The following is a 58,495-nucleotide window of genomic DNA, read 5'->3' as shown; positions in this document are numbered from 1 at the left end:
GTTTGGACACAGCCTCAATGGTCGCTTGTTACTGCCAATTACCTACTCTCTCTCTTTCTCGCAATCTCTCTCTCTCTCTCTCTCTCTCTCTCTCTCTCTCTCTGTGTGTCCATCCTGTAGGTCTCTCTAACCGGGGTTTTCTGGTAGTGTTGATTTTGACAGCAAATTTTGATTCAGTTTTAGTCATATTTTAGTCACCTGAAATGTTTTAGTTTTTGTCTAGTTTTAGTCGACTAAATATCATAAGATTATAGTCGACAAAATTACAGTTGATTTTAGTCGACTTAAACGTATTTTGGCGGTGCCTTGATGGCGTCGTAATGCCTGGTTTTACACTTGGTTGCATGCTTGGTTGCAAATCTACAATTGTAGATCTGCTATTTTCAGAGCACAACACCCGAGCGCAACCAAACATAAAATGACTTGTCTTTTAGTTCTACTGGATCTCTTCTCCACTAGATCCCTCACTAACATTTTAGTCTAGTTTTTATTTGTTGACGGAATTGTCAATATATTTAGTCTTAGTTTTAGTCATCGTAGCTTAATTTTTATTTAGTTTTCGTCAGTGAAAAAAGGTAGTCGACCAACATTTTTCGTCATAGTTTTAGTCAAACTGGGGGTAGAGCTGCCACCTATCCTCACACACCACCACCAATAATCTCTCTCTCTCTCTCTCTTATCCCTCTCTTCTCCCCCTCTCCACCTCTCCCTCTCTCTCTCTTTTATCCCTCTCTTCATCCCCCTCTCCACCCCTCTCTCTCTTTTATCCCTCTCTTCATCCCCCTCTCCACCTCTCTCTCTCTTTTATCCCTCTCTTCATCCCCCCCTCTCTCTCTCTCTCCTCCCCCTTGTGTGCCAGTTGGTGCCCACACAGCTGCACCCAACAGCTGGCACGCCTCTCTCTGGAGAATTAATGGCTTCATTATGCCCCCATGTATCTCTTTCAGTCTCTCTCTCTCTCTCTCTCTCTCTCTCTCTCTCTCTCTCTCTCTCTCTCTCTCTCTCTCTTTCACACACACGCATGCATGCATGCACGCACACACACACACACACACACACACACACACACACACACACACACACACACACACACACACACACACACACACACACACACACACACACACACACACACACACACACACACACACACACAGTGTGGCCATCTTCATCAGTCATTGCAGAAGACACTGACAGTGTGGGGCAACAGGCTCAGTTCATTTCAAGGATGTTCAGCGATATTCCAGTGAGCCAGGCTGGCCTGAACCAGCTCACTGGTCTTCATGTGGTTTAGACTAGAGAGTGAACCAGCTCACTGGCCTTCATGTGGTTTAGACTAGAGAGTGAACCAGTTCACTGGCCTTCATGTGGTTTAGACTAGAGAGTGAACCAGTTCACTGGCCTTCATGTGAATAGAGAGTGAACCAGTTCACTGGCCTTCATGTGGTTTAGACTAGAGAGTGAACCAGTTCACTGGCCTTCATGTGGTTTAGACTAGAGAGTGAACCAGCTCACTGGCCTTCATGTGGTTTAGACTAGAGAGTGAACCAGTTCACTGGCCTTCATGTGGTTTAGACTAGAGAGTGAACCAGCTCACTGGCCTTCATGTGGTTTAGACTAGAGAGTGAACCAGCTCACTGGCCTTCATGTGGTTTAGACTAGAGAGTGAACCAGCTCAGTGACCTTCATGTGGTTTAGACTAGAGAGTGAACCAGCTCACTGGCCTTCATGTGGTTTAGACTAGAGAGTGAACCAGCTCACTGGCCTTCATGTGGTTTAGACTAGAGAGTGAACCAGCTCACTGGCCTTCATGTGGTTTAGACTAGAGAGTGAACCAGCTCACTGGCCTTCATGTGGTTTAGACTAGAGAGTGAACCAGCTCACTGGCCTTCATGTGGTTTAGACTAGAGAGTGAACCAGCTCAGTGGGGTTTAGACTAGAGAGAGTCCATCCGCCCTGCAGGTTGTGAGGTCAGGGGTCGTGACATATACCAGAAAAGACTATAATAATGAGAACCAATGCCTTCCTGCTTGGCACTCAGCATCAACGGTTGGATTGGGGGGTTAGTCCCTGTGACATAGATTCAAAATTCAAGATTCAAGAAGATTCAAGATGACAGGGGGTGTACTTGTACTAGCCTGGCATGGCCAGACTAATATCACTGCGTAGATATTAGTCTGGAATCTCTGTGTGGAACCTGCATTTCCGAGGGGCATGCAAATAAAAAAAATGCCTCTGGTGATAAACCCGCCCCATATTTGCATACTGGACCCTGATTGGTCCCTCACAACTTCGGAGGGAGAAAAATCCAATTTATATTGAGGGGCCAGACCTAATCTGCCGAGGGCAATTTTTATTTTGCAATGGCAGATTCGTCTGGAACCAGGCTATACTTGTGCATCATGTGACATACTAACATCATGTCTAGGGGGTTTACTTGTACATCAAGCCTCCTCACGCCACAGAAACAGGAGATAGGCTCCGGACCCATGGGCCAGACCCATAGAGAGAGAGAGTTACGACACACTTTGATCTCGCCGCAAAGCGGGCCGCTATGGGCTATAGTTCCAAACATTGGAACTTCCTCATTGAGATAGAACAACCATTTCCGCATTCCATTCTTACAATGGGAGTGAACGCCAGTGTCGTCACTCTCATATTAGATCACGCTGCTATGGGCCACATGGCTTTGGAACTGTTGTTTCCCAAGGCCACTTACTTATGTCGGATTAGACTCCTTATGCTGGATTACCTTCCCTCATGTAGATTACGTTCATACCGCCTTACGTGGATTTACCTTACGGGGATTTACCTTTCCTTGTTGCACCAATATGTCCCTAATACTGTACTGTATGTCCTTACTGTATGTTCCTGCAGCGGTTCTGGTAGGATCGGAGACACAAAGAGTCTCCTTTGTCTCTCCTACCGGGACCGCTGCCTACCGGTCCGCTGGTCATCAAATTATTGTTTTAGGAATGTGACAAAAACTAAAAAATATCCATGAATTCAAGTCTCCATGGGGTGACTAATCCATAGAAAAAAAGTGATTTTTCTATCCCTTTAACCACAACCCCTATACATATACATCAGTTAAACATTTTAACTACACAAAAATTACATATGTGGCCAAATCCATATGAATTTGGGGGTCCTTGACAACGTTTGAGTAGCTTGATTTAGGCCACAGGGGACACAGGAAGTCCTGAGAAGTCTGGGCACCTCAATGTGAATTTGGCAATTTTTCCCCCAAAATGTGGAAAAAGTACAGATTAAAAGTATGCTTTGGAAAATGGTCTGAAGTAATGTAAAGTATATACATGATGTGAACATGCACTGTACATCATTATCAGACCTACATTTACCCTTCAACTTCTTGTTTATGTCCATAATGACAGGTTTTGTAGCAATTGCAGAAATATTAGGCCTTAAATGTCAAATTCAAGCATGTTCAAATCATGTATAGGCCTATTTACATGACTTCAGACCATTTTCCAAAGCATGCATTTATTTATTAGCCAAGGGGGTAGCCAATTTATTGTGGTGGGAAAAGTACTCACATGTTTTACTTAAGTAAAAGTATCAATACTGCACTGTAAAAATACTCTGTTACAAGTAAAAGTCCGGAATTCAAAATTTACTTGAGTAAAAGTACAAAAGTATTGGTATCAAAATCTACTTAAAGTACCAAAAGTAGAACATTTTCAAATGTACTACATGTATAAAAATCTTTTGAAAATAGCAGATGTGAGCGACGCATTGTGAGCTTGTAGATCTGCTATTTTCAAATGGCCGAAATGTAAATAGGGCTGAAGTGGTTCATGTATGTTTTGTAATAATAATCAAAATTAAGTAAAAGTACAATATTTGCCTCTGAGATGTAGTGGAGTATAAGTAAAAGTACAGAAATTTGGAAATACTCCAGTAAAGTAAAAAATCACACCCAGTGTGAAGTGGGCGGTGTGGTCACAGTGGTCATCACAGTGATGGAATTTCACTTAAAGAAAAATAATATTGTGGACCAACCATTGTACACCCCTAACTTAAAAAAAACCATAAATGTGTTTTTTTTAAAGTGCATAGTCCTATTTATAGGGCTATGCACATGTGTCATGTTTCACTAGCCAATCACAGCAGTGGCGTACCCACCATAGAGGCAAGGCAGGCGGCCGCCTGCCCAACTAAAATCTCACCTCCCCTAGAAAATAAAGTAAAAGACTGACTGAGAAACAGGCAGTGAAAAATTATCCAAACAGAAAACTGGCCGTCGGGCCATTAGCCCGCCAGACAGCCAATACACTATCCATTCAGCAGAGCGACCCTCGCCTATAGTGATGCAAATGTCTCCATGGGCATGGGGTGCCAGGGTTGGGGGTCTGGTGGGCCATCACCTGTACTCACCTGGCATAAAAGGGGCTCTGAGAGCAGCTTGAGCCATTCATTACTAAACTACAACATGAAGAGACCACCGCTGAAGAAGAGATTCATCCAGAGGACGCTACCTTTCACCAGAAAGAAAAAATCTCGCCTGCCCTAAACGTGATTCCTGGGAACGCCACTGAATCACAGTCCTGAATAGACTGTGATTGGCCAATCACGGTGCAGGGTTAGGGGGGTACAATGGTGGCCAATCACAGCGCAGGGTTGGGGGGGTGCAATCGATTGTCGATGTCCAAACCTCACATATAGGGGCGGTTTCACTGCCCAAAAATCACACCCAGTGTGAAGTGGGCGGTGTGGTCACAGTGGTCATCACAGTGATGGAAGAAGTGATGGAAGAAAAGGAATATTGTGGACCAACCATTGTACACCCCTAACTTAAAAAAAAACATAAATGTGTTTTTTTTAAGTGCATAGTCCTATTTATAGGGCTATGCACATGTGTCATGTTTCACTAGCCAATCACAGTCCTGAATATAATGTGATTGGCCAATCACGGTGCAGGGTTAGGGGGGGTACAATGGTGACCAATCACAGCGCAGGGTTGGGGGGGTGCAATGGGACCCCCTGTCCAAACCTCACATATAGGGGCGGTTTCACTGCCCAAAAATACCACAAAATTGTATTTAAGTACAGTACTTGAGTAAATGTGCTTAGTTACTTTACACCACTGCCAATTTAACACCCCCCAGACCCAGACTTCTCAGGTGCCCACTCTTTGGGTTACCGACACAGGTGTGCTAATGCCACCCAGGATCAGCTTGCCCTTTAGTGGGGGCGTGTCTTTGGGATAAAGAAAGGGGGCTGGTGGTCGTGGGGGGGGGGGGGGGGGTTAGGTGTGAGGGGGAGGGGCATCAGTGGGGGTCAGGGCAGGGTGAGGGTGAGGTAAGGTGAGGTGAGGGTGAGGTGAGGATATTACTGTACCTTCTGTGGCGGTGAGCCCACGGCCATCTCCACGTAGTAGCCCTGTCCAGACTTCCCCCGCAGGTTGTCGATCATGTCCACGAAGTTGATGCCGCTCACGCCTCTCCTCCTGCGCGTGCGCGTGGTGGTGGAGGTGGTGGTGCCCGGCGACGGGTGCTGGGTGGTGGTGGGTGCCCCCACGGCGGCATTGGGTGCCACCAGGGTGCCCTGACGCAGTGGCACCCTGAGGATCATCCTCCCAGACTCATCACCACCACCACCACCACTCTCACATAATGTGTTGGTCCATAAACACATCATCAGCACCATCCAGCATCCAGATGGTAGATCCATGATGGTACAGATGTTTATCCTGAGAGGGTTTATTTACTATTAGAGATCCTTTAGCAGGTTGACATCTTCACCTTCATTTATTTATTATTATAGAGATCCTTTCAGGTTGACATCTTCACCTTCATTTATTTATTATTATAGAGATCCTTTCAGGTTGACATCTTCACCTTCATTTATTGTTATTTTGGGTAAAAGATCCAGATCACATTCTGCGCCAAATAACATCTGGAACCATCATGACGGTATAGGAAGGTGGATCCTTCATTAAGACAATATATGAATGGATGTATAGATATTAAAGTATATCACACTTTGATCTCTTATTTCTTCCTACTCAGATGTATTTACAAAGGGTGAATAATCACTCTTTTCTCCACAGATCTGCCTCAGATCATCTTAAGGGGAACTAAATGAATTAGATCATCTCCACAGTGATAATAATCCATCCGGACACAATGTATCCACTGTGATCCACTACAATGTATCCGATCCGGTTGAACAGATCAAAGCCGCCGCCGGACCCTCTGTGTGTTTATAACGGTTGTAACGGTCATAAATCACAGGTCTCTCTCTCTCTGTATATAAACCACAGGTCTCTCTATCTCTCTCGCTCTCGCTCTCTCTCTCTCAACTCCTCGATCCGCGCGTCCTAATACAAACAGATCTCCGTCCTCCAACAAACCGCAGGCCCCAGGTTTATCCTCCTTCTTCTCCTCAATCGACCACCTCCATCAACACCGTGGTTTGGGACTGACGGGCCTCCATCTTACTGTCCTATCTCTCCCTATCTCATACCTCTCTCTCTCTCTTCTCCTCCATCAATCCCTCATCATCCTCAGCATCCTCCTCCCTGCAAGCCACCCTGCCACGGTATATAAAAAAGAAGGTACGGTCAATTACGTCTTTTTCGCGATCGAGCGATTCCAGCCGGCAGATTCGTCGCACCATGCGAGGCAAACTGCAGCGAGAGTTCGAAGCACTCCCTCGTTCCTTGGTGTTTCGCCCAGGTGGGCGTGGATATGCCTAAACCTCATCCTAACCATCACAGAAGGTTCTCAAACTTAATTTGGTGTCTTCCCGAGACCCAAACTAGTGTAAATAGCAGACAAGCTTGTAAATCTGCTATTTTCACTACATTTTTAAATGTATTTTTTAATTAAATGTGTTTTTTTTATTAACAATTTATTGTGAAAAACTGCATTGCAGTCAGTGAGAGCCATGGTGGACCAGCTCATAAATAATCATTGATTGATTGATTGAATACTTTATTTAGAAGTTTGCAGACAAAAAGTAGGCCTACACGAAAGTACAGTTCAGATACAAGGTCAACTAAATAGGATTACAAAATAATAATAACCAAGAAATCCACTGGCTTGTGTCCTTTTGTACTCAATTCATAGTGACATTAAATGACAGACAGGTATCCATTACTATGCATCATATAAACGAAATTAGATTAGAAATGAAAAATAAGAAAAATAATAAATAATATGTACACCAAAAAAATATCACTATTTCTGAAGGACTGAGAGACCTTTGTTTCTAAAGTGTAGTTGCTTATTTGGGCTTGTTTCACACATTTTCAGTTATTTTAACCAGTGGTTCTCAATATGTTTAAGTCATGGACCCCCAAATTAATATGTAGGCCTATTTGTCCCCTTTGTGGCCCTTTATAACCCCCTAGCCATGGTTCACATGACGATCGTCTGTCACGGCGTCATGGCAGAACTTCAACCATGGTGTTAGCACTTTCTCCATTTACAGCCCGCCCGGTACATACATAAACGTTCAACTTTCAAATATAAAATGCTTACCCCATGGCCACGGATGTTACAATTCACTTCGGGTAGGTTTAGGTATAAGTACCCGTATCATCTGTATTGTTCAATAAAAAGCATTTTAATCCGATTGGTGGTTTCTCTTAGACTTAGCCTATAGTGTATAAGAGTGCAATACACTTCCCAACCGATAGGGTCGCGTTGTTGAAAGCATATGGAGAAAATTCGAAGAAAATGGCCACTGATCGGATTAAAATGCTTTTTATTGAACAATACGGAAGATACGGGTACTTCTGAGGGACCGTACATAATTGCAACATCCGTGGCCATGGGGTAAGCTCTTTATATTAGAAATCTGAACGTTTATGTAGATGTACGGGTAAATGGAGAAGGTGCAAACAATGTTGAGGTTCATGATGTTCTGTTCATGATATGACAGTCATGTTTTTTTCTTAAATAGCAGATCTACAAGCGATGCGACGCATTGTCAGCTTGTATAGATCTGCTATTTTCAATGTATACAGTATAGGCCTGTAACGATACAGTAACTGCATCGATGCATCGTTTTGAATTTTCAACGATCTACTATATCGATATGCAAACAGCTAAATATCGTATCGTTTGACTTTGAATCGTATCGAATCGTTTTGCAATGCAAATAATCGTATCGAATCGTTCTGCAATGCAAATAATCAATTATATCAATACTAAGTACTTTTAAGAAGAAAAAAAGAGAAAGAGGGGTTTATATCCAGTATCCAGGTATTTATTTTTCACACAGAATTTTTGGGTAAATAAATAGTTACTATATCGATTTTAAATCATTGAATGGAATCGTATCGTTCTAAATTAACCTGTCCTGTATCGTTCATGTATCGTATCGACTAAATCGCTGAATCGAAACGTATCGTATCGTTCTAAATTAACCTGTATCGTTCATGTATCGTATCGACAACCAAGTATCGTGATACGTATCGAATCGTTGTTAAAACGTATCGTTACACCCCTAATACAGTATATAGGTTTAAACTAAAGTGCTCATAAATGGCCTATAGTGGCGCCCTATAGTTACTTCTTTTGGTCTTGTTTTCCTACACTTGGTTGCTTAATTCTCTCACAAAATCTGGCAACGCTGCCATGAAACGATACATGGCGCTGGCTGTACCTTCTTCATAATAGCCTTGCGTTGCACCCTACCAGGAAGTACAACGCAGCGCGCGTTGCATTCTGGACAACGTAGTTTTCATTTCCTGCTCGATTCGCTCCGTGTAGCTCATTATGGTTGGTTCTTAACCCAACGTCTGGTCCGGGGACCACCAGGGGGTCCAAATTGATACCTGATTGATACATGAATTGAGAACAAAGGACCCCAATGGAAACGAGCCATAGGCTTTCTTGGGTTTTAAATCCTAACAGACCTTGTATTGATTTGAACTGTACTTTTTGGGCAACAAGCGCACCACAATTTTTGTTACTAACATAAAAGATAAAACCATGGTGTCAAGTGAATCAGCTGCATTGTGATGTGCTGCCCTCTGGTGGTGGATGCCATGCTGTCACTGACCTGCTGCCAAATTCTTGCTTTTATACACAGAAGCCTCTGTTGCTGAAGCCTCATGCAGCAACCGTTTAAGAGGACATTTCTTCTTAAGACGTTTTTAAGAAAATTTTGGTGTACTCCAATGTTTTCTTAGCTGTGATTCTTAGGTAAGAACAGAATGCACACTGCAGAGCACATAGGGTGGCCTTTGAGTTCTTAAGTGTGACACGTTTGTGCAAATTAACTGTTTCTTCCGTTTTCTCAATTCTACAGTTGTATAATATAGGATATAAATCACAATCATATTTGTTATCATATCTTTAGAGCAGTGGTTCTCAAAGTGTGGCAAGGGGTCCACAGCAAAGGAGCAGTTTAACCACTTTAACCCTATTTATACTTTGTTTGAAAATAGCCGATCTACAAGCTCACAACACGTCCCATTACTGCACATTTTGAGCTTATAGATCGGCTGTTGGAGTTGAATTAACCTTATGACCCACACAAAGTACATCATACTTGTATAACGGAGGCAATAAGGAAAAACCAAACTCAGAAGACACAGCCATGGGTATAAGGAAACATGTTTGTATTCAGATCAGAGAGATATAGAAGGTTACAGTATATCACAAGTATGGTTCCGCATCATCGGTCGCGTCTCTCTGTAGTGTAACAGAGAAAGCACGAGGCTTTAACAGAGTCCAGTAACATAAACATATGACATCATAGGATGTGACATCGATGAGGTTCCGGGCGAAGGTGGACTTCTCGGATTGGATGAGAGCGATGGTTACGTCGTCGTCTGATGATGGTAGATGATGATAGAGGATGATGGTGTGACAGTTTATCTCTGGACAACAGCGTCCCCATGTCTGGGTCAACAGGTTTGACATCTCTGACCTGTCACTGGTCAGAGGAGATTTGGTGACACTAAGGGAGACAGCTGTAGAGAAGAGCATTCTAGATACAGTGTTCTTAAAACAAAAGATAACCACAGAGAAGGCCTGCATGACTTTGACCTTGGCTGGCAGACAGAGGGACTGGGAGTTACAGAGTATGTTTAACATGATGGTTTAGGTCAGTATGAAACCATAATTAATAGGACATTTTAACCAGGTTAAGGACCCTAGACACATTATGATAATTAAGATAAGATAAGAGATTAAATGACTCTATCAAGCCTACATCTTATCATGATTTGGATAGGGTCAAAGGTCAAGCTGATTGTACCTTGTGACATTATTCAAAATCAAATCACAGACAGGCAAAGATTTAAAGGACTTAAGGCCAAAAATAAATGGTGTTAGATAACATACACATTTATACTTCTTCAAAAGGACTGTATAATTTATTAATTTATTCAAATAGGAAGCAAAACAGGGTTAGTTCATGAATTCCCAAGACACTCCACACGTGTCCAAGTTTTCCCTTTGCACCTTTGCAAATAACTTTATTATAATTCAAAAAAATCTCAGCTAATGTCACCGTCCCAAGTAAACCTTTTCAACATGTTTTGTTTAACTGTAAGACAGACAATTTTAGCACAGTTTAATGACCATGGCAGCAGAGAGATTGAGAGGGAGGGACAACTCACCAGTCTGTAAGTTTTCATATTGAAATTTGACAAGAGACCTACGTCTCCGGCCAAAGTTGATGCACGTTCAGAAATAGAAAAGTTACCTTCCTCGTTGTGGCGCTGCGGTCCATGTGCTCTTATCAAGATACAAGTATTTAAAATGGAACGGGACACTTCTGTACTCTATGTAAATTTGTACATCACTTTACACTTTACTTTGGGAAAAAACTTACGTGATATCGTCTTAAAACTCAAGAAATACTTCCTGATTGCATGTAGGCATGTGGGCATCAAACATCTGTCTATCCAAGACACAAGTTGAAATCTGTAAGACAGAATGGAAATCAAATTTACTGTTCGGCATGACAGTAGCCTACAGTTGACTGTAGTATGAAACACAGTGTAAAACAATTTGTAACCAAATATAAAATTAAAGTTTAGCCCTGTATGTACAATTGTATGTACAATTAGCAGGTATTGTGACTGTTATTGTTGTCCAGGAATTGGGTTTGGGTGGCTTACATTTTCTTTCTAAAATGAAACACAAAATGAAAATGAAACACAAAACACAGTAATTAAACATTAAATCATATTTAAATCATCATATTCATCAAACTCCCCTCTATTTGACACCCATATATCTATAATAGTGTGTGTCAGATGATTTGTTGATGAGAAAGGGGATGAAAAATAATAAAAATAAAATAAATTTTCCTTTTTTTTTTTAAATTAAAAAGTTATAATTAAAACTTTTAAAATTAAAATATAACAATGAAAAATAAGGAATAAACATCTTTGTTCTGAAGAGTATATTGAAATGAGATAAGTACAGAAAAATCGCAAATCTACAAGCTCACTAAAAAATCTTAAGTTAAAATGATAAAATATTTTCAAAACTTTTAAAATAAATCAAAATGACTTTATAATAAACTTAATATTATAGTTAATGTTTCCCAATATTGATATAGAACAAATTGAATCTTATTAGGGTTAATTTAACGGATCTATGTTTTAAATGGAATTCAGTAGAGACTCAGCTACAGGATGACGTTGCCATAGAAACGTGTCTAACATACCACTAACACTTCCTGCTGAAGGAATTATGGGAAATGGAGTCTAAGTAGCCCAGAAGGAATTATGGGAAATTGAGTTTAAAGAGACCAGAGGGACATTTTTTACTTTGTTCTAACTGACTGGAGAATTAATTAAATTTGGACTAAAATGGTTATAGAACGAGCGAGACAGACACACATTCAAACATTCACGCATGCCTGCATATCAAAATCGCTCATACATAGATAGCAGAAGGGAGAAAAAGATAAACAGAGAAACTTTCACTCCTGTATACGCTCCCCCACTTCCTCGCACTCACACCGCAGACGACAGCTTGCGGACCCATAGAGAGAGAGAGAGAGAGAGAGAGAGAGAGAGAGAGAAATCGTTCATTAATATACACAGACATACAAACAAACATACCGAACATAGATATCTTTCAGCAACAAACTAATTTTGGAATGAAAAAGATTTTAACCTGATTGGTTTACTTATTATTTTAAATTATATTCAAAAATATATTTTAAATAAATTAAAACTTATTTTAAGGCAAATATAATTATACTGATGGTTCAATGAATTTAGAACAGTGTTAAAATATATATATATTTTAAACTTTTAAAACAAGCCTTCATAGTTATAGTGTGTGAGCCATAGCCTGCTTTGTTATTAGAGCAGCTCTGAACAAGAGAATGTAAACAGATAAGAAACAGTACAAGTGAGAGGCTGTATTGGATCAGGGATTTAAAAGTTATTGTTAAAGTTCAATATATTAAATGGATGGATGATTTAACTACAGTGGTCAAAATAAAACAAACATATAAGACAAAACAAAAAAAATGTACTGACAAAGTAAAACACAAACTTCACAGAAGTTTCTGAATTAAAAGGGCAGACAACCTGGCAATTGCCTTGGACATTCAATGTCCGTTATGCAGCTGTCTGTTTAATGCTTTGTACCCAAGGGTGGTACTAACATCGAAATACAGCTGCATATCTTGGCCGTACAGGTGAGGCTTCCGTTCTGCAGCAGGGCTAAGACCTACATGTAGCCAGGATAGATAAAGCAACACTGGAGTACTTTAATCATGTGAGCTGATATGAGACCCGATTTGTAACATTAACCCTATACAGCCAATAGGCAGTGTAAAAGGAGGGCTGGGGTTAATCTTAGGTCAAATATCAGTATAGAAGGAAAATTAGTACATTATGACAATTGTAAGGATATATTCATGCAGGCACACAGACAAACCCCCAGCACCTAGTGTAAAACTAATATTAGATAAATTCACCCGCACCGAAAACCAAAGCGTGAAAAAGTGGTATTTCGAGGTACAAAAAAATAAATCCATATATTTATATATATAGCCATGCATTGCTCGAACACCCAAGTTGAATTGTGGGTTATTCTAGACGCCTTGACATGAATATATATATAAATAAAGACAAATAACTGATAGTAACAGCTGATAGTCAAACATCTGTGTAAAAAAACGTCGGGGTGTCTCCGGTGGTCTCATAAACATATACAGAGACAAAGACAAACTATATAATGACCCAGGTAGATAAGAGAATTTATGAGACATTCAGGAATGTTCTCCCAGGGATAAAAGGTGATAAAACATTTTTACTTCACTCACTCCCTAGCGGAGTTGTGTTAAACAGTAGTTTACAAACAGGCTGATAATTATGAGACACATGGTTCGGTAAAGACAATACATACAATAAAGAAAACGGTATACTCATCAGAAGGTTCACAGGGAGAAGTTACATGGAGGTCCCGATCACTGGACCATGGTACAATAAAAAAAATAAAATAAAAAATATATTTCAAACATATCCTGGCTCGATAAGGACCAATTGTTGGAGTTGAATTAACCTTATGACCCACACAAAGTACATCATACTTGTATAACGGAGGCAATAAGGAAAAACCAAACTCAGCACAGCCATGGGTATAAGGAAACATGTTTGTATTCAGATCAGAGAGATATAGAAGGTTACAGTATATCACAGGTATGGTTCCGCATCATCGGTCGCGTCTCTCCGTAGTGTAACAGAGAAAGCACGAGGCTTTAACAGAGTCCAGTAACATAAACATATGACATCATAGGATGTGACATCGATGAGGTTCCGGGCGAAGGTGGACTTCTCGGATTGGATGAGAGCGATGGTTACGTCGTCGTCTGATGATGGTAGATGATGATAGAGGATGATGGTGTGACAGTTTATCTCTGGACAACAGCGTCCCCATGTCTGGGTCAACAGGTTTGACATCTCTGACCTGTCACTGGTCAGAGGAGATTTGGTGACACTAAGGGAGACAGCTGTAGAGAAGAGCATTCTAGATACAGTGTTCTTAAAACAAAAGATAACCACAGAGAAGGCCTGCATGACTTTGACCTTGGCGCCCAGAACCTGGCAACTTGGTGTTGCCATGTTGAGAAACAAGCAACTAGCGTTAGCTCGTTCGTCATTAGCGGTAGCCTCTCAGGAACTTTCACTGCATGTTTGACTATCATCAGACTCCACAATGAGTAGTAGTAGAGAAAAAAATAACTTTGCATCGGTTATAATAGACGAATTTCCCTATGACACGCGCTCCCATTATGACAACGGAGGAGGTTGAAAATATGACGACAGGGGAATATCTGGAAATAAACAATGCCACTGTTTACGTCGGTAGGTGAGTAACGACACATCAAAGATAACACTTAAAATGTCCGGAATTCTCCTTTAATGTAGCTTAATAGTGCTATACTAGTGAACGTAGAACACCTGTCAGTCACGTTTTAGACTCAACTTACTTTATTGTCACAACACATGTTTACAAGTGTAAATAATTTTTCCTACCAGCTCCCATCATTTAAAGTTTTTGTGAAAGAAAAGAAGAATAGAGATAGAAATAAAGAACAAGAAAACAGGAACACGTCAGATATTCAAATATTCCTAGTGATAGAGTAAACTACCTTATACACAAACAGTTAACTAAACAGATGAGATATTATTCCACATTTCCACATATTCCCGACATAACTAGGATATATGTACATATACAGTATGTCAGTGTCATTTGTTTCCTGGACTAAATGTGCTGTAAAATCCTTTGAGAATGTAACTGTGATTAAGAACAATTGAAATAAAGTATTAAAGGGATAGTTCACCCCTAAAATGACTTTTTTTTCTATGGATTAGTCACTCCATGGAGACTTGATTTTTGTTTTTGGGGTGATCTATCCCTTTAATACATAGACAGGTTAAAGGTAGGGTAAGTGATTTGCAATTATTCAAATAATTGCAAAATGGGTCTATGTTCTGATAGTACTCGTTACTATAGAGTGTCCTGTCCATATAGTCTCCCATGTCTCTCCAGCTCTTTATTAAACAGAAAATGCATTTTCAGTGCTCTCTCCTGATTGGCTCAAATGTTGTCACCTACCTGAAAATGTACTATATTCTGTTTACTAAAGAGCTGGAGAGGCCCCTGTGACCGAACAAACACTCTGTACAGCAATGATTACTATCAGAATATAGTACGTTAAACTTTTAACAAAAAAAAAAAAAGAAATTACAAAAAAATATCACTTACCCTACCTTTAACACATTACAATAAAGTCCAGTACTTATTTCTATTGTGGTCCAAATTCACACAACACAACATGATAGTTCACACGAGTGACAGTCAGTTAAAATATTTTTTTTCGTAACAAAGACATCACACTTAAAATAAGTCAAATAAATTAAAACAAAGCAGCTCTTGATAAAATAATAATAATAATACCAAAACAATACCACCTATATATATCACACTGAAACCTTTTCTAACAGCCAGGATTTTGTTAAATGTTTAAACGTCCTCAAATTACAAGTTAATTTGATTGAAGTTTCCATGCTGTTCCATTGAGTAGCTCCAAAATAGTAATAAAGTAAAACATATTTCTACTAGATTTTTACATTTAAACAGGCACACGTTGGCAATACTCTAGAAAATAGGCTATCTTGTGCGCATCCCTGACCCGAGTAAAAACATATGTTTTTAAAGATAGGGACCTCTCCATATATAAGGTCCAGACTGAGCCTGGATTCCACTGGAAGACCGGGAACGCATCTGTGTCATTTTAAGATTTCTTTGGTTATTCAAAAAATAGCAGATCTACAAGCTCATAGCGCTACAAGCTGGTAGATCTGCTATTTTGGAAAAATCTTGTGTGCAAATCTTTGAATACATATATTTTAAAGCAAACATTTGTAACTCAAATCTTTGCTTCTGGGTTTCCTTGGAACAAAACATTTGGAGATGGGGGTCCGTGGTCAAATACAGTCTAAAAACATTTTTATCCCACGATTTTGTACCCCATATTTTTTCACCCAGTGGCAATTGCCTATGTAATCCTGGGCGCTACTCTCCCTCTGCCAGCCTAGGGAGAGCCCAGAACTGAGCTCATGCCTCCTTCAATGCATGAGGAGCTAGCAAGCTGCTTCTTGTCACCTGACAGGGGGGAATTTCCCTGGTAGGACGTAGCGCGTGGAAAGAACACGTTATTCCAACCAGTTCCTTTCCCCTCCATCAGGCGCCCCGGATGACCAGGGGGAGACTAGGATTACTGCATGTTTTTTTGTGAGGGTATATACCTACCCTAAAAAACTGTTTACTAAATCCTATGTTGCTATATCAGTGGTGCTCCTACTTTTCCATGTCAAGGACCACCCAAAATGATGTATTTTGAGACACACGTCTCAAAAAAAAATTTGTTCCAGGGACTCCCAGAAGCACAGATCGGATGTTTGCTTTAAAAATGTTGCACATTTTCACGATCTTAAAAAAAAAAAAAAGCAAATCTACAAGCTCGTCGCGTGCTATGAGCTTGTAGATTAACAATTTTTTAAAGAGATCTTAAAATGACACAGATGAGGTCTTAATGGGTTTAAGTGGTCAACCAGTAAACAAGCTATAATTGCAGATCTACAGCAGGTGTGGTCTGTCTGGAGACGGACCTGAACAATCCCAGAATGAGGGGAGCGGCAGAAAGGAGGTGGAGGGCAGAACCGACTCCCCCCCATCTTTACTCTCAGTGGTACAGCCCAGGGAGTCTTTACAACGGAGGAACAGTCCACACTGGTCAGCCAGGGGGGTGTGGAGGCTCTCTTCAGCTGCAGGGGAAGATGCAGGTCAAAGTTAAATATAGGCTGACCCAGATACCAGTGGTGGAAAGTAACATTTACTCAAGTACTGTATTTAAGTACAATGTTGAGGTATATCTTTTTACTTTTCTGTAGTATAACTAATTTACTTTTACTTCTACTCCACTACATCTCAGAGGCAAAAAAATATACATTTATTTCAACACTTGAATTACCAGTTACTTTGCAGATTTTTATTATTATAAACATGCATTAGAGTATTTCTACATTGCAGTATTGATACTTTTACTAAAAGTAAAAAGTGGGTACTTTTTCCACCACTGCCAGATACAATAATGTTCTGCTTTTGCACTCATCATGTTTATGAAAAATGAACATCTCTCAATATGGAAGCAATTATTTTGATTATGCAAAAAATATTGTGATTATGTCACATAATTGTGATCAGGCTATTATGCAGTGGTGGAGAGTAACTAAGTACATGTACTCAAGTAGTGTACTTTTTTTTAAATGAATTACATTTTTTTGGGGGTATTTGTACTTGAGTATTTCCAAATTCCAATGTTTTTACTTCTACTCCATTACATCTCAGATGAAAATATTGTACTTTTACTCCACTACAATTATTTGAAAACTTTAGTTACTAGTTACTTTGTAGATTTAGATTATTATTACAAAACATACATTAACCACTCCAACCCTATATACATTTCGGCCATTTGAAAATAGCAGATTTTTATACAATTGAAAACTTGAAATGGGACATTCTGCATAATGAGTACTTTTACTTTTGTTACTTTAAGTATATTTTGATGCCAAAACTTAATTTTATTATTATTATTATTTATTTTTTTGAATTCCAGACTTTAACTTTTTTAACAGAGTACTTCTACATTGCAGTATTGATACTTTTACTTAAGTAAAGAATTTGAGTACTTTTTCCACCACTGCTATGATGTAACAACTGTGACAGGTTCTACTCACTGGTTGGCTGTCTTGCTTTGTTGGAGATGCAGGGTGAAGTGCTGGCCTCTGGTAGTGGATGCCATGCTGTCACTGACCTGTTGCCATGCATCCTATCACACACACACACACACACACACACACACACACACACACACACACACACACACACACACACACACACACACACACACACACACACACACACACACACACACACACACACACAAACACACACACACACACACACACACACACACACACACACACACGCACAAACACACACACACACACACGCGCAAACAAACACACACACGCACGCACGCACGCGCACACACACACACACACACACACACACACACACACACACACACACACACACACACACACACACACACGATCTGCTGAGTTCACAAAGGTCAAAGGTTCCTTTAATCACAGAGCGTGCTCAGTGCTGTCTTCTTATCAGTGTGCGTTCCAGTTGATAAGAGAGATACACACGAAACGCAGCACTATCTGTCAATCACTTCCATGGAAAGATCTGACTGTTCTGGCCTGATGCCAACTGTAATTACTGCTGACTGCACACAACTGTGCTTGTAGATCAGCTATTTTCACAATATTTATCTGTGGAACCGAGTCGAACTAAATGTAATGCCTCAACTCAAATAATATTTTTTTTGGGGGGTGATTATTATGATTATTTTGGGAGGTCCCTAGTTCAAATATGATTATTTTGGGGGGTCGCAGCCTGAAAAGGTTGAATACCACTGCTGTAGTGGACAGTATCTAAGTATATTTACTCAAGCTCTCAGCGTTACAAATGGATAAATTACAACTGCTGATCTAGTTAAAAAATAATGGGTGAACAGAACTGGAAAAAAAACAGGACTGTTTTGACTGTCCGAGGCAAGGCAGTTTTATTTATATAGCAGATTTCAGGCAATTCAATGTGCTTTACACAGAACATCAAGCAAATTGGAAACAAAAGAAGTGAAACATTTACAGATACAGTTACAGCATTTGTTCTCAAAGTGGGGTCCGGGGACCCCCAGGGGTCCTTGAGGGAGTTACAGGGGGTCCCCAGCTAAATGATGGTTAGGAACCAAATGGACCCTAACGGGTCCATTTGGTTCCACCTACACCCTCAAAAGTTAAATTAACATTGACTTTACAATATAAATTGGGGTCCCAGGGATAGAAATGCCATTAAATGGGGGTCCGTAGCCTAATGCATGTCAAACAAAAATTAAAATTGAAATTAAAATTGAAATTAAAATTGAAATTAAAATTGAAATTAAAATTGAAATTAAAATTGAAATTAAAATTGAAATTAAAATTGAAATTAAAATAGTTGAGAATCACTGCTAGCGCCGTAAAAATCTTCACTTGAGGGGGTCCCTGGCATATCTTTCCAAAAGGGGGACCGCAAGTGTCAATGTTGGGGGTCCTTGACATGAAAAAGTTTGAGAACCACTGAGTTACAGTGCAAAAGAGAAATAAAAATAAAAAAAGTTAAGTAACTCCTACTGTATATGGTAATACATCTAGCCAAAATATATGCAAAGTATGAGTAAAAGTTGGTTTCCAGAGTCCAACACACATTTTGAAATATATTTTGTTGACCGATGTCTGTGTTCTGTAATGTGTATGGAAAAGTATTTTCTATATCTCACCAGTCCTCGGGGTCTGTGGTCCGGAAGCCTTTAGCAAATGGATTGCTGGCTATCTTCAACTGTGTGATCTGTGAGAGAGAGACATAGAGACAGGCCAAGAGAGAGAGAGAGAGAGAGAGAGAGACAGAGATAGAGAGAGACAGGCAGTGAGCGAGACAGAGAGACAGGCCAAGAGACAGAGCGAGACAGAGACAGAGATAGAGAGAGACAGGCGGCAAGCGGGACAGAGAGACAGGCCAAGAGAGACAGAGACAGAGATAGAGAGAGACAGGCAAAGAGAAGAGAGCATAAGGATACAAAAAAAGAGAATAGTATTTAATAACATAAAAAAATATATATTTACTCATGACCCATGATCTAATACAATCCGGTAGTGTGTAATGTAATGTGACCTGTAGTGTATGTTTAGATGTCTCTCCATCATGCTGTATCTACTTTTTGTCCTCCTTGCCCTGTAACCTGTTCGTAAAGAGATAGTTCACCCAAAAAATGACTTACTGTATTTTCTTTCAATAACTCACCCCATGGAGACTTGAATTTTGTTTTTCTTTTTCGCATTCCTAAGCCAATAATTTGATGACCAGCGGACCGGTAGGCAGCGGTTCCGATAGGAGACACAAAGGAGACTCTTTGTGTCTCCTTCCGGAACCGCTGCCGGTCACCAAATTATTGGTTTAGGAATGTAACAAAAAACAAAAAAAATATCCATGAATTCAAGTCTCCTTGGGGTGAGAAAAAAAATTGATAGAAAAAAAGTTATTTTGGAGGTGAACTATCCTATTAACTGCTGTACAGTCTTTGGCGCCTGAATTCCCCCCCGCAGGATCTATAAAGGTCTTATCTTATCTTAAGTTTAAGATAATCTAAAATAAACTTCTGTAGTGTGTGATGCTGATCATTCTGTAGTGTGTGATGCTGCTGACTTCAAGATTTAAAAAAATCCTGTAGTCTTGACTGAACCCCAACCCATTTAGATCTGGGGCCGATTTTAAAAACGCCTTCTAAATCCTTTTTCTGGGAAAACTAGAATTTTTTATAAAAAATATGTGACAAAATGTATGTTACTGCATACATAGCAACATCTAAAATGACACATGATGCTTTCCCATATTGAAGGGTATACAACGTATAGGCTTTCCATGTTTCTAAATGGGTTAAGAATCAACGAAGGGTACAGATTGGGTCTCTATACCCGGTGGTTCTGGTAGGCTGTGACCGCTATGAAACGTGTCTCTGGGAAGAAGAAGGAGCTGAAGTTCCTGTGGGCGTGGAGGTGGCTGTCCGGGGCCGGGTCCACATACACCACATGGAAACGGGGCTGGTAGCGATGCATGGAGTTCAGGATCATCTGCACAGCAACACAACACAACACAACACACAACAACTAGTTTTAGTCGACTAAATATCATATCATCAGTCGACTAAAATGTATTTTGGCGGTGCCTTGATGGCGTCGTAATGGCTGATTTTACACTTGGTTGCATGCTGAAAATAGCCGATTTTCACAACGTGGCGCGCTGCGTTGTGAGCTTGTAGATCTGCTATTTTCAGAGCGCAACACCCGAGCGCAACCAAACATAATCTACTGGATCTCTTCTCCACTAGTCCCTCCCTAACATTTTAGTCTAGTTTTTATTTGTTGACGAAATTGTCAGTATTTTTAGTCTTAGTTTTAGTCATCGCAGCTTAGTTTTTATTACATTTTTATTTAGTTTTCTTCAGTGAAAAAAGGTACTCGACGAAATCAACACTGGTTCACAAACGAGTGTACAAAAGAGCCTGTAGAGTCAATCCCTCTGTGTTAATTAATCCATTTGAAACTCTGAGAGTACAAATGCACTAGATAGAACTACGACTATGAGGCATAGAGTGTTCCTCCTCACGCGTTACATCCTCTCAATTAAACTACTGTCCACCACCCCAGAGTCTATAGGCTAGGAGTTCTAATCTAATTTAGTCGCTAAACGACTAAATTGAGAGAGAAAAGGCGGTAAAAGAAATGTGGCTATACTTTGATTCAAAGAAGAAAAAAGGGGGTCCCAAATACACATGCATTTGGGGATACTAGACATGAACATGTTTGAGCCCTGGTCTGCACGCTACCAACTGCAGTGGTCAGCAGTGACACAGGTAAAACAATTTTGGGTGTGTAGATCTGGTTGAGCTGGTCATTTTAAAAGTAGTTCTCAATTCAAAAAAGTGTGGGCACCCCTGGACTAGATGGATGGATGGATGGATGGATGGATGGACGGTCGGTCGGTCGGACGGACGGACGGACGGACGGACGGACGGACGGACGGACGGACGGACGGACGGACGGACGGACGGATGGATGGTGTAACAGTAGACTGACATGTCCGTTGTCGTCCAGCAGGTTGTTGGTCAGCTTGAGGGCATCAAAGGAGACGGTCTGCTTCATCCACTGAGCTCCTCGAGCAGGAGAGTCAGGGTGGAAGTGCATCCTGCCCGGAGCCGCTACGTCTCCCCGACCCGCTACCAGCCAGGAGGAGCTGTGGAACGCATATCTAACGCACAGTACACGAACACACGCACGCACACATGCACACACACACACGCACGCACGCACACAAACAAACACACACACACTCAGAATCAGCTTTATTGTCACATCACAAGTTTACAGGTGTAAAGAAATGGCTGACATTTTCCGTGTGTGCTCCATCATTTCATTTTCTTTGAGAGAAATAGATAGGATAGAGATAGCGTAAGAGCAGGGAGTTAAAAAACAATATAGAAACAGTTCAAATAATCAAAAAGACCTACACAAATATGTAGTAGCAGGTACAGTATGTATATGATGTTTAGAACAATAACACCATATACAGATGTGTATATAAGGTGCATCCAATAAGGTATGGAACAAAGGTATTCGTGCAATAAGGAAAAGGTAAATTCAAAATTGTTTACATACACTTCCAGATCAGGTAAATCCACATAAAGAAGTATGAACGTAATCTAAATGAGGGAAGGTAATGCAGTTTAATGAGACTAGTTTGACACACACACACACACACACACACACACACACACACACACACACACACACACACACACACACACACACACACACACACACACACACACACACACACACACACAGTAGCATCCTCACTGTTAATGGAACTGTGAGAGTTTTTTTTCTAATAATTTTTATCCCTCGATTTTGTAACCCTTTTTTCACCCGGTGCCAATTTGCTAAGTGATCCTGGGCACTACACTCCCCCCACCAGCCTAGGGAGGCCAGGGCCGTGCTCATGCCTCCTTCAATGCATGAGAGCCAACTGACCTTCTTGTCACCTGACAGGGGAGAGTTTCCCTGGTTGGACGTAGCGCGTGGAAGGAACACGTTATTCCAACCAGTTCATTTCCCCTCCATCAGGCGCCCCGGCTGACCAGGGGGAGGCAGTATAGTGACCAGGATTACTACATGTTTTTGTGAGGGTATTAACTACCCTAGGAGACACGGGGAGAACATGCAAACTCCACACAGAGTAGGCCCTTTCGCCAACCCCACCTAGGGTATGGGCGCTGATGACGCGGAGGAGAAGACACGCCCCCAGCGCCCACAGCGTCCCCGGCGGGAATCGAACCCAGGACCTTCTAGCTATGAGGCGACAGCACTACCGACTGCGCCACCGTGCCCCTAAGAGAGAGTTAACCCCTTAAACACTTTTGCTGTGCAGGACTCACCGGTATCTCTTGTCATCAACAGGGACAAAGTCCATGAGCAGGACATATTCAGCAGCCGGCTCCATGCCTGAGATACGGACCTGGAAGGTTGGGAACATCCTCCTGGAACCACATGTACAAGACATTGTGATTGGATTTTTATTAGGGTTAAAAAAAACTGCATCTCATAGCAACATGAGACAAACATTGCACTTAAAATCATTACTTAAAACATGGTCCTCTGTGTAAAACAAACCAACTTTACAAACACATGGAAATAAATAACTCTAAAATATACTGTACAAATAACAAAACCCTCTAGGATCACTTAAAAAATAAATAAAAACAGATTAAATACAACTAAAACTATAAAACAAGCACTAATTTAAAACATCCTTTTACATGTTAACCCCCAAAGAAAGACAGAAAGAAAGAAAGACAGATAATAACATAATAACAAAAATCAAAGTAGCAATCTACGACAATGAGACCAACTATGCTGCACAGCCAGGGGCGGATTAACCCTTTGTGATGGTGGTGGGCACCTGCACGTTTCACCGTTTTAGCGCTCCTTCAGCAACCGTTGGTTCTAAACTTGGTCCCCCCCCCCCCAAGCAGCGCCTAAAGCCCTTCCGTTAAGCCTGCACTGTGTACAGCGTGGAAACGGTGTCACTGACGAAAAGACAAGAGGCGGCAGAATTGAGGATACTACGATTCTCTTTAGGAGTGACAAGAAGATCAGAAATGACTACATTAGACCTTCAGCCCAGGTTAGAAGGTTTGGGGATAAAGCCAGAGATGCGAGGTTGAGATGGTTTGGACAGAGGAGAGATGAGGAGGACATTTGGAGAAGGACGCTGAAGATGGAGCTGCCCGTTAAGAGGAGAAGAGGAAGGCCTAAGAGGATACGGTGAGAGAGAACATGTGGCTGTAGGGACAGAGGAAGGACATTGAGTGTACTTTTGGGTGACTCTACCTGCCAGCCTTGGTGACGATCATCTCAGTGCCCAGCTGGTCAAACTGCTGCCACAGTGAACACATCTCCAGTTGAACTCTGACCCTGCTGACCTGGGGGGCTTTGGAGCACGCCGAGACCACCAAGACCTCTGATACACAGCAACTATGAGACATCTGAGGAGAGGAGAGGAGAGGAGAGGAGAGGAGAGGAGAGGAGAGGAGAGGAGGCTCAGGCACATGTGGCCCCCAGCTTCACTTAATGCGGCCCACAGGTTAATATCAGAATACTGATATATTATTGATTTCAGCTGTTACAATTCCAAACATGCAAACATGACCCGCTTTAATACTTCAGTCTATATTAGTAGCCTAATGACTAGTATTAAATGTCCAATGTATTTGTATTTAAGTTCATAAAGTTAACATAAGTATAACTAAATGCATTTGAAATAAAATTTAAAAAATACTATTTAGGATTCCAATTCAAAAATAGCAAAAAAAATCCAAAGGATTCCAATTAATTCGTAATGAATGCACTACTTCGTCACACAAAAGTAGCAAAAATAGCCGATCGACAAGCTCAAAATGCGTCGCAGTGCGATGCGTTTTGAGCTTGTAGAAAAAGTTGAAATACGTAGATAAGAGGTTTCTGTACAGTATGCAATGTGGTCCTCTGGAGTGAGTGTGGAAATATAGTGGCCCCCTCCATCATCACCCCTGGCATACACAATTAACACAATAATACATGTCATCAACAAATACAAAACACTACATGTACAAAGGAGAAAAGGGAAAAACGACGGCAGTGAATGACACCTCCTTTCATTAGGAAAAGGCATGAACTTGATTGAAACGTTGGTTAAAAATGTAAAGACGGGAGAGCAGTTTATCGTGTGCGGACATTCCTTTTTTCTTCATTTGATTATTTTTGGTCCAGCACCGTGTTTAAAGAACTGTGGGGATGTGCATATCCTACCTTTTTTTAATGTAATTTACATAGTTGTTATGCTTATGCTGAAACCAAAAGTTAAAAAAAAGTCAAACTGAAACTAAAAGATACTTACTGTGTGGTGCTGATGAAAAAAATGTGTCTTCTTGTGTCGCAGCTTTGGGTTTTCGTTCACAGTCTGTAGTTCAAAGCCTCTGACCTCCAGAAATGTCCAGCTCACTTCCACCTGGACAGGAGCAGAAGAACCACATTCATATCCACTCTGTTCTATACGTGCAGTGCAGGATTAACGGAAGAGCTTTAGGTGCTGAAGCACAGGGCACCAACCTTGGGGGGGGGGGGGGGGGGGCACCAAACGATGGGGAGAAAGTGAAAGAAGACCTAACAATCGCCGAAAAGCGGTGACATTTTTAAGCAGTGGCTGCTGAAGGAGCGCTAAAACGGTGAAGCGTAAATGTTTCGCTGACAAATCGGTCCCGAGGTGGGGGGGAGGGGGGGTCACCGAATCCGGCCCTGTATATGTATATAGCTTGGTTTATTTAGTCTTCTTTCCAAAAGAAGGTCCATCCATGCACAGCCAGGTCATCTCAGTGTTCCTGTGTGTGTGTGTTAGTGTGTTGTTGAGTCCCATTCTGTGTGGAAGCAGCCGCTTTTATATATATATAGAGGATGGGGTCCCACTGGAGACCAGCCTGACTCCTCATCCATTACAATACTTCATGCAGCCACTGACACGCACTAATCACAATAGCACGCGCATAGAGGCACATGCAAACAGCATGAATGTGAGAGCACACGCATGCACGCACACACACACGCACGCACGCACGCACGCACGCACGCACACACCCACACATACATGCATGCACGCACACAAACACATGCAAAATCTATCCCAAACAGGATTACAGTGGTTTTAAGTTCCAGTATAGCCTAAAGCATAACACACAGGGTGTGACTTGTCCTCAACAGCTCGTCCTTAACAACAGTCTTAATCAGTGCTGTGTCACAATGGTGAGGACAGACGTGTAAAGGTTTAATTCTCTCTACACACCAGGTTTCAACACCGTACTAATTGGAGCGTCAGTCATAGTAGAATTACAGAGGATTCTATAGTTCTCATATAGGATGATTTCTTTTTTTTTCCTTTTCAAAATTGTATAGATTTTTGGGAATATGCCCCAGGGGGAGTCAGATACGTTTCTTCAGACAGAAGGGATTGAACATCACAGTAAAAATAAAATCACTGAACAAAAACAAGAGAATGTTATGAATTAAGAAATAAATTCATATTCAACAACTGCAATTTAGCTGTGTGATTCCCCCCCCCCCCACCACCACGATCCCCAAGGTTAGGTTATAGTAGAAATTTAAAACAAAACTGTGTGGCACATTTGTCTGAATATACTGAATTAGAATAACAGGAACAAAGCGCAGAAAACAAGTAAGGCGTCACTGGCGACAAGATTGTGGACCCGACATACAACCTATCCACCCTACCTTGAGAAGGAAGGGAATTAAGCTACAGCAACCCAAACAAAAATGACAATCTAAACTCCCTTAACTAAACATAAACAAAGTCTGGTATCACAACACCACCAAGGCCTTAAAAACAAGGCTCCAAACATCCCAAAACAAACTGGTAAGGCTACTTCTTGGCCTCAAACATACAACCCACCTAACCCCTGCTCATTTTGCTAGGGTTGGGTGGCTCAGGGTTGAGGACAGATACAGCAACTTGCAATGGGCCTGGCCTACAAGATACACCACAACATTGGGATACCCATTTACCTGTCCAAATACTTCAAAAACGTAAATGAAGTCCACAATCATAACACCAGAGGCAGCTCCACTGATCATGTTCAACCCAGATTTGGCACAAACAAGGGAATGAACTCTTTCTCATGCTATGCAACAAAAATGTGGAATGCCCTACCCAAAGGAGTAAAGGAGTGTAAAACCCTACTCACTTTCAAAACTGCCCTAAAAAAACACCTTCAGGAGGCTGCAATTCCAAACTGGCCCCTGTCAAAGTCTTAACCCTCCCCCCTCCTCGAACTGTCTATTGTACATATTTCTTGTTTTTCATACCAGTAACCTGTAAGCTGATTGTATGATGTTCTGCATAGTAGTGTATATTTGTCGGTTTTCTTAAATGTCATCATGATTTGAGTGTGCAAGGATCTCATTTTAAAGAAGCCATTGTGCTTTTATGAGCGATCCAGTTTAGAGGACCTATGATTGTAAATTGTACTTCCATGTACTGTTTCCATGTCTTTTCTAAATAAAGTATTCAATCAATCAATCAAGTGTGTCAGCACACCCCTTCCAAGCTACCCTTGTCTTTACTTTAAACACTCAGTGTGGGAGCCATTCAGTATTTTGTATTTTCACATTTATTTAATGTATTTGTTATTTTGTTTTGTAGAATTATTTTACAGACATATTATGTAAGTTGATTTTGAGTTACAGCTACATGCTTTTATTTTGAAGGTGTTGGGTCAATTTGGGCACACAGCTGGGTTTATTTAACTGATTAGGGCACAGCAGCAGTCAGTGGGCACCGGGAAGATGTATGTTTTTTTTTACCAGCGTCAGGGCAGAGTCGAGCAAACATTTAACATCGTTTTGCTGTATTGTTCCTCATGGAGAGCTAAATAAATACAACAACACTTTGCTGCCTGTCTGGACAATGGACTCATTCCAATTACTCCCTGATCTGCGTAAGATTAGCTGCCTGGTGCCTCAGTGGCTTATGAGTTGTTTTATTGTTGTTGACAAATAGCCACTACACTCAGTATTAAAGTTACCTTAAGCACCAAGCATAAAGGTATGGCACACAGCCTACAGACACAGAAAACAGCTAGCTACAAACAGGGTGCAGTACATGGATGTGACGTATGGCAATTGAGCAAAGAATTGTGTGCTTCTCAGGGTTTTATACTGGGCTGGCTGATTGAGGAATGAGGTCCAGGTGTGTCTCCAGACACCACGCCCCTCCTCCAATCTCCACTCCACCCTCCAATTACCCCGGGGCACAGAAAATACTCAGAGAGGGTTAAAACACAAAATGAGGCCCCACATAACCCCCATATAACCCAAGACGAATGTGTCCCTAAACTTAAAATTTCACACCTGTTAACATTGAAATGTGCATAATGTGTGTATGTTTATGTTCTAATATGGCAACCTTGTACTGGCCAGTTCATTGTGTCAAGTGAAAACTGCAAATTTCCAATGCAGTGTTTGCAATTGAATTAAAAAAATATTTTTCAAATATTTGTCTATAGGGTCTACTCTAGGCCATACATACATGCGGCCCCTACTTTCACTGAGTGCGCATGTTAATATCGGAATACTGATACATTATTGATTTCAGCTGTTACAATTGCAAACATGACCCACTTTAGTTACTTCAGTCTATATTAGTAGCTTAATGACTAGTATTAAAATTCTATTGTCTTTTTTATGTCCAATGTATTTGTATTTGCGTTCATAAAGTTAACATAAGTATAACTAAATCCATTTGAAATTAAATTAAAATGTTACTTTTCAGGGTTCCAATAAAAAAATAGCAAAAATAGCCGATCTACGAGCGTCCCACTGCGACACGTTTTGAGCTTGTAGATCTGCTATTTTTGGTACTTTTGTGTGACATAGAATGGCCCGACAGTATGCAATGTGGCCCTCTGGAGTGAGTGTGGAAATATAGTGGCCCTCTCCATCATCAAAGTTGGCCACCCCTGGTCTAGGCTATATCTCTCTGTGTGCATGCGTGTGCGTGCGTGCGTGCGTGTGTGTGTGCGTGTGTGTGTGCGTGCGTGCGTGCGTGCGTAAGTGCGTGCGTGCGTGCGTCTGTGTGTGTGTGTGTGTGTGTGTGTGTGTGTGTGTGCGTGCGCGTGCGCGTGCGTGTGTGTGTGTGTGTCAGTGTGCTTGCAGTCCCCTTTGTCTCTATGATGGCTGTGTGGTGAGGGCTCCCAGCCTGAGGGCCTGGCACTGCGGTGAGGGGCCACATGCATCTAATAAAACCACAACCGACCTGTCAATACCATGACTCTACCCTCTGATCTGCTCATTAATCACTGCTCAAACAGCATGGAATCTATCCATACACATAATGGATTGGATTAATAACCGTGTTCTTCACAGTTGACCTTCGACCTTCGATTTGAAGTCGAACCAGAGTCCTGTCCTGTCGGCCACTGAGCAGCAAGTGGTGCCTGGCTCATGGGCTCCTCTACTCAACAGGGGTTGTTGAGGATCGGTGTGGCGTTTCTCCTTCACTCTCGCTGTCTCATTGGATTTGAGAACCTGTTTCCTGTTATGTACTGTATGCCATATCCAAGACAAAAAAATGAAAGACACGGCATCTCCGGTTTACTTCCCATTATCTTTGTCAACTAAAGTAGGTGGCCGCCTTTTTAGGAGAGCGGGAGCAGGTTGGAGTCTATTATTGTTTACACTGAACAGAGCTTCTGAACCATTCTTTAGCCCCATGGTCACTGAACTAAATATTGACATATTATTATTATTATTATGTATATATTACATTTTGACACTTAAAATTCTTTTTTCAGAGAGACAAATCAGGAAAATCGACTTTATTATCGACCTTTCTTTGTTTCAGCTTCACACTCTCGTGAGACTTAGGAGACCATTTGTAGGATTTGTGTACCATTTCGCCTCTAGTGGCTCCAATTGGGATGGTCGATCTTTCAAATCAATCAACCATGTTTGGCCATAATGACACCTTCACATTACATGGGTTTCCAGTTCAAATCTGCTGCTGAGCCAATCAAATGCAGGGATGGGAAAATGAACAAGAAACAGGTATATGCCACATTCTGAAAATACAGTATCGGACCACAGTTTTGCACTCAAATGAGTGTTGATGTCATTCTGAGGTGTAAAAGTGGTCACGATTTTGCTGTGCACGAACAGGTTTTGGAGTTTGCAGATCTGTAAACAAAAGCCTGGGTACCGTGAGGCTAGCAGACCTGCAGGTTTCCACAAAGGGGCAGCAGTGAGTATGAGGAATGAATGCATTTGGCAAGGCCTGATAGAAACAACACCTCTTCATCCAGAGAGAGAGAGAGAGAGAGAGAGAGAGAGAGAGAGAGAGAGAGAGAGAGAGAGAGAGAGAGAGAGAGAGAGAGAGAGACACACCCACAGACACAGACACAGACAGACAGTGGTGTAAAGTAACTAAGTACATGTACTTAAGTACAATGTTGAGACAGACAGACAGACAGACAGACAGACAGACAGACTGTAAAGTAACTAAGTACAATGTTGAGTTTTTTTTTTTACTTTACTGGAGTATTTCCAATGTTCTGTACTTTTACTTCTACTCCACTACATCTCAGAGGCAAATATTGTACTTTTACTCCACTACAATTATTTTACTAGTTACTTTGTAGATTTGGATTGTTATCACTTCAACCCTATATTCACCTGTTTCGGCTGTGTGTTTTCCACTTCCTGTCGATTTGATCCAATGAAATCCAATGAAACTGGTCAGATGACCAATGATATCCAATGAAATCGACAGGAAGTGGAAAACACACAGCCTAGGAAACAGGTGAATACATTTCGGCCATTTGAAAATAGCAGATCTACAAGCTCACATCTTGTGAAATCGGTTGATGCCGACACTTTAGTACTTTTACTCAAGTACATTTTGAATACGGGACTTCTACTTGTAACATAAGTATATATAAATTGCAGTATTGATACTTTTACGTAAGAAAACATTTTGAGTACTTTTTCCACCACTGCAGATAGACAGACAGACAGACAGACAGACAGACAGACAGACAGACGCACAGACGCACAGACAGACAGACAGACAGCGGTTCCACTCTGGCCCATTTGGACCAGAGTGTTTCGTGTGTAGGATTAACCTTTTTATTTTTACTTTAACCCTGGAGTGTAAATATGGACTCTGGTTCATTTCCATTAGAGTCAAACTAACACTCAGGATTTAAGCCAGAACACCCACCTTTTTTATAGCTGATAAATACTTTCCAATTTTATTGTTATTTTGTTATTTTATTATTTTGTTTGTGATTGATTTTAGTTTATTTGTTATAGCACATTTCAAAAACAATTCAATGTGCTTTACACAGACATTAAGCAAAGGATTAATTATGTTTTAATTTCAGTAAAAAATCTCCTTAAAGGGTTATTTCACTTTAAAAAAAACTTTGGGTCATTTTATCATCTACTCAGGCTTTTGTGAGCCCCCCAGACCGTTTTTAAGTTGCTTGATTCAGTATTTAGATATTTGATATTCATTTTATCAGACACGCCCCCTTCCTATACAAACCCATTCTAACTTCGAACTCCATTTTTAACATGTTAGATTCATCAAAAACACCCGTCCTTGGTTTTGGTGACTCACCCTGCCCTCCTAATACGCGAGGGGGCCGTGTTTTTTCGATTACTTTTTTCATTTATTTGTAATATTATTTTTGGAAAATGAAAAAAATTAAATACAATAAAAAATATATAAATAAAAAACGTATCGAAAAAACACGGCCCCCTCACGCATTAGGAGGGCAGGGTGAGTCACCAGAACCAAGGACGGGTGTTTTTGATAAATCTAACATGGTTAAAATGGAGTTTGAAGTTATAATGGGTTTGTATAGGAAGGGGGCGTGTCTGATAAAATGAATATCATATATCAGTAAATACTGAATCAAGCAACTTAAAAATAGTCTGGGGGGCTCACAAAAGCCTGAGTAGATGATAAAATGACCCAAAGTTTTTTTGAAAATGAAATATCCCTTTAATATGAAACATCTACACAGAGCAAAAAACCCAATGTAAAAAGACGTCTGAATACTGTAAAAACTAAAGAATTAAAAGTAAAACAGAAACATAGGAAAATTAAAGTGCAGAAGAATAATTTAAAAAAATCTCAACAGAAGGTACCATCAAACAGTATTTTTTATTTTATTTTTAGGTTTTCAAGTACTGTACTTATAGTATAGTACATTTTTGAGGAAGTTTTACTTTACTGGAGTATTTCCCATTTTCAATACCTTTAGTTCTACCCCACTACATCTCAGAGGCAAATATTGTACTTTTTACTCCACTACAATTATTCGACAGCTTTAGTTACTAGTTACTTTGTAGATTTTGATTATAATCACAAAACATACATTAACCACTTCAGCCCTATATATACAGTACATTTCGGCCATTCATTGTGAGCTTGTAGATCTGCTATTTTCAAATTTTCCATTTTTCCATTTTATATTTTGATGCCACTACTTTTGCAATTTTACTCAAGTGTAGTATTTCTACATTGCAGTCGTATTGATACTTTTACTTAAAGTACAACATTTTAGCACTTTTCCACCTGTGGCTTTAACATAAAAGAAGTTTGTTCCAGATAATGTGATGCATAAAAATTGAACAAGAACCTTTGCTACCCGAAACCCCCCCCCCCCCTCCTCTCTGCATTGATTTGGTTCTGTGGTGTAGTGTAGGTTTGGTTTGGTTTGGTTGAATGACCCTGCAGCCCTTGAGCAATATGGCAGCCCTCAGAACTACAAACAGGCCCTTGGCACTGAGGTTACACACTACCAGGTACAACTCCTACGCTCACATTACTCACACATCAACACACACCACACACAGTCCATGGAGCAGCTCCACAATGGAGCTATGATCAATCAGTTTGTCTCCACCTACAGCACTTGACCTAGCCTTGACGACCATGCAGTGGTGGAAAAAGTACTCACCTACGTAAAACTATCAATACTGCAACGCAGAATTACTCTGTTTACAAGTTAAAAAAAAAACGGAATTCAAAGTTCACTTGAGTAAAACTACAAAAGGATTGGTATCAAAATGTACTTAAAGTACCAAAAGTAGAAAGTAGTCATTATGCAGAATGTCCCATTTCACAAGTTTTCATGTGTACGTATATAAAAGGTATAGTAATCTTTTGAAAATAGCCGATCTACAAGCTCACAATGTGTCGCGATGCCAATAGAGTTGAGCCTAATTGGTTGTTGTGGCCGGGTCTTGTCTGGGGCACTACACTTAGATTCTTGATTTACATGATCCTAGATTACTGAGGCACTACACTGTCTCCCTGCATTTGATGTTTGTGTGGTTTACCTTGCCTACTGTAAGTCTCTCTGGATAGAGTGTCAGCTAAAATGCCAACATTGTAAATATTGTGATTGAATCCAGAATTTGTCAAACAGCTTATGTCAGTAATGGGGTGTTCAAATGTTTTTCAAAGGAGGCCATGTTTGAAAAATGTGAAAATAGTTGACAGGAGACTACATCTCCTGTCATACTGTACCTTTGAACCATAACAAAGTCACATACTGTACAAATGCATTGCAACAATGTTATTTACACAGCGATATCAATAGTCTTTTGTTGGTGACGTAGCCAAATTTAAGCCAGTAGTAGACTTATGTACGTAGCGCCACTTTACATTGTGCTTTACATTCACACAGTGACTGCAGGGAGGAAACCATGCAAGGCACCAACCTGGTCACCGAGAGCAGTTAGAGATTGTTTTGCTCAAGGACACTTGGACACGTAGCCAGGAGGAGCGAAGGATCGAACCGATAACCTTCAGATTCCAAGGTGCGCTCTAGCTCCTCCTGAGCCACTGCCACTCACATCATGTTTGAAAACCTTTTCCAGTGAACGTGTTCAGAAGCAGTTTTTTGGCAGTTTTGGGATTTTAAATCACTGGCGTTGTAGACCAGAGTTCTTTTTTGTATTGTCAGAAAGTTATGTAGCCATGCCCTCGTCGGTGGAAATGATACGTTCTTCTGAGGGTTTTCTGTATAGGGGACAGGTGGTACTTATACGTTGTGGTGTACTGATCAAAGCCAAGACTCAAGCAGTTTGGTACAAACCCATATATGGGCATTTATTGAAATAATGGCACAGAGGTTTGGGCAGAGAACGCAAGTCATGCAGGTAAGTAATAAGGTTAACACAGGTTCTTCCCAGGTTTGGGGCACAGTCCAATCGTCTCATATTTCATTCGTTCATGTTCCCAAGGTTGCCTATAAAAATAAAATAAATTGTCTTTTAGTCAAATGTTTCACCAGCAATTACAATGATGGGGAAATAGAGGAGTTTATCGCTTACCGCCTGAGCACCCGTCCGTTCACCGAGGAGAGCCAGTGAGGACTGAGACAGAGTGACAGACTGTTTGTAGACTGGGCGCCCCACCTAGCCAGTCATCGCATGTGCGCTCAGTTGGAGTTGATTGAAGATGAAGATTGGTAGGTACCGCCCCTCTATGACGCAGCCTAGGCTGGGGCGCTGTCCTCTGGGCCTCACTCTGTCTCTCTCCCATCTCTCCACGGTGCGGTGCCTACCTGGCAGGCGGTCCCTCAGCGAGACTCCACAACGTTCTTCTGAAGGTTTTCTCTATAAGAGACAGGTGGTAATGATGTGTTCGGCAGTCTGCTCAGACTCGCCACACTTGCTTGTTACTTTGTCTGCCAAGCCCCACTTCTTCATAGTTGATTTGAAGCGGCTGACCCTAGTATGTCGGCAGTTTATCAGGGTCCATTGCCAGCGTTGTAGATCTTCACCTTTGACGGTGTCTCCCGGGTCCCAGATGTAACGATGGATTCTTGTGGGCCCAGCCGTCTTAATAGAGAGGTCCTCAGGGATAGAGCGGAGCATCTCTTGTGCCACCTTACTGTAGGGTGCATGGCGGGACATGACAAATTTGCTTGGAGGCACCACTGATGTCGAGATGTCATGCCAAGATGTGCCATGTTTCTGGGCTTTCCCTGCCAGGGCGAGGAGGGTATCAGCCTCCCATCATCGGAGGTCTTTCCCTGCCAGGGCGAGGAGGGTAGCAGCCTCCCGTCTGGGGCAACCCTCCTCTAGGACTAGCAGGTGGTAATAAATGGACATGCTCATAAAGCTAGTATACTATGAACCCAGCATCCTATTATCTATAGATAATAGCTCATATCATTACAGAGTGTGCCAACCCACCACATGCCGGTGGCACAGAGGTTGCCCTGATGTGTCTGCGTTGAGTTGGTTGCGTTGGTGTGAATGAATGTGTGTGTGTGTGTGTGTGTGTGTGTGTGACAGGGAACTACAACCAAGCTGTAAAGGACCTAAGAGACAAGGCAAGAAGGGCATTCTATGCTATCAAAAGAAACATCAAAATAGACATCCCAATTAAAACCTGGCTTAAAATACTGGACTCTGTGATAGAACCAATTTCCCTCTATGGTTGTGAGATCTGGGGACCATTAGCAAACCATGACCTTGAAAAATGGGATAAACACCAAACCGAGACCCTACACACAGAATTCTGCAAATCCATTCTCCGTACCCAGCGAAAAACACCAAATAATGCATGCAGGGCAGAATTAGGACGATACCCACTAATTATCAAAATTAAAAAGAGAGCACTTAAGTTCTACAACCACCTAAAAGAAAGCGACCTAGATGCACTCCATAACAAGGCACTCACACACAGCGAAACCCTAGAGAGATGCCCCCTCAGCCAGCTGGCCCTGGAACTCCGGGCACAAACACAAACAGAGCCACGAGATAGAAAACCCATTGGACTAAACCAAATTATAAAACAGCAAAAGGAAAACTACCTGACACACTGGAAAGAAGCAACACAAAAGCAGAGTAAACTAGAATGCTATCTGGCCCTAAACAGAGAATACGCAGTGGCAGAATACCTGAGCACCGTGACTGACCCAAAACAAAGAAAAATCTTAACTAGGTACAGACTCAGTGAGCACAGTCTTGCGATCGAGAAAGGTCGTCACAGGCAGACCTGTATCCCGAGAGAAGACAGACTATGCACCAACTGCACACAAAATGAAGTGGAAACCGAGCTACACTTCCTAACCGTCTGTCCATTGTACCAAGACATCAGAGACACATACTTCCCACAGATTACAACCACACACGGAGATTTTGAAAACATGACCAATGACAAAAAACTCCCATATCTGCTGGGCGAAGTACAACAATGTGCAAACACAGCAGCAAGATTCGTGAGTTGCTGTGATAGGAAAAGGATATCAAACGGAACACAACCACCCTAAAGACTAATCATTGGGTATATTCCGGCACTATACCTGCACCCAGTGATCTTGGTACATAGAAATTGATCTATTGAAGATTCTGACTTTCAAATGTACATATTTTTTGTTTTGATTGTATTGCTGTATTGTTGTATTATGCTTTCTGCTTTGGCAATGTAAACGTATGTTTTCTCATGCCAATAAAGCCCTTTGAATTGAATTGAATTGAATTGTGTGTGTGTGTGTGTGTGTGTGTGTGTGTGTGTGTGTGTGTGTGTGTGTGTGTGTGTGTGTGTGTGTGTGTGTGTGTGTGTGTGTGTGTGTGTGTGTGTGGGGGTGGGTGGGTGTGTGTGTGTGTGCAGATCTGTGATCTGTGGTGTGGTGACCCTCAGCCTGCTTATCAACACATTGCCACATTGCTGCTGAGGTTAATCCAGTCCATTATACTGTATACTCAACCTACAGTAACTTTACACTAGTACAGTATAACGCTCTGCTCCAAATATGTGCGTTATTGTGCTTTCAAAGGGAATTGTTATGAACAGTAAACATATTAACAGAAAAATAATAGTCCATAATAGTAACTGCCCTTAACAGACGACGTCACACTGATAAGAACCAGTATGCAACCAGTATGCGCGCAATGAAACCCATTCTGTCAGGTCTCGCTAGGACGCGCCTCACTAGCCAACACACAAGAGGGGGTTGGGGTGTGCTGAAACTAGCGCACCCCAAAACAACAGGTTGAGAATTGATTGCATGAAACAATCACCTGTGCATCCAGTCTCAATGTTGGTAAACAAATAAATGGTCTATATGCTCAGAGTAATCTTTAATTGTGCAAAAGACAATGAAAATTAGGTACCTAATTGCATTCACCTAAGACAAGGGTTCCCAAACTTTTTATGCCGCGACCCCCAAAATAATATTATTTGAACTGGGGACCCCCCCAAAATAAGGGGGACCCCCCAAATTAATCATATTTGAACTGGGGACCCTGACAAGCACTTGGTTCCACAGATAAATATTATGAAAATAATAAATAATGAAAAAATATACAAAATTATAAAAGCTATAAGAGCTTGTATTGGCTATTTTCATAATATTTGCTTCTTTCTAACGTAATATTTGACATTTTGGCCAATTATTTTTTACTTTTAAGACCTATTAAAACAGGTCTTAAAAGTCCTTAGATTGTAACTTTAGAGATGTGCAGATACCCTGTATACACTGTATGTTGGTTTGTTTACTGTTGAGTGAGAAAACAATGTTGCACATTAAGCTTATCATCTGGGTAGACCCCACAATAATTTGGGGACCCCCCTAGGGGTCCCGAACCCCAGTTTGGGAACCACTGACCTAAGGAAGACCATTTGTTGTCTTTGTACAATTAAAGATTACTGGGAGCATTACACAGCTGTCTGTGCGGACTATGTTTTTTCCTTTATTAATGCTTAATATTCAACCTACAGTTGCTCTCTGCTCCAGTAAATATGTGTATTAAGGCAGAGGTGACTCCAACAGATGTTTGACATTGCAAAATCACTGGAGTTCACTGGACTAGGCTGTATCAATGTGTGTGTGTGTGTGTGTGTGTGTGTGTGTGTGTGTGTGTGTGTGTGTGTGTGTGTGTGTGTGTGCGTGCGTGTGCGTGTGCGTGTGCGTGTGCGTGTGCATGTGCATGTGCGCGTACTTGTATTACTACACTTGTGACTACAAGTATAGTAGAATTTGAGAAATAGACAGTGTAAGCACACTTTTCCTGCATGGTTCCCCTTATAGTACAACATTGCATGCATGAAATTGCCATCCGAAAACATTTATGTTCTCACGAGTATAGTAAAGTCAAACGTGCGTGCGTGCGTGCGTGCGTGCGTGCGTGCGTGCGTGCGTGCGTGCGTGCGTGCGTGCGTGCGTGCGTGCGTGCGTGCGTGCGTGCGTGCGTGCGTGCGTGCGTGTGTGTCATTGTTGTTCACAGCTGACATAACGTCCCCTGCTGCGTTGTGATCGGTGCTCCATCACAGAGGCAGCTGGAGCAGTCAGGTGACCTATGAACCCCCAGCCAGATATCAGATTGACTGATGAAATATTTATCAGCTACAGAACAGCTATGTGTATGTGTATGTGTATGTGTATGTGTATGTGTATGTGTATGTGTATGTATGTGTATGTGTATGTGTATGTGTATGTGTATGTGTATGTGTATGTGTATGTGTACGTGTACGTGTATGTGTATGTGTATGTTATCCACATCTGTCATCATGCTGCTGATGTAATCACTGTGTTGACAAAACTACTACAGCAGTGATTCTCAAACGTCTCCATGTCATGGACCCCCAAATCGATATCTAGCGGTATTAGGCCACAGACTCCCATCAGAGAAGATTTTGTGCCAGAGACCCCCATAAGTATGTTCCAATATTGGAATTCCGGCTATATGTGCCAATGTTCCAATGGTCAAATTATAAAATGGGGTTAAAGAAGTTAAACAGGTTTGTACGCTATATTAGCTCATTTTGCTGGGGACCCCCTCAGGGACCCCTAGGGGTTCCGGACCCGACTTTGATAACAACTGACCTAAAGATTGTCGGCACCTCAATGTTAAATTAGTTAAAAAGTAGGTAAGATTTGATCTTGCTTGAACATTTGACATTTAAGGCCTAATATTTCTACAATTGTTACAAATGGCCATAAAACCTGTGATTAGCCTGTCTCTAGGCCGGGCATTAGTCTGGTGTTGCCAGACAACTATTCCACAATCTCCGAATGTTATATAGAGTCTGGAACTACACCTGGCACTGCTGCTGGCACTTCCGTTCACAAAAATATATATTTTTTTTACATTTACATTTCTGCTTAGCATCAAGCTAAATATACTTAGATGATTTTGATTTATATTAGGATAAATTTGCGCGACTGTAAAGACGAAACGGAAGTGGGGAGGAGGCTTCACATCCGCTTTATATTTTAATCATGATCAGAGCTTCCGAGTCCCCGACTGTATGACCGGAAACATTTGAAAATTGTCTGGCCACGCGAGAATAGTATGGTATAAACAAGAAGTTGAAGGGTAGATTGAGATATTATAATGATGCAGCATGTTACATTACATGTTCAAATCATTACCTCTGACAATTTTCCAAATTATTCTTTTACATTTTGGAAAAGATAGCCAATTGAAGAGGTGGCCACTATTTTCAGGTGTCCACTCTCCCCGTATCAGGGTATATGTACTTAGTTACTTTCCACCACCGATACTCACTGCTGTTGACTCTTTGTGCAGGTTGTCTGGTGTCCATTTTATTCCAAATGCCATTATTTCTGTCTAATTTTCAGCTTTACACAAACCTCTGAATGAATCCTGGTACATGTTGTGAGATTAATAGGATGGCTATTTCCACCAATTTTGAAAATGTTTGAAAATGTATGAAAGAAATTTCAACAGATGAATTTATACAGAAGAATGGAAACCATGTATTTTATTTTATTTTTATTTATTTGCACAACAGGAGTAATTCATATACACAGTAAACAACTTCTTTCCATGGGAAAGAGGTGACAGAATATTGTTGTGCGGGTGAGGTAAGAAACCCTAGGGTGGGCTTATGAGAAAACCTCACCGTTCACCTTATATTTGAATTGTATTAACATAACACATTTAAATCATTTAATCATTATCCATTGTCTTCATTTTTAAACAAGCTGAAGATGAAACCATAACCCTAGCCCAACATACTATTTTAAAAAGTGTTTACATGCGAATGCACAAGTTAAATAACGGGTCAAATTTGACCTACTAACACCAAAAGTGTCAGCAGGTTTCTAACAAAATGCAAGGCTTAATTGCGGTTTAATCAGGCGGTTATGTAATAATCGTGACAGGCCTATGTACAGTATGCTGCTGAAGCTAGAATTATTATTCCTGACTCATCACTTTATGATATCAGCAACGCACTATAACCTTGAATCACCCCCAGCCTTTTAATCCCATTATTCTATTGTTTTCGTATGATGCTTCAACAAGTCCCCATGTGCCCAAAATCCCCACTCGGCAACAAACGTGTCATTTTTCTGACAAATATACCGGTTCATAAATGATGATAATTCATCTTTTGCTTTCAATTTTAACCCATTAAGAACCGGAAAGCATCTGGCACTTTAACCATTAGCTTATACTTTGGCTATTCAAAAATAGTAGATCTACAAGCTCATAGCGCGGCACCGAGTGCCGCGCTATGAGCTTGTAGATCTGCTATTTATTATTTTTTTATCTTGAAAATTTGTGTAAATCTTTGAATATATATATTTTTTAAGCGACAATTTTTAACTCAAATCTTTGCTTCTGGGGGATTCTACAAATGTCTTCTAAATCCTAAAGAAAAAAAACGTATGTTTCTATATCAGTGGTTCTCAACCTTTTTCATATCAAGGACCCCCAAAATTATTGTGTATTTGGCCGCGGACCCCCATCTCAAAATATGTTGTTCCAGGGACCCCCAGAAGCAAATATTTGAGTCAAAAATGTTCGCTTAAAAAAAATATATATATATATATATAAAAATATATTAAAAAAATGTAGATAGGCTATATATAAAAGATATATCTAAATGTTCACGTTTTTTCTAAAATAGCAGATCTACAAGCTCATAGTGCGGAATTCGGTGCCACACTATGAGTTTGTAGATCTTTTTTATTTTATACTTTAGATATAAAGTATAAAATAATGGTTGAAGTGGTTACACAGATGCGTTCCCGGTTTTAATGGGTTAATTGTAAAGGAGACATTGTGAAACCTCCAATCATGTGTGTTGGCACCATCTTTCCTGTGGCTCAGTGATAACAGCAGTAATCTAGATAGACAAGTCACTGTAAATGTGAGATCAAGGTGGTGCATTCTGAGAACCATCGTCTCAAAGGTCACCGTTGGTCCTGATAACATTCACTCCTCAATCCTATCACACACTCTGTCTCTATCTGTCTCTCATTCACTCTCGCTGCTCAGCTATAACGTGCTTAAAGGGATAGTTCACCCAAATAATGACTCTTTTTTCTATCGATTAGTCACCCCATGGAGACATGAATAAAAAATAAAATAAAATAAAAGTCTCATTCCTAAGCCAATAATTTGATGATGACCAGTGGACCGGTGGGCAGCGGTTCCAGTAGGAGATACAAAGGAGACTCTTTGTGTCTCCTACCGGAACCACTGCCAGTCATAAAATTATTGGCTTGCGACAAAAAACTAAAAAGTATCCATGAAAACTATCCCTTTAAGGGTTTACACCTTAAAGGGGGAGTAAATATATTGTGATAGTAATCACTGCTATAGAGCAGTGGTTCCCAAACTTTTCAGTTGGAGACCCAAAAGAGACATTTAATGTCTCCCCCCGGGACCCAAAAAACGAGTGAAAATAAAAACGCGTTGTGAGCTTGTAGATCGGCTGTTTTCACTTCTTCTTAAAAGTTATATTTGTGGATTTTCTTTTAATTTAATTTATTTTATTAATGAAATTATTTTGGAGAATGTTTGAATTTGTTTTTAATGTATGAAAAACTGTGAATACATATATACAGTGTGAGGTTTGTAGATCTGCTATTTTCGGCTAATGTTCCCCATCACACAAAGATTTGGCGGACCCCCTGTAGTAACTCTGAGGACCCCCTGGGGGTCCCGGAACCCCTGTTGAAGACCCATGCTTTAGGGTCTCAGCAAGAGTGAGAGGGAAGATGTATTAGTAGGTAGTGAGACCAGCCATGATGTACGGCTTGGAAACAGCACTGACCAAAAGACTGGAGGCAGAATTGAAGATGCTACGATTTCTCATTAGGAGTGACAAGGCAGGACATGATCAGAAATGACTGGTTGGTTCCCAACCTGTGGGTCAGGTCCCCAAATGATTTGGGGGGGGGGGGGGGGGGGGGGGTCCCCAGTTGACAGTAAAGTGACAATTTAAGGACTTTTAAAACCTTTTTAATAACAAACTATACTATAAAAACTGGTCAAACATTGGCTATTTTCACAATATTTATCAGTGAAACCGAGTCAAACTGAATATAATGCCTCAACTTCCAAGTGCTTGTCAGGGTGGGGGGTACCCTGATTATTTTGGGGGGTCGTGGCCTGAAAAGGTTTAGAACCAACTGCATTAGCCTGTCAGCCCAGGTCAGAATGTTTGGGGATAAAACAAGAGAGGCGAGGTTGAGATGGTTTGAACATACAGAGGAGAGATGAGATAGACAGAATATTATGTAGATATCTAAGATTTTTGCTTCCAAGGACGCGCTGTGATTGGCCAGTAGGCTTGTGCAAGGACACGCTGTGATTGGCCAGTAGGCTTGTGCAAGGACACGCTGTGATTGGCCAGTAGGCTTGTGCAAGAACACGCTGTGATCGGCCAGTAGGCTTGTGCAAGGACTGCATTGCAAGCAAGCATTGCCTCAAGTTCGCTTGAGACGGCACACGTCCGTCGCGGTCAAAAAATATACTTTATCGGCCCCAAAAATTGGCACGCAGTTGTTGTAGGCGAGAGGCAGTTCCGTGTTGGTCACAGAAGCGGGGCGTGGTTATAGCACAAGTGGTATAAGCTTTAGTATGACGCCTCCCTGCCCCCCTCTTCTTCTCTTTGCTCCTTCTGAAAACAACAAAAACGATGGAGCTCGCACAAAAAAAGATTTTCACCCACATATTTACACATGTAAACCTGTGATGTGACAATAACGTTGATTCTGATTCTGATTCAGAGAAAACAGTTGCAGATGGAAACAGATGATCCACTGTGGCAATGACCCCCCTGATGGGAACTATATATTTTTCTAAGTTTTGGGTCCCGGATTAAAGACACCAAACATTTATCTTCTGTGTTCTGGAGCTGAAGAAGACGTTTCTTTGGGAAACACTTTAAAGCTTCGGCGGAAAAAAACCTTTTCATGAAGGTTTAATCGTTGCTTCCGACGGAAACATCAGATCCAAGTCAACATGTGGTTCGGGGGAAACAAAATGCTTGGACTTGATTGAACCCGTGTTATTAACGCCCATCGCCCCAGGCTTCAGTGAGACCTGGGGGGTGGGGGGGTTAGGGGGGGTGAGGGGGGAGGGTGTCCCCTCTGTCACCCAGCTTTATGGCCTCATAAACCTCGGCTCGTTTCCTCAGCAACAGACAGCAGGGGGGGAAGGAGTCTGAAAGGGGATCAAATGAAGAGGTGATGTGAGGAGACTGCGTGTTAACTCAATAAGGCCTGAGGCCGGTTCTAACAAATGTCTTCTAAATCCTAACATCCTATGTTGCTACAATATCAGCGGTTCTCAAACTTTTTTCATGTCAAGGACCCCCAAAATTATATGTATTTGGTCGCAGAATATTTTGTTCCAGGAGACCTCCAAAAGCAAAGATTTGCGTAAAAATGTGTCTTACTGTATATTCAAAGATTTGCACAAATTTCCAAGAGTTTTCAAAAATAGCAGATCTATACAAGCTATGAGCTTGTATATCTGCTATTTTTTTAATAGTTAAAGGACCCCTGGTGGTCCCCGGACCTCACTTTGAGAACCAATGTGCTATTATATCTGGCTAAAATCGGATGTTTTCCCAGATTGAATGTGCTAATGTAGCTCTGACTGAGACAGTTACAAACAGTCACTCACACATGAATACATTAACACAGATTTTACTGTGTAGCCTATACTAGGAAATAAATGTGTTTCAAATGAAAAAGCACTGTTTTTTTATTTTTTATAATCTTATCAACTAAGTGGAACAGAAGAGATGCAGAAAGTTTCAGTCCAGCATTTAGAACAGTCAGTCACATGCATTAAGGATGGATGGAGATCAAGGGAAATTCTTTGGCTATTCAAAAATAGTAAATATACAAGCTCATGGCATGGCACAGAGTGCCGTGTTGTAGATCTGCTATTTTTGAAAATTTTGATGTATACTTTTTAAAGCTAACATTTGCAACTCAAATCTTTGCTTCTGGGGGTCCCTGGAACAATATATTTTGAGATGGGGGTCGGCGGCCAAATACATAATCATTTTTGGGGTCCTTGACATGAAAAAGTTGAAAAACCATTGATATAGCAGCATAGGTTTTTTTTCAGAAAACTGTTAGGATTTTGAAGACATTTGTAGAATGGGCCTCAGGTCTTAATGGGTTAAATATTAACCACCGTCTTTTTTTTGTTGCTGTAGTGTAGCCCATTGGAAATGGTTTCTATTTTATTTTATTTTATTTAATATGAATGCCTCTAAAAGCTGAGTGTGAATAGTCTCAGGCTGTAATCTGAATGAATGTATAAAACACATTGCAGCAGCTGCTGCTGCCTGTATGCTGCTGCAACGTGTTGCGCAAGAAAGGCATGTCGCAATTCTCATCCTTAATGTAACAAAAAGCCGATTAATGATTGCATTAATCTGTGTTTGTGTTGCACTGTGAAGTGGCATGGTGGGTGGGTGTTGGAGAATATTACTTTTATTTTTATGCAAGACCAGAGAAATACATTTAAATGACTTGATGATTCATTAATTTAAATGAGGCTATTAGCCTACATCAGTGTGCAAAGGGCAGCGGTGGAAAGTAACTAAGTACATTTAAACCAGTACTGTACTTACTTTAACTGAGCATTTCCATTTTTTTATATTTTATACTTCTACTCCACTATACATCTCAGAGGCAAATATTGTACTTTTTACTTCACAACAATCATTTGACAGCTCTAGTTATTACGGGTAGTTACTTTGCACATTTGGATTATTAAGACAAAGCATGCATTAACCAACTAAGCCCTATGTTGTGCTTCAGCCACTTGAAAATAGCAGATTCTGCGATCTGCTATTTTCAAAAATATTTGTATACAAATGGGACTTTCTGCATGAGTACTTTTACTTTTGGTAGGCTACTTTAAGAACAATTTGATGCCAATGCTTTTTTGTACTTCATACTTCTGTACTTTTACTCAAGTAAAATGTGAATACAGAACTTTTACTTGTAGCAGAGTGTTTCTATATTGTGGTATTGGTACTTTTACTTATCAAAAATTTGAGTATTTCTTCCACCACTGACTGACTGGGTGGGGGGGGGGGGGTGAGGACATTCCTGGAGACTCGGTGACAAAGTCCACTGGTGACAGAGGACAAATGACAGCATCACACACACACACACTAAGCACCCTATGACCTGTGTGATGACTCACATACACTACATACACGCACACACACGCACGCACGCCACGACGCACACACGCACGCACACACGCACGCATGCACGTATTTAGCGTCATATTTAGCATCATGAAATGTCATTAAAAATAGCATATCTGCATATCAATACCTACAGTATATCAAATCAGGTTTATGGCAGTGGTGTGTGTGTGTGTGTGTGTGTGTGTGTTGAATAGCATTTGACTCAGTTGATTGCATCAAGCCTCTCTCTGTGTGTGTGTGTGTGTGTGTGTGTGTGTGTGTGTGTGTGTGTGTGTGTGTGTGTGTGTGTGTGTGTGTGTGTGTGTGTGTGTGTGTGTGTGTGTGTGTTTGTTTGTTTGTTTGCATGTGTTCCTTGGCAGCCTTTAGGAAGCACTGAATGTAACTGAATGTAAACAGTACATTTCACCTCCACTCCTACGCAGCACAAAGCCCACACACTTAGCCAACACAACACAAAGTTGAGAAATTGACATTATTAGGATAGGATTTTCCTGGCATCCAACAAGACAGCTTTTCTGAAGCTAACTTTTAAAACTTTTTTATTTTAACAGATTGGTTTTGATTCCCAGAGACTTAATTGCTCTCAGCCTACAGTTCCAGTTCTTTTTATGTATGCATTTGATTGATTGATTGATTGATTGATTGAATTCTTTATTAACATTTTGCAAAAAAGCACCTCTGTACTTTTTCAGTTATACAATAATGCTAAAAGGATAACTAGTGGTGGAAGAAGTACTCAGATAATCTACATACTGTAAGTAAACAGTAGCAATACCACAATATAAAAATACTCTGTTTACAAGTAAAAGGCCTGTGTTGCAAAAAGTTACTTGAGTAAAAGTACAAAAGTATTGGCATCAAAATATACTTAAAGTACCAAAATTAAAAGTACTAGAATGTTTGAAAATAGCAGACACAAGCTCATAACGCGTCTCACCGCGACGCGTTGTGAGCTTGTAGATCTGCTATTTTCAAATAGCCTAGGTATAAAATAGGGCTGAAGTGGTTAATGTATGTTTCATACGTTTTCAAAATCATGTGGGGACCCCTCTGGGGGTCCCGACCCCCAGGTTGAGAACCACTGGTATGGTAGGACATTCCACATTTTGGTGGCATAACAGTAGAATGAATTCATCCCCATGTTTGTGCCAAATCTGGGGGGGGAATGAGGTCAGTGGAGCTCTCTTTGATGTTGTGCCCGTGGGGCGTTTCTCACTCTTTTGAAATAGTCTGACAGGCACATGGCAATGTTACCAGGTTTTGCGAGAGAAACAAGCAACCAGGTCCATGAAAACAAGCCCAAAATAAGCGACTATTGGCCACATGAGCACTTATATATATATATATATTTGAAAATAGCAAATCTACAAGCAAACAACGTGTCGCGATGCGACGCGTTGTGAGATTGTAGATCTGCTATTTTCAACAAACAAAATGAAATAAAATGTGGAATATTTTGATATTTTTAACGCCAATCTGGTATGGGGTTCCCTGGCAATTTGGGGGTCCCTGGCAATTTGGGGGTCCTTGAAAATGTTCGAGAACCAAATGGTTTAAGCAACATTTATAGGAAACCAGCCCAAAATAACTTTAGAAACCCCCCCAAAAAAACGCATCCCACAACTACCAATATTTACCATTAACTTCACAGGAAAAACAAGCCCAAAGTCACAGACATGGCAACGCAGGTACATGGGCACTGGTCTCTCCCCCACCTCTTACCTATACTCTCTCCCACCTCTTACCTACACTCTCCCCCACCTCTTACCTATACTCTCTCCCACCTCTTACCTATACTCTCTCCCACCTCTTACCTATACTCTCTCCCACCTCTTACCTATACTCTCTCCCACCTCTTACCTATACTCTCTCCCACCTCTTACCTATACTCTCTCCCACCTCTTACCTATACTCTCTCCCACCTCTTACCTACACTCTCTCCCACCTCTTACCTATACTCTCTCCCACCTCTTACCTATACTCTCTCTCCCACCTCTTACTACTGCTACTTTAAACTTCCACTCCACTGGATCTCAGAGGCAAAATAATGTGTAATATAAATACTTTTACTAGAGAGAGAGAGAGAGAGAGAGAGAGAGAGAGAGAGAGAGAGAGAGAGAGAGAGAGAGAGAGAGAGAGAGAGAGAGAGAGAGAGAGAGAGAGAGAGAGAGAGAGAGAGAGAGCAACCAACAGAGAGACACATAGAGAGAAAGAGAGACATAGAGAGAGAGAGAGAGAGAGAGAGAGAGAGAGAGAGAGAGAGAGAGAGAGAGAGAGAGAGAGAGGGCCTTTGGTCCATGTAGAACAAAAGTTCACACGCTGTGTCACCTTGGTGCGATGGATGTCTGATGGGCCCCATGCCGTCTGACTGGCTAAAGACATTAGCATCACACTGGCCTCTAGTCACTGTGGTCACGCACAGCTCAGCCACCCTGCTATAACCCTGCTATAAGCCTGTTCTACCTGGAGCCACCGGCCCAGGGCCGTCATTAAGGGGGTCCAGCAGGGGATGGAATGGCAATTTTCACCACCTAATAGCTTCCACATTTAAAGGGATAGTTCCCCCCTCAAATGGCTTTTTTTTCTATCGATTAGTCACCCCACTGTTTTTGTCTCATTCCTAAGCCAATAATTTGATGACATGAAGCGGTTCCGGTAGGAGACACAAGGAGTCTCCTTTGTGTCTCCTATACCGGAACCGCTGCCTACCAAATTGTTGGTTTAGGAATGAGACAAAAACAACAAAATATCCATGAATTCAAGTCTCCGTGGGGTGACTAATCGATTAAAAACAAGATTTATTTTGGGTGAACTATCCCTTTAACCTCAAAATTCTGCTCTTGTGTTCATATTTCATCCACCTTTGAATATAAACATCGTTGCTGTCGGGCAGAAACCTCATATCTCCATATTTTACCTTTTTTAGTTTTTTCGTAAATTAACGTTTTCATAAACTAACGTCCTACTTGATCATACTACAGCGTCACACAAAAGTATCAAAAGTAGCAGATCTACAAGCTCGAAACCTTCGAGTTTGTAGATCTGCTACTTTTGATACATTTGAATTTGAATCCTGAAAAGTAACAGATGAGGTTTCCACCCGACAGACGATATTATATGTTTTTTTTTGCACATTAATCAGATTTTAGATTGACCCTTGTTTAAATCACATTAATCACTTTAAAACTGGCCTCCCTGTTTTAGGCATTTCATTGCAGGTCAAATTTGCTATTTTTGCAATTTTCTTTTCTGAAATGACTCCTCTGAACTGACACACATAATGACAATGAGAGTCACAACAATGAATGTTATTATGTTAGTATATGTTATTATATGAACTTTATCGTCACATCACAAGCTTGTAGGTTGGAAGACGTGGGTGAAATATTTGTTTTGTGCCAACTCTATCATTTATAATGGTCAGGAAAGAGGGGCAGAGTCAAATCAATGTACATTTATATAGCATAAACAGTTGCAGGTATATACTATGTGTACCTGAGGTTAGACCTGAGGTGCCAAAAGTAGCAACCTTAGCTGTAATACTGAGGAAACAATTAATGCCTGAGCAGCTGAGCTATAGTATTTAAAACAAAGAAGTAATGACTGTGGTTTTGAGTGGCATTATGTCCACAAACCACTATCTGCATATTGTTGCTGTCGGACAGAAAACTCTTACCTCCATATTTTTACTTTTTGTGTTTTTTGTTTGTTAATGAACACCCTACTTCATCACCACTGCAGTGTCACTCAAAAGTATCAAAGTAGCAGATCTACAAGCTCGAAACACGGCGACAAGCTCGACGCTTGTCGAGCTTGTAGATCTGCTACTTTTGCTATTTTTGAATTTGCATCTTGAAAAGTAACAGTTTTGGACAAAATTATGAGGTTTCCACCCGAACGGAGACGATATGAAAGTCTTGTGAGTGAGTTTTTGCGGAGGTGCATTTGTACTGTAGGCACAGTGTGCTCTGAATGCCTCCCCCCCTCCCCCCACCCCTCCCCCCCTCCCAGTGGGGGGTGACCATTGAACCCTGTCTCTGGTGTCTTGCTGAGGGGAAAGGCTGGGGGCTGAGGTCCACGCTCCACGGAGACAAACACATCACAAGGCCCTCCCTCCCCCCTCCTCCCCCCCCCCCCGGCCCACCGGGCCACTATAAAAGCCCTGCTCAGTCCCTCCAGGGCTTCAGTCTCAACCCAGACCCAGCAACCCACAGGTAAGACCACTCTGCAGCACCCACAACAACATGCAGCACCCGGCCCAGCACCCTGGAGCATGGCTTTCTCTCAATCTTAAACGCCTAAATGGATACTCAAATAGTTCCGTCGAACGAGGAGGAACTTTTATAACTTTTCTTAACCACTTTCCCCATTCAATCCGGGAACGCATACTGTGTAACTTTAGATTTTTATTTTTGCTATAACCATTATTTTATATTTTGGGCTATTAAAAAATTGCAGATCTACAAGCTCATAGCGCAGCACAAAGTGACGTGCTATGAGCTTGTAGATCTGCTAATTGTGAAAAATCATGACAATTTGTGCAAATCTTTAAATATTTTTTATTTATTTTTTAACTCAAATCTTTGCCTCTGGGGGGATTCTACAAATGTCTTCTAAATCCTAGCAGTTTTTTTGAAAAAAATTATGTTGCTATAATCAGTGGTTTTCAAACTTTTTTCATGTCAAGGACCACCCAAAATGATATGCATTTGTCTGCGGACCCCCATCTCAAAATATTTTGTTCCAGGGACCCCCAGAGGCAAAGATTTGAGTTAAAAATGTATAAGATTTGCACAAGTTTTCCAGATCTTTCTAAAAAATAGCAGATCTACAAGCTCATAGTGCAGCACTCGGTGCCGCGCTATGAGCTTGAAGATCTGCTATTTTTTTGATGGCCAAAGAAATCTAAAATGACACAGATGCGTTCCCGGATTTAATGGGTTAAATCCTATAGCATCCGTATTTGGGGGGAAAAACCTTCGCAGGAAAATAGCAGATTTGCAAGCTCTCAACGCTTGAGAGCTTGTAGATCGGCTATTATCTATAAATATTTATTGTAGAGCAAAAAACTGAAAATAGTATATAGAGCCATGAGGAACTCTGGTCAACATGGGGTTTAAGTAAAAGTTGTCTTCCAACTTTGTTAGGAATATTTTATGAAACTTAAAGAACAAAAACAAAAACGCAAAAACTCATTTTTTTGCTGCTGAGAAAAAAAATGCAAGGACAGTGAAATCATTTAGGAAAAGAAAGGGCTCGCAACTCAAACTTTTAAAAGTTTGGAGCGAGTTCTAAATTTTGAGTTGCGAGCCCTTTCTTTTCTAGATTATTTGTTTTATGTATCAAAACAGAAATAAGTATTTGGACCTGCCAATTGACAATTTAATTATTTAAAAATGTGGTTAGTGTGTCTAGTTGAAATTGCTTCGAAAAGGGGTAACAATTGGAATTTTGGAATTTTGTGGATATGTATGTAAACTGTATTTTTGTCGGCCAAATTCCGGTCGTTCCTTTCAGGTCTCAGAGTTCACTCCAGGACACAAACTTTTCTAGTTCATAATATTCAGTGGTGGAAAAAGTACTAATTCAGAATTTACTTGAGTAAAAGTACAAAAGTATTGATATCAAAATGTAATGAATGTACCAAAAGTAAAGGTACTCATTATGCAGAATGTCCCATTTCACAAGTTTTCAAATGTATAATAGTTCTTTGAAAATAGCAGACCTACAAGCTCACAACATGTCGCATCGCGACGCATTGTATTATAATGCACTATGAGCTTTATACGCATATGTTTTGTAATAATAATACAAATCTACAAAGTAACTAGTAACTAAAGTTTTCAAATAATTGTAGTGAAGTAACAAGTACAACATTTGCCTCTGAGATGTAGTGGAGTAGAAGTAAAATAACTGAAAATTGGAGTAAAAGTATCTCAAAATTGTACTCAAGTACAGTACTTGAGTACATGTACTTAGTTACTTTACACCACTGATAATTATCCTCTAGTTAGGGACACGAGCACAGTGCAACAAACGTAGCTTTGCTAGTTTGCTCTGGCTAGTGTGAGTGTGTGTGTGTGTGTGTGTGTGTGTGTGTGTGTGTGTGTGTGTGTGTGTGTGTGTGTGTGTGTGTGTGTGTGTGTGTGTGTGTGTGTGTGTGTGTGTGTGTGTGTGTGTGTGTGTGTTTTATACAGCACAGATTATGGATTAGTCAGCAGCACATGGCTAATCTCTTTAAGCAGACCACATAGCTCTATAAACCCCGGTACTTATCTGTCCACATCTCAGCTTCTTTTAACAGCCTATAGAGCAGAAGGCCATGGCAGGGCAGGGGCCTTTGGGGGCTTCCAGAAGATGGCCATTGCCACCCCCTAGCTTTCACATTTAACCTCAAAATTCAGTTGTTTTATTCATATTTCCTTCACTTCTGAATTATTAAATTTTTTGGAAGATTAATCAGATTTTAGATCATCACTTATAGACACTTTGTTTTCTTTTCTGCAACCGTATACATTCATTCATTCATCACTTCTAAACTGGACTCCCTCTTTTTGGGCACGTCTTTACAGAATAATATAGCACTTCTGCAAGCTCGCAACGCATTGCATCGCGATGCGGTGTGAGCTTGTAGATCTGCTATTTTTGCACTTTTGGAAATTGAGCTTTTGCCACCCACTTTTTTTTTTGGTTTGTAAAATGACGCCTCAGAGGCCAGTGATAAACTCATAGTGGGGTGATCTAGTGGGGTTTGTGCACGTGCACGTGCACGTGCACATGCGTGTGTGCGTGTGCTTGCGTGTGCGTGTGTGTGTGACTGAGGCTGCTCTTAAAGGGTTTGTACTCTTGTACCTGCTTATCTGTATGGTAATCAGATACAGTCTCTGGTCTACTTGTTGACGTGTCCTTGAGCAAGACACTATTAACCCTATAACTGCTCCCTGAGCGCTGTACTGTACTGTACTAATAGCGCTCACTGCTCCTCATAGCATTATAAGTAAAATGCAGAGGATAAATTCCACGTTACTGTATGTTCAGATATACAATGACAAAAATACCCCAAACGAGCGGGGGATTATTATTGGTATTTTCTGTCTGACCTCAACCAGGCTGATCCCACCAAAGTGACACTGCATTCCTTTGAATGTTCTGTCGAAATTATACACAGTATAATATATACATTATACACAGTCCCAATGTGTTTTAATACATTATACACAGTCCCAATGTGTTTTAAAGCTGGTCAAAGCCCATGTGTAGCCTATATTATGGCAGAATCAGAATCAGACAACATTATAGTCACATCACAGGTGTAAAGAAGTGTGTGACATGTGATTTGTTTTGTCCCATTTTTCTGTGGTATTAACATGTGTATGTGTATTATGTGTGTTATTAATATGTTATTAATGTGTTATTAATGTGTTATTAATGTGTGTGTTCTCTCTCTCTCCTGTGTATCCCTCAGACCACCACCATGAAGTACCTGGCACTCGCTCTCACCCTCCTGTTCGCCTTCGGTGAGAACCTAATTATAAATCACTGCCACAGTCCGTTCCTTGAGTTCCTTCGTGATTTACATCGTACAATAGTACAGTGGTTCTCAACCTGTGGGTCGGGACCCCCAGGGGGGTCCCCACATTATTTTGGGGGGGTTCTCAGATGACAATGAAGTCACAATTTAAGGACTTTTAAGACCTTTTTAATATAAAAAAAAAACAAGACCAATACTGTGTAAAATATGTATCTGTGGAACAGAGTCAAACTAAATGTAATGGCTAAATTCCAAGTGCTTGTCAGGGTGGGGGGTCCCCAGTTCAATATATGATTATTTTGGGGGGTTCGCGGCCTGAAAAGGTTGAGAATGTGATGTAACTAGTAGCTTTAAAGGGATAGTTCACCCCCAAAATGATTTTTTTTTCCCATCGATAGTCACCCCATGGAGACTTGAATTCATGGATATTTTATTGTTTTTGTCTCATTCCTGAGCCAATAATTTCATGACCAGCGGACCGGTAGGCAGCGTTTCCGGTAGGAGACACAACGGAGACTCTTTGTGTCTCCTATACCGCAACCGCTGCCGGTCATTATTGCTTAGGAATGCAAAAATACATATATATATATATCCATGAATTCAAGTCTCCATGGGGTGACTCATCCATAGAAAAAAAGTCATGTTGGGGGTGAACTATCCCTTTAACTTACTATAACTGTAACTACAGTATAGCTATAACTGACTATTATGTACTTATTGACCATTACTATCCATAGTAAGTTTGCTAACGGGCTCCCTCCCTCCCTCCTCCCCCCCATAGGCTCCCATGCCGCCTCCATCCAGGCCGATGCCCCCTCCCAGCTGGACCAGGTCCGCTCCGCGGTGGGCATGTACCTGAACCAGGTGAAGGACAGCAGCAAGAAGGCCCTGGACCACCTCGACGACACCGAGTACAAGGCCTACAAGTAAGACCCCCTAGTTTATTACCCTCCTCCGTTCACTTCACCGGGCCAGGTCTTCTACAGAGCCTTCTATTGGCCAATAGTGACAAAGGACTGAACCAGGAAGTTTCCGGAATGCACTGGAGTCTATGAGCATTTGTCACTATTTCAAGTTTACATGAACCACGTGACTGGCGCTGTTTTCTGCCCCCACGTGACGCAACTCTCTAATACCAGGCTCTGGTCCAGTGGTGGAAAAAGTATACTCACATTTCTAAAAGTATCAATACTGCAATGTAGAGATATTAGTAAAAGTCCGGAATTCTAAATTTACTATGAGTAAAAGTGCAAAAAGTATTGGTATCAAAATGTACTTGAAGTACAAAAGTAACAATACTCCTTATGCAGAATGTCCCCATTTCACACGTTTTCAAATGTATGAATTGTATAAAGATCTTTTGAAAATAGCAGATCTACAAGCTCACAATGTGTCGCATTGCGACGCATTGTGAGCTTGTAGATCTGCTATTTTCAAAAGGGTACTTGAGGTAGGTAGGTCAATACTCCCTCTACATTGATGTATTGATACCAAAAAGAAAACTTGAGTAAAGTACAAAGGTATTGATACCAAAATGTACTTAAAGTACAAAAGTTAAAGGTACTCCTTTATGTTTTCAAATGTATGAATTGTGTGCAAATATTTTGAAAATAGCAGATCTACGAGCTGCAAATGTTACAAGCTTGTAGAGCTTGTAATATTTGAGATGACAGTGGGGTAGAAGTGAAAATACTCCAATAAAGTAAAAAGAATACCTCAACATTTTACATGAGTATAGTAGTGTATATATATATATATATATATATATATATATATATATATATATATATATATATATATATATATATATATATATATATATATATATATATATATTCTTTTAAATGTAGTCAACTAAATTAAGGTCCCTCACACCTGTATGCAAATTGATAAAATAAATAGGTAAGGCTAAAGTGGTTAATCAATAATCGCTGATGCAATCGTGCCTTTTGTTGTCCTGTTCAAAGGTTATCTATCTCTCTGTTTCTCAACCTGCGGGTCTGTACCCCTCAAGGGGTCACCACAGGGGGGGGGGGGTTCCCAGATGATTAGCTTAATGTGCAACATTTTCTCACTCAGTAAACAAGCCTACAGTATAAGTGTACATACAGGGTATTTGCACATTTATAAAGTGACAATTTAAGGACTTTTAAGTCTTTTTAATACAAAAGAAAAATACTATTACTGCGTCAAAAGTAATCAACCAACTATACTTTAGATATGTGTATATATTCGTGAAATATTACCTGAGAAAGAGGCAAATATTGTGAAAATAGCCGATCTACAAGCCCACAACGCCTCAACTCCTACACAGTGTTTGTCAGTGTGCGTTGGGGGGGGTCCTCAGTTCAAATATGATGTTTTGGGGGGTCTTGGCCTGAAAAGGTTGTCTATCTCTAACCCTGGTTAACCTCTCTGTCACTCTATGTCGCCCCCTACAGGGTGCAGCTGTCCACGAGCCTGGATAACCTGGCTACCCAGCTCACGGCTTACCAGGTTGCTGCTGCTCCCTACACCGATGCCGTGGCTGCCCAGGTAATATTAATAATAATAATAATAATAATAATTATAATATTAATAATAAACTTTATGCAGCTGCTAATTACACTGATGCTGTGGCTGCTGGTAATATTAATAATTATTATACTACTACTACTACTAATAATAATAATAATACTTATAATAATAAACTTTATGTGTATCGCACTTTTTAACTCATTATGCAGAATGACCCATTTCACAAGTTTGCAAATGAATAAAAAATCTTTTGAAAATAGCAGATCTACAAGCTCACAATGCGTCGCATCGCATTGACTAGTTACTTTCCACCACTGACTGAGACTAAAGTGAATTTCATTCAAAAGACAATGAATGTATTTACCACCGAATGACACCGTGTGATTTTTCTCTGTCTCTCTCCAGGTGAGCGAGGCCATCGAGCCCCTGCGCGCCTCCATCTCCGCCGACATCGACCAGCTGCGCGCCGACCTGGCGCCCAAGAGGGCCGCCCTGCACGCCGTCCTGGAGAAGCACGTCCAGGAGTACCGCGAGAAGATCGAGCCCCTCACCCTGGAGCTGACCGCCCAGTGGCGCACCGAGGCCGACGCCATGCGCGTCAAGATCCAACCCTTGGTGGAGGAGCTCCGCGCCAAGATCGCCGTCAACGTGGAGGAGACCAAGACCGCCATGATGCCCATCGTGGACGCCGTGCGCGCCAAGCTCACCGAGCGCCTGGAGGGCCTGAAGGAGATGGCCAGCCCCTACGTGGAGGAGTACAAGGAGCAGGTGAACAAGGCCATCGCCGAGGTCCGGGAGAAGGCCGGCACCCTGAACGCCGAGCAGCTCCAGAGCCAGGTGGCGCCCCACGTGGCGGCCCTGAGGGAGAAGGCCGGGCCCCTGGTCGAGGACCTGAAGGTCAAGTTCCAGGCCATCTACGAAGCCATCAACGCCGCCATCAACAAGCACTAAAAAAAAACGCTGTCTCTGTCTCTTCCTCATGCGTCCTTCTGATGTCTAATCCCATCCTCCTCCTCCTCCTCCTCCTCTTCCCCCCCACACCCCCCCCCCCCATCCATCCATCCATCCATCCAACCCTCCATCCATCCATCCATCCATTGAAGCCAATGCCTAACTGATGCACTTTCTCTGCAACAAAGCAATGGCAGGACTCTTTCTCTCTCTCACACACACGTGCACACACCTCAGTTCACATGCGCAACACACTCGAGCACATCATGCAATTAGCAACAACAAAAAAAAAGACATGCTCTGACACACGTATGTATAATGTACATTGTACTCAAAAATAAAAGAACACATGTATGTAATAATGCGTTGGGGGCGGGGCTGTGCTGCCATGTGACCAACTGATTCTGTTTTATATGTGAATCTTCACGTGGTGCCTCTGAAACACTGTGGAATGCTGCTTAAATTTGTCTCGACAAAAAAAAAGAAACATAATTTGTGCCTCAACAAATTACAGCTCAATAAACATCTGACTGTTTCATAAACAATGTCTCTCTGTGACTTTTACTACTTCAATGTTTTTTTTATATCAGTTGAACTTTTCTGGGTTGTAACATTTTTTGTTCTGGGTTTTAGACTGAAGTATTAATCTAGCACAGTGGTTCTCAACCTTTTAACCCTTGCATTGTATTGCACCTGCATACACTTTTGGTGCTAGTGATTTAACTATACAAAATACAAAAATACATATATTTACATTTCTATTTTTCTCCCACCTCATAGCTGACTTGTTATACATTCATATCCATGGAAACACTTTTTAAAATATTATGTTGGGTTAGGGTTAGGGTTTCATCTTTCAATATATCTTGTTTTCAATTATAAAAATGCTAAAATTCACTCTTTACATTTCCTATAATGAAGACAATGGATAAGGATGTTATCTAGCTATAATAGACTAATATTAGAACACACTTCCAAAAAATACTTGTTTTAGTTTTTTATAATATGAATAAAATAATGAATAAATAAATAAATAAATAATGACACCTGTGGTGTTAAGGGTCAAAATTGACCTGTATACCAGTATACCATAGAAGGTAAAAAGTCATTTATTGTCTCCGCCAGGCCGAAAGGCATGGTGAGAAAGTATGTTTTACCCCCTGTCCGTCCGTCCGTCCGTCCGTCCGTCCGTCCGTCCGTCCGTCCGTCCGTCCGTCCGTCCGTCCGTCCGTCCGTCCGTCCGTCCGTCCGTCCGTCCGTCCGTCCGTCCATCCGTCCGTCCTGTGTGTGTCCGTGTGTGTGTCCGTCTGTGAACAGCTAATCTCCCGCACTGTTGGCTTGATCGCAGCGAAACTGTGCACACACACTCCCTGGATGCCAATTCAAATTTTTCACATGGGCCTGTTATAGCGCCACCAGGAGGCCGATTTGTGCAAAACATATTTTTTGACAGTACTCCTACAGATTTTATCCAAACATCACGCAAATCAGTACACAGTATCTCTATAGTCATGTGATCAACAGGGATCTGTCCAATTTTCCATATTCCATCCAGATTGGCTAAGGTTGGCTTCCAAAGTTTGCAGGATTGGTCCGTTTTGAACTAAATGCCTCAAATCATGAACGCAGCTTGCTATTTCCGTGAAATTTCACACGCACATTCCCACTAGGCCGAGGAAGAAATGCCACTTGAAAATGTTCAAATCAGCCTCATGGTGGCACTATAAAAGCTCGATTTGCGTTTTTAACTATACTGCACCGATCTGCGTGAAACTTTGCACGCATACTCCCTAGAGGCCAAGGATTTTTTTTCTTCACATTAGCCTTTTATAGCGCCACCAGGAGGCCGACTTATGTAAAACACATTTTTTAAGATTAAGCCTTCAAATTGTATCCAAATTTTACGCAAATCGGTACACATGATCTCTATAGTCATGAGATCAAGATGGATCTGTTCCAACTCTCAAACATGTAAACATTGACATCTAAAGTTTGCAGGAGTAGCCCGTTTTGAACAAAATGACGCAAATCATGAACGCAGCGTCCGATTGCGGTGGAACTTTGCACGCACATTCGCGTTGAAGAACAAACGCCACCCTTTTAACATTGCCCTATTATAGCGCCACCAGGAGGCCGATGTTTCTTTTTTATATTACTCCTAAAAAAAAAATCCAAACATCATGCAAATCAGTACACATTATCTCTATAGTCAAGTGATCAAGAT

The 58,495-nt window shown here is 41.1% G+C and overlaps 2 protein-coding genes across 2 annotated transcripts; one reads left to right on the top strand and one right to left on the bottom strand.

The window, feature by feature from the left end:
• Window positions 1-19,415: 19,415 nt before the first annotated feature.
• LOC308085975 (T-box transcription factor TBX1-like) lies at window positions 19,416-34,732 on the bottom strand (the record flags this gene model as incomplete). The annotated part of the gene is made up of 8 exons (XM_080429292.1): window positions 19,416-19,487; window positions 20,612-20,767; window positions 21,773-21,944; window positions 23,131-23,232; window positions 24,086-24,240; window positions 25,131-25,241; window positions 25,961-26,016; window positions 34,600-34,732. 8 exons carry the CDS (start codon window positions 34,730-34,732, stop codon window positions 19,416-19,418), a joined length of 957 nt encoding a protein of 318 aa, XP_080285418.1.
• A 14,739-nt stretch (window positions 34,733-49,471) lies between these two features.
• LOC308085723 (uncharacterized protein) lies at window positions 49,472-56,798 on the top strand. Its single transcript, XM_080428997.1, has 5 exons — window positions 49,472-49,486; window positions 52,738-52,789; window positions 53,585-53,729; window positions 55,245-55,338; window positions 55,726-56,798. The coding sequence occupies exons 2-5, from the start codon at window positions 52,747-52,749 to the stop codon at window positions 56,269-56,271; spliced, it is 828 nt and encodes a 275-aa protein (XP_080285123.1). The 5' UTR covers window positions 49,472-49,486; window positions 52,738-52,746; the 3' UTR covers window positions 56,272-56,798.
• Window positions 56,799-58,495: the final 1,697 nt, after the last annotated feature.

The sequence above is a fragment of the Gymnoscopelus braueri genome (genome assembly GCF_963280865.1).
Source record: "Gymnoscopelus braueri genome assembly, chromosome: 5".
In the NCBI taxonomy this organism is placed as follows: domain Eukaryota; kingdom Metazoa; phylum Chordata; class Actinopteri; order Myctophiformes; family Myctophidae; genus Gymnoscopelus; species Gymnoscopelus braueri.
This window is presented reverse-complemented; position numbering and strand designations above follow the sequence as displayed.

What these genes read in the sequence shown, in the direction of transcription:
- LOC308085723 (XM_080428997.1), top strand. Translation starts at nt 52,747, where the DNA reads ATGAAGTACCTGGCACTCGCTCTCACCCTCCTGTTCGCCTTCG. An exon ending in ACCGAGTACAAGGCCTACAA is followed by an intron (nt 53,730 to 55,244) that starts GTAAGACCCCCT and finishes CGCCCCCTACAG; the next exon opens with GGTGCAGCTGTCCACGAGCC. An exon ending in CCGATGCCGTGGCTGCCCAG is followed by an intron (nt 55,339 to 55,725) that starts GTAATATTAATA and finishes GTCTCTCTCCAG; the next exon opens with GTGAGCGAGGCCATCGAGCC.